A 72089-nucleotide genomic window follows, 5' to 3' on the forward strand; every position below is an offset into this window, starting at 1 on the left:
AATATACTTAGCACATAGCGTTTATTCTTTTTATTTAACATCTAGATTTTTTTGGTCTTAATACTAAATTAAAACATGAAATTTTAGGACTTTCAATTGTGAAGGGAGGCAAATCACCATCCAAATCAACTAAAAACAATAACAGATCTTTCACTTTTCTTGCTACACAGCAGCATTTACAACAGATGAATGGTTATCCATAATGACCTCAATTTAAATTATTTCAATGACGGTAATTTTCTAACAGTCTACCATAGATCATCACTTTCTAAACTAGCAGCGATTGCGTCACAATCATTCATGATTCAATGCATTTTCAACAGTTGATACAGCATCCACAGACTCAAGTACACTCGATATTTGTAGGGTAGAAAAAAAATGCAAGATTGCCACAAATGCTGGAAGTGTTTTAAATATGATTTATTAACCAAGTATTCAGTTTAATACATTCCTCCAAATGCCAAACATAGCATTAAAAATTTACAGAAATCATTTGTAGACAGCACAAAATTTCACATAAATGTTACCCATGACTAAAACAGAATTTAAAAGTAATGCTAACATATTGTGAACATTTTTCAATAGCTAGTTTCAATCTTACAGTTTTAAAAATTAAAAATATGTTCAACAGTTGTGTTACAAATATTTTAGTTGTAAAAATAACCACTCTGGTTTGAAAGAGGCTAAAACAATGTATAAAGCCTAACCTATTTTTAACAATGAGCTGGCACAAAATAATTTTTTTTACTAAATTCTCATGTTATGTTCAACTAGAACCCTAGGTTAAGAGCTGAAAGAAAATGTTCGCATGTTGGTGAAACTACAAAATGGTGTTTGCTTTAGGGGCCTGAAATGCAAACACTTCCTTGATAAAGTTAAGAAAGAATAGCAACCAAAATGGCTTCTTGGGAGGAAAAAATTTACTGACTTTTACTTGTAAAGCATCTTCATGATCTCATGGCTTTTCAAACAATGAAGTACTTTATGAAGTGTAGCTACTGCTATTTTGAAGGAAACACTGTAACCAATTTGCACAGAGAAAAAACAATTTGTTTTCAGTTAAATTTGTCAAAGGCACCAAATATTTAGGATTCTGGCTAGTTGGGCATCTTCACAATAGGTGTTCCACACAAAATAAGGTAAATTATCATCCTTACATATACAACCATTTTTAAAAAATAGGATATAATCCATTGCCTACTAATTAGCTATTTATATAGGAACGTGAACTTTAAGGCTAACCTTTAACACTGCTAGCAATTGAGCATCTAGAAAGGAGAAGACATGCTGAAATCTATGGAATAGCTACCAAGTATGGATGGCTTTTTGATATCATAAGCTTAACTGAAATCGAAAGTCAATAAAGACTTCTAAACAAGACAAAACTAGTCGAAATATTACTCTACCGATGCTGCAGCAAAACGTGCTGAGCACAAGTTTAACCTCTTGCCATTACAGCACATCAAATTAAAAGGCAGCATTTGTGGCCACAACCACCACTAGGTGGAGCACCACATGCAAGTACATGGAATTAACTTGTTTCATTCAAATTCAGGTCACTGAAGTGTTCGAAACTTACAAACTTGAGGATCTTCAGGTAACAAATATACTGGTGACAATTTAACTATTCTATAGACAAAATGCATTTTTAAAAGTAAGTAATTTATTAGGGTTCAGAAACCAACAGAAACCTGAGAATAGTAACAATTTGCTGCACCTTTTAGTAAAAGCAAAATGCAGTGGATATTCAAATCATCCTTTTTTTAGATAAGTGCTGGAGAAACTCAGCAGATCTGACAGCACCCGTGGATAGAGAAACAGAGTTAATGTCGAGTCCAAAAACTCGTCTTTGGAACAATTCTGTAGTCATCTTTGGACTTAAAAACATTAACTCTGCTCCTCTCCTAATGGATGCTGCCAGATTAGAGTGTTACTCCAGCATTTTGTTTCTGTTATTGCACCTTTAACCTGGAAATTAGAGTGTGAGCACAGAAGCTTTAAGAAAGTTAATCACTATTTGGTAACATTACACTGCCAAAAGGAATTCAGGGGCTGAGATGAGGATAATAGGACACTGAATAAGTTGGGAAATACAGTTAAACATGATTTAATTGGCTTCACCGAAGTCATTTGCACATTTACATCAAACCACACAGGTGCATAATGCTCTAGGCTACCAGATCAAATGCATTGGGAACAGATCCTGAGAATGAGTCATCCCAAGTTGCTCTGATGCAGCAATGGGATCAGAGCTTATTCTTGTTCATCTTAAAATGGTTACATGGCCTGGAAGAAATAAAAGTCAATCAAGACTACTCAAGAGTTACTCTGTTTCAATAAAATCTAATGTTGAATTCAAACAGTGGCATATGACAGAAGGACCTGAATCTATCCGTACATAAACCTTCAAAATTGTTGTGCTGCTTGAGGAAGTGGTTAATAAGACTTGTGGGGTCCTGGGCTTCTTTAATGGAGGAATGGAGTGCAAAAGCAAAGAAGTTACAGTGGTGCTTTACAAAAATGTATTCGCTTCAAATGTGGCATCATGTCCCTAATTCTGGATATTACGATTTGGTGGGTAAAGCATGGTCATAAATACTTTGTAACAAAAGAATGATTAGCATCAATTAGGTTTTTTGAAAAAAATATCATGTCTGAATCTACGATTAAAACAAAATTAATTTTACTATATATTTAACTATTCTTAGTGGCTTAAGAAATGCTTTCAGTCTAAGTCAATGGCATAGCATTTTAATATAATCCTTCTAATGAATATCACATCCTATAAAGCTTCCATTTGCACTCTTTCACTTAAGAAGAAAAAAGATAGGTATATACCTATTTAATGAAGCTCTGACAACAGAACAGCAATCAGCAAATATCCTAGCAGCCAAATAAATACGAAGATACAGAATCAGAGAATCCAAAGTTGAATAATTAGTGCATAAATAGGTAAAAGAAGGCCCTTAAATCAGGGATGAGTTCACTTATAGAACACAAGTGTGATTATGAAGGTAATTAATTAGCTGGACAAACAAAAGTCCCATTTAAAAAAATGGGACTTCTTCTGACTTTCTTCTTACAATATAAAACAGATGATGAATTGTTAATTAAAGACAAACAGCTATAAGTGGAAATCTGTTTGCTCCAGATTTGGTGAATATATTCCATTACAAGTGATGAAGACTTTATTAAACAATATTAATCTAAGTTCAAGAGTTTGTGCTGAACTGGATCAACACCTCTGAACTCTGGGAGGTTTACGGACATCCAAAAGGTATAATTTAAATGCCACAATATGTTGCTGTCACTATTCAATGATCTAGAAAAATAATGGTTTTGAACTGGATTCTTAACATACGAAGCTGAGGGTGGAGGTATTTTTTTTTTAAAAAAGAAGAATCTCTACAGTGTGGAAACAGGCCCTTCTGCCCCACAAGTCCAATTAACTCTCCGAAGAGTAATCCACCCAGACCCATTGCCCTTACCCTATATTTACCCCTGACTAATGCACCTACTCTAATATCCCTGAACACTATTGGCAATTTAGCATGGCCAGTTCACCTAATCTGCACATCTTTGGATTGTGGGAAGAAACCGGAGCACCCGGAGGAAACCCACACAGGCACAGGGAGAATGTCTGTGTGGAGTTTGCACAGTCACCCAAGGCTGGAATTGAACCTGGGTCCCTGGCACTTTGAGGAAGCAGTGCCAGGGACCCACTTACCACACTGCCCACATGAAGCAGAGGAGTAACCTAAACTAGGAAGCATTTTAATTGACCTGTTCAAAAGGTAGGTCTGAGAGTAGCAAATTATTACAAGCTCTACAGCCATATCTTAATTATTAATGTGAAGATCTCAGTACCAGGTGAATGAGGATAATTTAGAAAAATGCACCAAATCACAGAATTCATCGAAGGTTTCTGGACTTACGCTTTCTACGATCTTGTATAGGGATTTGATGGCCAAGGAAGGCGTATTTATAATGTGGCCAAACAGGTTGAGCATCAACTTTCAAAATCCTTCCAAATAATGGCAGGCAGCAAGAATGGAAAACATTTCTGGGTCAGTCACGTGATGGGATTAAATTAGAGCTTCTGCCATCACTATCCATAACTCTGGGCAACATGGAGTTTGATTCCTGTTCCACCTCGGGCAAGTTCTAGGACCTGCATCGTTTTTCTGCCTGGGGTGGAGATTGTTGCACAGTGGGCATAAAACTCAAGATGTCACTTTGAAACATATTTTGAAATGGTGCGCCTACTCAAAGAGTACTGAAAGATCATTTGTCAAAAAGCTATAAACTATTATAGAAATGTAATTGTGAAGCATTGATCAACATGAAGCAAAAATTCTTTCAAATTTCTATGCTGCTTTGAAATAAATGGAAACGTATGAAACAAATAAAAAGGAATTCTCTTCAGGTAGTTAGTTTGTAAACATTTGCCTAGTTTGTTCACATAGTGTATATTCTGTACAAAATATATGCTAATATAATACACATTATCTACAATAGCAACATGACAGAAAAAATCATTTTAAACAAATTACTATACAGTACCAATACCTTCTCATAGGGCTCCAAGCCACAGTAACAATTTATATTGCCAAGGAAATCTTATTACCTCTAGATCTAATATTAGCCACCAGTTTTTTTTTTTACAATTCCCATCACTAGACTATTATTATAGAAGTCTGATTGTAATTTTAAAAAGAGGTTGGAGTTTGACTCAGGAACAGATTTGATTTTTTAACCAGCAAAAATTCTATATCCCAGATTATTTCTATTTAAACTCAGATTAGCATTCACAAGTACAAAAGAAATGTCGAGAATTTGCAACCTTAAAAAAAGATAATTCTCAATTTTAGCAAGGAATTAAAAAAATACATTCTCAGTTTTAATTTACATTTATTATCAGAATCAAAAGCTTTATCTTATTAAAATAGCGCGTTTTTCAAGAAAGTAGAGCTACAAAATTACACTAACTTACAATCGCGTACAATACACAGACTTGGAGCTCATTCTGGTATATCAAGATGTAGGTAGTTTCTTTATATTACTCTACAGCTTTGGTTTTCTTGCAGGGCACCCTCTTAAGACGGTCTGCATTTACCTGCAATTAAATCAAAACAAATTTTTTTCAGCTTTTGAAGTGCAAGTGTGAAGGTGCTTTATTATCTAAATAATGCAATGTCTTTGAACAGATTAAGTCTATTTGCTATTGAGGTAATACTTAAATTCTTACAGTAGATACTAAAAGTGAAAAATGCTCCGTTCTCTGGTTAACTTTTACATGAATGAAAGCAGAAATTTGAAAACTAAATTCAGGACAGCCACAAAATTATAATAGAATTATTTGTCAGCTGAAGATTTCAGTTTTACATCTGTTATCATCATTACAAGTTTAAAGGAAGTCTAGGTTTTACATAATTTTAGAAGTTGCGTACCTTTTTTCTATTAGACTAACTGAACAGATATTATCAAAATAATAAAGCCATTTGGAAAACTGAAAAGCTGCCATAGAACAGAATATCTAACATGCTTCTGTTGTTGAATCACCAATACGACTTTCATCATATTTTTAACTTTGGCTGTAAGTGAATTATTGTTCGCAAATTATAGTTAAATGTAAAGGTTTCCACTTAGGCAGTGATAAGGTGAGACAAGAGACTGTTAATCTGGCCTTGTAAAGGCAGTAGCCATAGATGTGGAAACAATAGAGCTCAGTCAAATTATAGGGAGCTGTTCTTCTTAAAACTTGAACCTCAGCAATTGGATTATTTATTATTTTTGAGTGATAGGAAGCACGTTAGATAGGCATTTCAAAACCATGGCCACCCAGCCCTTGAACTCAATCTGTTATGCAGCAAATTATTTTGTATATGGCACAGAGAGTAATAGAAATAGTTATGATGAAAGTCAAGAAATATCTATAAACACAACTGTGATAGGAAATACCAGATAATCAAATATTTCTATTTCTCAACGTGGACATAGGCATGCAGTAGATGCTGATACTTAGTAAAACTATTAACATTTAACATTTTGAAAATAGGAAAAAAGATGCAGATATAAAAAGGGATCTTAGTGTCAGAGCCATATATTACTAGTGCATGCAAGCAAAGCCACAAGAAATGGAATCCTTAGGATTACATCTAGAGTCACAGAACATAAAACACAAAGGAATAATGTCCTACTTTTACAGAACCTTATTTGGGCCACAAATGGAACATTATACAAGTTTGGGCACATTATTATTAAGGATGCATAGGCAATGGAGCAAGTATAGCACAGATACATTTACACTTATATCAGGAATAAGTGGTTACAATTACAAAGTGATGCTCAGCTCGGATTTCTCTTCACTGGAGTTAGAATCTTGGGGATATACAGCATGGAAACAGACCCTTTGGTCCAACTGTCCATGCTGACCAGTTATCTTAACTTAATCTAGTTCCATTTGCCAGTATTTGGCCCTAATTCCTTCCCTCTAATTCCTTCCTATTCATATACCCATCCACATGTCTTTTAAATGCTCCACTAGCCTCCACCACTTCCTCTGGCAGCTCATTCCATGCATGCACCACCCTCTGCATGAAAAAAGGTGCCCCTTAGGTGCCTATTATATCTTTCTCCTCTTCGCCCTGAATCTATGCGCTCTAGTTCTGGACTCCTCCACACCAGGGAAAATACAATAGACAACAGGTGCAGGAGTAGGCCATTCTGCCCTTCAAGCCAGCAGCACCATTCATTATGATCATGGCTAATCATCCTCAATCAGTATCCTGTTCCTGCCTCATCCCCATAACCCTTGGTTCCACTATCCTTAAGAGGTCTATCCAACTTACCTGTTTATCCTATGTATGCCCCTCATGATTTTATAAACCTCAACAAACGTCACCCCTCAGCCTACAACGGTCCAGGAAAAACAGCCCCAGTCTATTCAGCCTCTCCCTATCGCTCAAACCCTTCAACCCTGGCAACATCCTTGTTAATCTTGCAGCATGTTTTGAAGATAAACAATAGGTAAGGTTGTAAGATAGACTACATTCATTTGTAAGCAAGATATAAAGAGGGTCCAAATTTAAGAACAGACCCTAAAATAAGTCAAATTATAGCTGTATCAATTTTTTGAAAATTAAACTTCATAGTTATATGAAACAGGTTAATATTAAAGGACATATAGAGCAAACATATAAAGCATTAGGACATATAGAGCATGATTAGATAGGAGGAAACTCAGGAAAAATGTTGATTAAATGGGACCTTTTTCTTTGTTATATAGTAAGACCATAAGACATAGGAGTGGAAGTAAGGCCATTCGGCCCATCGGGTCCACTCCGCCATTCAATCATGGCTGATGCGCATTTCAGCTCCACTTACCAGCGTTCTCCCCGTAGCCCTTAATTCCTCTAGACAACAAGAATCTATCAATCTCGGCCTTGAAGACATTTAGCATTCCGGCTTCCACTGCACTCCGTGGCAATGAATTCCACAGACCCACTACTCTCTGGCTGAAGAAATGTCTCCGCATTTCTGTTCTGAAATGACCTCCTCTAATTCTAAGGCTGTGTCCACGGGTCCTAGTCTCCTCGTCTAACGGAAACAATTTCCTAGCATCCACCTTTTCCAAGCCATGTATTATTTTGTACGTCTCTATTAAGTCTCCCCTTAATCTTCTAAACTCCAACGAATACAATCCCAGTATCCTCAGCTGTTCCTCATATGTTAGGCCCGTCATTCCAGGGATCATCCGTGTGAATCTCCGCTGGACATGTTCCAGTGCCAGTATGTCCTTCCTGAGGTGTGGGGACCAAAACTGGACACAGTACTCCAAATGGGGCCTAACCAGAGCTTTATAAAGTCTTAGTAGTACATCTCTGCTTTTATATTCCAACCCTCTTGAGATAAGAGATAACATTGCATTCGCTTTCTTAATCACGGACTCAACCTGCATGTTTACCTTTAGAGAATCCTCGACTAGCACTCCCAGATCCCTTTGTGCTTTGGCTTTATTAATTTTCTCACCATTTAGAAAGTAGTCTATGCTTTTATTCTTTTTGCCAAAGTGCAAGACCTCGCAGTTGCTCACGTTAAATTCCATCAGCCATTTCCTGGACCACTCTCCCAACCTGTCTAGATCCTTCTGTAGCCTCCCCACTTCCTCAGTACTACCTGCCTGTCCACCTAACTTCGTATCATCGGCAAACTTCGCTAGAATGCCCCCGGTTCCCTCATCCAAATCGTTAATATATAATGCGAACAGCTGTGGCCCCAGCACCGAACCCTGCGGGACACCGCTCGTCACCGGCTGCCATTCTGAAAAAGAACCTTTTATCCCAACTCTCTGCCTTCTGTTAGACAGCCAATCCTCAATCCATCCCAGCAGCACACCATGGGCCCTCACCTTGCTCAGCAGCCTCCCGTGTGGCACCTTATCAAAGGCCTTTTGAAAGTCTAGATAGACCACATCCACTGGGTTTCCCTGGTCTAACCTACTTGTTACCTCTTCAAAAAATTCCAACAGGTTTGTCAGGCATGACCTCCCTTTACTAAATCCATGTTGACTTGTTCTAATCAGACTCTGCTCTTCCAAGAATTTAGAAACCTCATCCTTAATGATGGATTCTAGAATTTTACCAACAACCGAGGTTAAGCTGATTGGCCTATAATTTTCCATCTTTGGCCTTGATCCTTTCTTGAACAAGGGGGTTACAACAGCCATCTTCCAATCATCCGGGACCTTTCCTGACTCCAGTGACTCTTGAAAGATCTCAACCAATGCCTCTGCTATTTCCTCAGCCACCTCTCTCAGAACTCTAGGGTGTATCCCATCAGGGCCAGGAGATTTATCAATTTTAAGACTTTTTAACTTTTCTAGCACTATCTCTTTCGTAATGGCAACCATACTCAACTCAGCCCCGTGACACCCTTTAATTTTTGGGATATTACTCATGTCTTCCACTGTGAAAACTGATGCAAAGTACTTGTTAAGTTCTCCTGCTATTTCCTTATCTCCCATCACTAGGCTTCCTGCATCAGTTTGAAGTGGCCCAATGTCTACTTTTGCCTGTCGTTTGTTTCTTATGTACTGAAAGAAACTTTTACTATTATTTCTAATATTACTGGCTAGCCTACCTTCATATTTGATCCTCTCATTTCTTATTACACTCTTTGTTATCCTCTGTTTGCTTTTGTATCCTTCCCAATCTTCTGATTTCCCACTGTTCTTAGCCACTTTATAGGATCTCTCTTTTTCTTTAATACATTTCCTGACTTCCTTTGTCAGCCAAGGTTGTCTAATCCCTCCCCGGTTAATCTTTCTTTTCTTGGGAATGAACCTCTGTACAGTGTCCTCAATTATACCTACAAACTCCTGCCATTTTTGCTCTACTGTCTTCCCGGTTAGCCTCTGCTTCCAGTCTATTTTAGTCAGTTCCTCTCTCATGCCCTCATAATTACCTTTAATCAACTGTAACACCATTACATCCGATTTTGCCTTCTCCCTTTCAAACTCCAGACTGAACTCTACCATATTATGGTCGCTACTTCCTAAGGGTTCCCTTACTTTAAGATCTTTTATAGAGTCTGGTTCATTGCAAAGCACTAGGTCCAGAATAGCCTGCTCTCTTGTGGGCTCCATGACAAGCTGTTCCAAAAAGCCATCCTGTAAGCATTCCATGAATTCCCTTTCTTTAGATCCACTAGCAACATTATTTACCCAGTCCACCTGCATATTGAAGTCTCCCATGATCAATGTAACCTTGCCTTTCTGACATGCCTTCTCTATTTCCCGGTACATGTTGCGTCCCTGGTCCTGACCACTGTTAGGAGGTCTATACACAACTCCAATTATGTTTTTTTTGCCTTTGTGGTTCCTCAATTCTACCCACACAGACTCCACATCATCCGACGCTATGTCATTCAATACCATAGATTTAATTTTGTTCTTAACTAACAAGGCAACCCCACCCCCTCTGCCCACCTCTCTGTCTTTTCGATAAGTTGAAAAACCATGGAGGTTTAACTGCCAGTCCTGACCCCCCTGTAACCAAGTCTCTGTGATGCCTACTACATCATAATCATTCACTATTATCTGTGCCATTAGTTCATCGGCTTGGTTATGAATGCTACGAGCATTCAGGTAAAGTGCCTTAATGCTAACTTCCTTATCATTAGAGATGTTGGAAGTCATATGTCCTAAGTTATCCTTGCTTTTTACTGCATTCTCAGTCTGCCTCAATTTTAAATCCGCCTGGAAACATGCTATCCTGCTGCTTATCTTGCCATTTACCTCCATACTCCCTGTCGCTTTCACTTTCCCTTCCCCCCAACTCAGAAGTTTAAAGTCCTACTGACCACCCTATTTATCCTCTTCGCTAGAACATTGGTACCTGATCGGTTCAGGTGGAGACCGTCCCAATGGTACAGATCCCCCCTGTTCCAAAACTGATGCCAATGCCCCATGAAGTGGAATCCCTCTTTCCCACACCAATCCCTTAGCCACGTGTTTACTTGCCTAATTTTCTTGTCCCTATGCCAATTGGCACGTGGCTCGGGCAGTAATCCGGAGATTATGACCCTTGAGGACCTGTGCTTCAATTTCCTGCCTAGTGCTTCGTAATGCCCAAACACGTCCTCCACCCTAGTCTTGCCTATGTTGTTGGTACCAACGTGGACCACAACAACTGGATCCTCCCACTCCAATATCCTTTCAAGCCGGTCGGAGATGTCTCCCACCCTGGCACCGGGCAGGCAACACACCATGCGAGACTCCCGATCCGGCTTGCAAAGGATACTATCTGTCCCCCTAATTATAGAATCCCCTATAACCACTACTTGTCTATTAGCTCCCCCCTCTTGAATGGCCTTCTGCACCATGGTGCCTTGGTCAGTTGGCTCATCCTGTCCAGAGTCCTTTTCCTCATCCGAACAGGGAGCAAGAATCTCGTACCTGTTGGACAAGGTCAAGGGCTGAGGCTCCTCCACTCCTGAACTCCGGTTCCCCCTACCTGCCTCACTTACAGTCACACTCTTTTGTGCCTGATCACTAGCTGAATGTGAATTACTTAATCTCCCAGGTGTGACTGCCTCCTGAAACAAAGCATCCAGGTAACTCTCCCCCTCCCGGATGTGCCGCAGTGTTTGAAGCTCAGATTCCAGATCATCAACTCTGATCCGGAGTTTTCCAGCAACCAACACTTGCTGCAGATGTGGTCACTGCCGTTCACAATGGGATCAGCCAGCTCCCATATCATACAGCAACAGCACATCACCTGCCCAGCCATCTCTGCTTAGTTAGTTAATTACTTACTTTGTACAAGTAGGAGTTAGAATACCTTCTGATACCTCTCTGCTATAGTATTCTAAGCTTGCTGATATAGAAACAATTAGCTGGATTTTATAATGCACCATGATCCCTGCTCCATGGCAAAAAAAAACAGGGAAGTTCACCAACAAGCCCAACAGCTACCAAGCAGATATGTAATGGTGAGAACAGCATTCATTGTTTTAGGGTGAGAAATTGTGCTCCTGTTTTGGAAAGAAGAAGTCTTACCTTAGAGGGTTGCTGGCCAATTAGATGGGAGCAGTGGCCACTGTTGGGCGAATCGAGAATTAGGAGTGCAATTATTTGGAGGTTTGAAACAGATTGGACCTATAATCCATTGGTCTCGAAGAACACAAGGAAGTTTCAAGAATAGCTTACTGAATGGGCCTCAATCTTAGTGATTGTTATGAAAATTCCTTTACTTAATCCTGCTTTGGAGAGCATATATTTTGAAGGCTTGCCAGAAATCACATGACTCACGATACCTGCTTGTTTTATTGTGAAACCTGCTGGGGTTGTTTTGAATAGGTGCTTGTTTATCTGGTTTGGCCAAAAGCCTGTCAAGACTAAGCAGATTTGGAGGAAGCAAATAAAGAGAATGCTGGAGAACCTCCGCAGTTCTAGCAGCATCTGTGGAAGGAGAAACAGATAACTTTTTCAATTTGGGATGACTTCTTCAGAACTAAAAACTGTTTTGAAAAATGGGTTTTTGTTATACTTTTGACAGAGGTAAAGTCCCAGTGCAAAAAAACTAAGGGGCTGTTAATGGTGGGTAAGAAAATAAAAATGGGTGTAAAGTAAGATGTGAAAGGGAGAGAACTGGTCCTCTTCTAAAGGCAACATAAACAGGACACTAATTATACAAGGTAAGTGGAAGGCACAGAGTTATATCAACTCTTATACCCTGCTTCCTGCAAGGATTCCTTTCCATTCTGAATTTCTCCATCTCACCTGTTTGATAATGCCACCTCCCACGTGGTTACTTCTGCTATCACCTTTTTCCTTAACCAAGGATTCACCCTTCTAGCGGCTGCAGGCCTTTACTCTTGTCAGACTTACTTTCTGCGATTCTGCAGTCACCCCTTCACCTCATTCCAGAATGAGGGGATTCTCCCTACCTTTACTTTTCAAACCAATAGTCTCTGCACTCAAATGATCATTCTCCAACATTTCCTGCACCTCAGCTGACTGCCACAACCAAACTCATCTCTCCCTTCCCACTATCAGACTTCTGTAATCCCTCCGTGACACCCTCGTCCGCTCCTTCAACATTCAAATCTTCCTCACTCATCATAGCACCTTCTAATTTGCCTGCTCCCTCCTCACTGTCCTAGGACCCAAACCCACCTTCTAGATGAAGCAGTTTTTCACTTGCACTACTTGCATCCTAATCTACAGCATTCACTGCCCACAACGTGGTCCCCTTTACACTGTTGAAACTAAAAACAGACTAGGCAAGTGTCTTATGGAACATCTAAGTTCTGTCTGTAGGAATAGCCTTGACCTTCCAGTTCCATTCCATTTCAATAAACCACCTTGCTCTAATGTTAACTTTTTTGTCCTGTGCCTACATGTTCCATGTTCTAAGGAGGCACAACACAAGTTCAAAAGCCAACATCTCATATTCCACTTGGGGACCTGACACCCTTGATGTCTCATTATTGTTTAATAACTTCAGAAACTGGCCACATCATATTTGTTTTCCATTTTTCTTATATTATCAGCTCTCCTGCATTGACCAGAATATTTTTTTCAGAAAACCATAAGCAGCAGTTGCTATAGATAGCCCTGATGTTTTAATATTAAGTTCATAATGAAGATAGGGAAAGTAGTACATGTTGATAAAATGGTATGAAATAAATAGACAGGGAAGCTTGTGTGGAACACCAATGCTCAATGATTTATATGAATATTTTGTGCAATTTTGTACAGTATACTTACAGCTAATCTAAAATTGCACCGCAAAAAATGTTTGTCTGTTTCAACTGCTGTTTGGTTCCTAGCTAAAAATGTAAGAAGAGGGCCAAACTTTTCAACTGGTACTTCCACTGACTAGGAAAAATCCAATTATTATAATAAACATGAATGCTATTAAGTCTAATCATGTGCCACTGTGTTGATAACTCCTAGCAGAAGTGCGCTCTCATTTTTTTTTAAAGAAGTTTTGGAAAATGTAAACTATACATCTATATGCTAATTCATTGTTCGGAGAATATTAACACCACCACAGTGCACACGAAGTACTCAATTTGCAAGTTGTTTTTGTAGAATCTTTCATCTTGACAGCAACTAAAGCTTTAATTTGAAATACTTTTAATTGAATAAAATTTACATACTGATAGTACAAGTTAGGTACCATTTAGCCAAGTAGCAGGAACCCTTTTTATTGTTCCCAAAATATTCATGCAGTGTCTCATTGTATGTGCTGGAGCTGCCCAGGCTGAAGGTAACATGAAATAGCTAACTTAAGATGGCTGAAGAAAATTGTTAGTTGAATTCAGCAGTTTCCACAATCAGAATCATGGCCTTCATGCATGTGGCAACACCATAAGGAAGTGCCTCATAGACAATCGTAATGGGAAAGAGTGGAGGAATGCAGACAACAGACATCTCTGATAGGGGAAGCTCAGATGTAGCAAGCCAACTTAAAACTTGATATTTATTATGGAAGGAAGGGGAAAAACTACACTAACATTTACCAAGATTCTTTAGGTAATTATAAGCACATACAATAATTTTAGCTTTAGCGTATTAAGCAATAGGAAATTAGATTCCTATAGGGAGTCAACTCTCGACACAGAGAGACATTCCTCATAAGAAGTATCCTTGAAAAACTTAATTAAATGCCTGGTACCAACCAGTCCAAAGTTTGTTATTCAGAAAAGTGTAGATAGGAAAGTCTGATCCCACCATGATTAAGACTTTTTAGTAATTGCCATTACATAACATATACATAGATATGCTGAAATTCTAAGTGCAACCAAACTAACGTTTAGGAATTTAACTGAATTTTTTTGGACAAATGGCTGCCGATAGTAGAGAGAAGCTCCCACCCTGTCAGTGGGAGGATGGGAATTGAAGGACAAATGATGTAAACACAAAAGGACCAGAGGACATATGACAAATGATAAAAACATCCAGGACTGGAGGACAGATGACATTCATCCTGGTCATTTCTGCAATTCCACAAGCTCATGCTGCAGTGAACAGATGAGCTGGAGATTTCCTTGATGCAAATAATAGTATCTTGTTTTTTTTTTGAAAACTGGTTTGGTGGATTTCAAAAATACAGGTCATGAATTGAACTAGTTACTAATAAACTAAATAATAAAGAGAACTTTAATTACCTGAACAGTGGCAAAGTGTAGAACATGCTATCATGAGGGATAGTTCAAACAAAAGTATTCAAATATTTAAGGGACACCAAGATAAGCATGAGGGAACAAGGTATACATGGATATTCCGATACAGTCACATCAAAAGGGTTGGGAGCAGGTTGATGTGGAACATAATACAGTTATAGACTAGTTGAAATAAATGCCATGTTTCTGTTCTCTATACACGATGTACAAGTTCAATTCAAAGATTATTCCATTCAACATTTTAAGATAGTCATTGTATACACCCATGTGACCACCAGATTCCAACATATTCTAACAATGAAAACTAAGTCTTACACATGTGAAGAAACATAACACAATTAATCTTTAGATTTGAGAGTCATTTACAACATTATTACTGAAGGAAATGTGGGACCTGAAGCACAATTTTAAAAATAAAAAGGGTTCTAGAACAATAATGTTTCTAGGATAGAAAGATATACCACACATCTATCAAACCAAATAATTTAACTGTCCATGTGACAGTAGAATATGAAACCCAATTATCTGCATTTCATATTTCTGCAGATAGCTGTGTTGCTTCTGCTGATTGTCTTTCTCCCAGCCCCCCCAAAGCCTCCTCTCAGTGAATTTCTATTGCAATTGGGGGTTCTTATGAAGTGGTAGCAATGACCCTAATGCTGGGGCAAAACACCGAAGTTTAAGACCCACCTACTCCATGAGGTATGTCATAACAGGTCTGAATAAGCTGATAGATTCATCTGTGATTTACAGATATTTTCAGTGTACTGGTTTTCTCAGCTGAGCTGCACTAGATAATTAGAGTTTAATACTGTTCAAAAGCACTTAAATTATTAGTATTTTTAAAATCACTAAACTTTTACAGCACTGTATTATTTCAATTACTTAATTATGATGATTGTTACTTTTTGTTTTTAAAAGTCAAATTAACCAATGGATACAAAATGGATTTTCACATATTCTCTAAGAGAGACTATGAAGCTCTATCATGAGCTCTAATGCAGAGATAATATGCCAACTAATAAACAAAGTTAACTCATTGCATTTAGGAACAAAGACCCAACAGTAGACTATTCAGCCTATTTAGCGTCCTCTGCCATTTAAGATGGTCAAAGCAGAAAGAAACCTTTAGACACTGGAAATCAGGTACCTAAAACATATTCAAAAGACTGAGTTTCCACAGCTCTCTGTTGTAGACAACTCCAAAGGTTTACAAACCAGAGTAACTAAAATTTCTCATCTGGATCCCAAATGGCAGCCCTTTGATTTAAAGTTGTGCCCCATGATTCTAGACTTCCCAACCAGACGAAACATCTTACCTAACAGCTTATCTACAAACTATTTAAAGGGAATAAACAGGGTAGATGTAGATATAGAGTCAGAGATGTACAGCACAGAAACAGACCGTTAGGTCCACCTCGTTCATGCCGACCAGATATCCCAACCCAATCTAGTCCCACCTGCCAGCACCTGGCCCATATCCCTCCAAATCCTTCCTATTCATATATCCCTCCGCAATATATGCAGAAACTCTAGAGAATACAGGCTCAGTTTGTCCAATCTCTTTGTCGGACAGTGTGGCCATGCAGAGAACAAATCTGGTGTACCTTCATTGCCATGAAGGAAATGCAATGTCATCCTTCCTGGGGTGCAGAAACCAAAACTGCAGAGTACTCCAGGTGCGAGCTAACCAAGCTTCCTATACAGTTGAAGCAAGAGTTCACTACTCCTATAGTCAAATTCTCTTGCAATAATGACTGACATTTCATTAATCTTCCAGCTGCAACTACACGTTAGCCATCCTTCAGTGATTTACTGACAAGGATATGGCAAATGGATCCTTTAGTGCATCTATTCTTTCCAACCTCTCATCATTTAAGTCATATATGTTTCTCCCAAAGTGGATAACTTATCAATTTTTTCCTGACTATGTTCCATCTGCCCATGTCTGTCCAAATCCTGAAGCCTATATTTCCTCAGATTTTCACTGAGCTTTGTATAGTTCACAAATTTGGAAATATTACATGTAGTGTCTGCATCCAAACTGCTGATATATACTGCAAATAGCCGAGGCCCAAGTACTAATTCTTGCAGTACCCCACAAAAAAAAATTTGATTCATTAATGAGATTTTTTTTAAAAAACAAAAATAAATCAACAGTGAGATCACTATTACTATGAATCACCATTAGAGGACTAGCTTTTAAATCTAAATCTTTACAGAATTTAACTTTCATCATATGCCACAGTAGAATGTGAACCCATGATCCCAAAACATTTTCCTGGACCTCTGTTTGACCAGTCCAGCAACATAATCACTACACTGTCTCTTTCCACTTCTACCACAATCCTCATTTCCCTCCTCCCTAACACTTCCTCCAACACACACTTTCTGCCCCATGAATATTTCCAGTATCATCTTACTAATACTAATTTCCTTCAACTCCTCATTTCTCCCAGTCACTTTGATCTATAATTATGGGAGATTTCTTATAGCTTCCTCAAATGAAAACACAAACCTATTATTATCCTAGTATAAATAATATTCTGTTAAATAAAATCTGATTTTTGTCTCTTACCAAACAGCAATAAAAAAAAACTATAAAAGAATCTGGGGAACAAAGTTCAAAAAAACATTAAAAACAAATTTCTTCATTAAGATTATATCAGAAAGCATCCAGAATCAAATACTTTTTTGTATCCTATAATTTTCTCCTTGAATTTCAGAAAGGGAAAGATCGGCTGACCTGACAATTAAAAATCTATAAAACCATTAAAAGATTTGTAATTTTAAATGGTTTACAGACAGACAGACAGACAGACAGTCTCCTGTACTTATAGGTTTACAATTCTATGGAGGTCAACTTTGAAGTTTAAAAAAAAAGGAATTTGACACACTTAATTATATAGACAACACTACGCATGCTACATAATGATCATCCAAGGCACTTCATAGGAGTATTGTAGAACAAAGCATGACAGAGCCACACAAAGAGAATTAGGTCAGATGACAAAATGGGTTAGTTTTAAGCAGCTTTCTAAAAAGGAAAGCAAGGAACATGTTTTTTTTTAAAAAGTACACTCAGGGGAAATCGCATCACTAGTTGGCCAGGATTCATTGTCCATCCCTAGTTGCCCTTTAGAAGATGGCAGCAAGCTGCAGTCTGCATGCTGTAGGTTGACCCACAATGTCCTTTGGGAGAGAATTCCAGGACTTCAACCCAGCAACAGTGAAGGAACAGCGAAATGTTTCTAAGTCAGGATTAAGAGTGACTTTGAGGGATCTTGCAGGTAGTGGTATTACCATGTATCAGTAATACTGCCCTTATCCTTCAAGATGGAAGTGGTTATAAGTTTGGAAGGTGCTGTGTAAGGATCTTTGGTGAATTTCTGCAGTACAACCGACCACTGCTGGTAATGGTGGTGATGTATAGGGAGGACATTCCTGAGATTTGGTTCGAGGCAACTGAAGGCACAGCTACCAAAGCAACAGCTACGAAAATCAGGATAATCTCAATGAGCCTAGAAATAAGAATGTAGTATCTAGAGAGAGTTTTGGAATTGGAAGAGATTATAGATGTCAGAAAGAATGAAACTTGGAAAACAAGGATGAGACTTTCACAACCAGGCCATTGCTTGGCCAAAAGCAAATGTGGTAGCACGTTCACGATGATGGAGATCTGGACTTGATGCAGGTTATGAGACTAGCAATAGAGCCTTCAATGGCCCAAAGTTTATGGAGGTTAAACATGGAAGATTAGTCAAGAATGGACTGGAATACTTGAGTTAGAGGCAATGAAGGAGAGTTTAACTGAGACATTAGGATAGAAATAGGTGGTTTTAGGGATGGCACAAATTTGTTTACAAATTATATTCATTCACAGATTTGCAGAAAGTATTTTATTAGGTGCCACACCAAACGGTTAATTGTAGAAAAAAAAATCATGGTATCAGAATAACATAATGGATTGGATAGATGATTGCTATGTTCTGTTAGCTAGCCAGTCATAAATGGGTCATTTCCTGGTTGACAAAAATGTAAGAGATGGTGTGCCTCAGGGATCAGGGCCAGGGCTTCAAGCTTTTACAATTATATAAATGACTCTTATGAAAAGATTAAAGGCATAGTTGATAAATTTGCTGATGACAAAGATACATAGGAAAGTAATTATTAAGAGAACATAAGGAAAGTTACAAAAGAGATATGTGTAGTTTAAGTCAGTAGGCAAAGATCTGGAAAATGATGTATGATATAGGAAAATGTGAAATTGCCCATTTTGGCAAAAAATTAACATATTATCTAAAAGGTAAAGAATTGCAGAACTTCAAGATGTAGAGGGATCCAGGTGTTCTAGTACATGAATCATAAAAGGTTAGTTTGCAGGTACATCAATTAAGAAAGCTAAAGGAATGTTATCATGTTATTATGAATTGAATATAAACATAGGCATGTTATAAAGGGCATATGCGTCACAACTTTTGGAATACTATTTATAGTATGGGCTCTTTAACTCAAGGATGGATGTAAATATATATGGAAGCAATTCAGAAGATTTACAAGACCAATACTTAGAACTGCTGAGGTTCGCCAGTACTTTGTTTTTGTTTTTGAAGATGGAGGAATTGACATATGAGGAAAGGTTGAACACATTAGTCTCATGTCTGTTGGAGTTTACAAGAATAAGAAACAATTTGACTGAAACATGCAAGATCCTGATGGACTTTACAGGATAGCTGTGGAAAGCTGTTTCTTCTTGAAGGAGGATCTAAATCAAGAGGTCACTGTTTCAAAATAATATGTAGCCAAGTTAAGATAGAGACAAGGAGAAATTTGTTCTCAGCAGGTTATAAGTCTTTGGAACTCTCTTTCTGAAAAGATGGCAGAAGCAGAGTCTTTGGCTGTTTTTAACAGTAGAGGTAGATTGATTCTTGATAAACAAGGGGCTGAAGGATTATGGAAGTGGTTAGAAATGTAGAGAAATCAGAGCAGCCATGATCGCATTGAATGGTGGAGCTTGCTTGAGACGCTGAATGGCATATATTTATTTCCACTTCCTATGCTCATACATAATTTGTATTGTGATTTTTGTCCTACATTTGTGTTATGAAGTTGTAGGTGTACTGTACCTTTAAGAGAGTTGAAAGGTTGGCAAGGACTTAGCAAGCACAGAGTACTGGAAAATTTAAAAATGTAACATTTGATTGAACAGCTAGCAGTAGCTGGGTTGCTATGAGACAAAAACAAATTCAAATGTGGCCAGTTTAAATTATGTCCCAAGATACTAAGCTCCAATCAAGTTTGAATTTAGTATTTTGACAATATTTATACTAATGAAACGATCCGATATTTCGGGGTATAAATTTTGAACATCTTGAACAGTTGGCCAGAGCGACAAAGCCACCAACAAGTTACCAGCAGAACTGCTCTCTAACAGGTACCTTTATCTATTAAAGACCTGTGAAGCAGAATCCCTAAGAAGCAGAAACAACGACAGAAAAATCTACAGGAGGAAACTCAGCAAAGCTGACAGGTTTTGAAACGTGATTATATTTTTTGGTAAATCGTAATTTTAAAAAAAAATTCAGACTAGTATTGTAGAGGGGGAGGTAAAAGATAGGTTTAAAGAGAAAGGAGTTGGAAATAGTTGCTAGTTAAATATTCTCTGTTAGACTTAAAGAATAAAGTTGTTAATTTCAACTTTAATAGTGATCTTTGGGATAGTTCTTGAATTTTAACAGAATACAACATGGGGTGAATCTTATCTGTGTTGCTGGTTTAAAATTCGGAGAGAGGTTTACCCCATGTCATAAGAGTTGCGCTAATTCAACTAACAAACTTTTGAGACTTGAGTTTATTGATTTAGTGGGTGAAAATTACCAAAAATAATACACACGTTCAGTGAACCTCTTCCTAGCATTGATACATTAAATATCAATTTAGTTGATTCCATAAAATTATCAGTTACAGAATTAGGGTGTAAAAAGTACTTCGAAATAGGAGATCCAAAAGTATAGTAACAGGACAAGAACAGAGGTTATGAAATCTATAACTAAAAAAGGGCCAAAATAAACCAAAAAAACTAAATATGAACTCCATTACTCTAATAGAAAGCTCACCAGTAAGATAATAGTAAAATCTAGCTTTGTAGAAAGTTATGAAACAGATGCAAGAACCATAGCTGTTAACATATCCATAACTGCTCTGTTCAGACTGCTTTGAAAAAAAAAACTTTGAGATGCATTTTGCAAAGGCAAATCAGGGCAGGATTTATACACTTAATGGTAAGGTCCTGGGGAGTGCTGCTGAACAAAGACTTTGGAGTGCAAGTTCACAGTTCTTTGAAAGTAGAGTTGCAAATATACAGGATCATGCAGGCAGCGTTTGGTACGCTTTCCTTTATTAGTCAGAGCATCGAGTATAGGAGTTGGGAGTTCATGTTGCGGCTGTACAGGACATTGCTCAGGCCACTTTTAGAACAGTGTGTGCAATTCTGGTCTCCCTCCCATAGGAAGGATGCTGTGAAACTTGACAGAATTCAGAAAAGATTTACAAGGATGTTACCAGTGTTGGAGGGTTTGAGCGATAGGGAGAGGCCGAATAAGACTGGGGTTGTTTTTCCTGCAGTATTGGAGGCTGAAGAATGAGCTTAAAGAGGTTTATAAAATCATGAGGGACATGGATAGGGTAAATAGACAAGGTCTTTTCTCCAGGTTGAGGGAGTCCAGAACTAAAGGGCATAGGTTTAGGGTGAAAGAGAAAAGATTTAAAAGGAGCCCATGGGGAATGTTTTCATACAGAGGATGGTGTATGTATGGATTGAACTGCCAAAGGAAGTGGTGGAGGCTGGTACAATTACAACATTTAAAAGGCATCTGGGTGGGTACACAAATAGGAAGGGTTCAGAGGGATATGGGCCAAGTGCTAGCAAATGGCACTAGATTAATTTAGGATATCTGGTCAGCACGGAGGAGTAGGACCAAAGGGTCTATTTATGTGCTGAACATCGCTATGACTCTATGCATCCAAACAGTTTTGTGTAAAGTTAAAATATCTCAATGCATGTTGTGAAAGTGAAGCGTTTTAAAGTCTTCAAATCAACCTCCCCAGAAAAAAAAAACAGCAATTTTGTTTCTTCCAACATGAAACACATTCTTTCTCAAGATAAATCCTATCTGGATACATCTAGAGAGCTTAAATGTAGGTTATCAAGAGAGATGATTTGAATACGTATAATAATATTTCTGCAGGTTTAACTAGCTAAAAACCACATAGTGCTTACTAAAAACAAAATAGTAGCAAGCTTCCATATTCTTGACAAGCCAAGCCCACCCACATCAAGAGGTGTGCTGACTTAATTGAAATGAGGTGGCAGGAATGTCAGACTGCAGTATATCTATCTCTCCAGTCTTAATTAATTAATAAGTCAGTTAGAATGTTTATTTATCTGTATTGTGGAGACCTGTAGCATGCCTAATTCAGATACAGGATTGCCAATTTTACCAAACTCGGCCTCAGAAAATCAGCTTCATGCTCACGAGTGAATGACCTAGTTTGAAAAGAGAGAGAAGCACATACCCAAGTTTGTAGATGTTAATAGGTACAGTGAAGAAAAGGGCAAAGGGCAGATAAATGGATGGCTAGTGAAATGATACAAATGTAGTAGTGAAGTGTGAGGTAATCTATTTTGGAAATGAAAAGCAGATGAGGAAGCACAGGGTGAAGATTAACAGAGGGAGTTAGGTATCCTAGTCATTAAAAGCTAGTTCTCTGCTGAAATCAAGAACGAGAAAATATAATTACAAAAAGAGTGTTAGCCAGGTCTCCTTTGGACTATCTTATTCAGTTTTGGACAGTCGCTTTAATACATTATTCTCAATTTGTGACTGGATATACATTCCATACATTCAAAGTCATTAGGTTTTATATTCAAAGTGACTGCTTACCTACATTGCTCACAGAGAAAAAAAGACTAAAGCACTTTCAAGTATGAACTGGCAGAGAACCTGAATAAGTAGCTTTAGAGGAGCCAATTAGGAACATGTAATAGTTGATGTGAATGATCATAAACACAGAGCCTTGAATAAATATATAGCCTTGCTTTTATTTTTAGGTTTGACATCTTTTAAAATAAACCTTTATACTCAGCATGGTAAAGGGAAAGTTATTAATCCTGTTAATCACGATACAGGAAGAGGATTTTACTATAGACTTTGTCATAGTGTGTTTCACAGTTTGCATCCCTTTAATAAAAGTTTTATTAATATGATGCAACCCTGAGCAGCATGGAAGACTTACAGGATGCAAAGGTTACTTAATCAAAAAAAGGATAACAGCGCTAACCCATAGCCACCACTCCCCAATCCCACACCCTGTCCCCACCCAAAATAGTACTGAGACAGGGTAAAGAAATGGGAAACATCATTGAGATGAAAATAGATAGTTTTGGTGATGGTGTAGATATGTAGGTAGAAGCCCATCTCAGTGTCAAATAGACACCAAGGATGTGAGCAATTTAGTTCAGTCCTAGACAGTTGCTACAAAAAAAAAGGATTCAAGTCAAGTTGCCATAGTTTTACCAGACCACAGGGCTGCTCTTTCATTAGAAAAAGATGACTGGTGATTATTTAACTTGAAGACCACCATACCTCAAGTGGTGGGGAGAGGTTAAGAATAGCCCTTCATGGTAACCTCAGCCAGTGATGAGAATTGAGCCCACACTGTTACTATCCCTCTGCTTCACAAATCAAACATTCAACCAACTGAGCTAAACCAACCCCTGCTTAACTTGACATTCTATATTCATCTGGATTTTCAGGTGAAATTCTAAATGTGGATTTACCACAAGCTTTATTTTTAATGGCAGACATAAAAATAAAGTACACTGAAATTTTCTTCCATTTCCTAGCACGGGTGATGTGTTTGTAGGAAAGAGATAGTGATTTTCAATTTCAGGTCACTCAATTGGAGTACTCAGTTATTCAATTAAGTGAAGTGAACAGGCTCACTTGAACACTTAGTTGTTTCCTATTATTAGTAAATTACCGCAATTTAACTCAGATACTTCACAAGCAATTCCATAATGCTGCAGCGCCAAAATTGAGTTTTCAACTGAAAACACTGATGCTTGATTAAATTATTTATGTGCCAAAGCTTTGCATTTGTTGATGTGCAATTTTATACACACACAAGTTTATTTCTTCTTCTATTAATTAGCATCTTTATGATGTTTAAAATTTGACTGAGGCATAAATACAACAAAAGAATCATATGGGCCTTGAAAAGTTAATTTTCTGTCTCCACTGAAGGTTGCCAGACCTACTGCATTTCTCCAGCATTTTACTTTTATTTAATGTTTTCACAATCTGTGATATTCTGTTTTTGTAAGACCGAACTAATTTCTAAGCTTGACACATTCAACGTTCTTTTAGACAGAACATATTTTCAGCTACTCACCTTCTTGATTGATGTACATCAAATAATGTGTCATCCTCATCATCATCTTCCTGATCTAAAGGCTTCATTTCCATGTTTTCAAGATTTGTACTCAGTACACCATACTTCCGGTTCTTTCTGTGAATCTTTCTTATCCTAGAAGAAAATTATGAGAGTTATTATAATCATCTCTCATACAGATTACAAAATACCAGCAGTTAATTTTAGTAACGCGGCTTGTTTTGGAGGATGACATAATACAAGGAATTCAGTCGCAGTAGTGAGAAATATGACTGTTCAATTTTGCAGAGTATTTGAAAGTTCAACAGCAATTACAATGTCCCATCCTGTTGCCGCTATTATATTAACAACTTGTCAACAAAGGTCACAGAATGTACTCAGGCTGGAGAATTTCAGAGCCAATCTCCCAGACTGATTCAGTAGCACTGCTACTCAATGAGCCAGTAAGATCCCAAAGTGACATGGTTGACAGGTTGAAAGAGCCAACAATGGGAAATTAAAAGATCTCATTATCACCGATTTAATTGATAGGAGTATCTGTCCATCACTGTTTGGTCAGCATGACAACCACACAGAGCTTGGAACAGGACTGTGAAATAGCAATATTACTGTCGTAGAATGATATTCAGGATGGATTTTATGTCATAAAACTGGGCAACTGTGAGTCACTTTGTATCAAAAAGCAGTAGCACAACCATTATACCACAATCCACGATTTCACATTCCAGCATACCTCCCACTCTATTATCATTAAGCTATAAACCCTGCCGGAATGAGTGTGTGTAAAATATGCCGGACAGCACTAATATACCTTAGAAGACTAGGTGAAAGTAAGTAGTGCAGATGGTGGAGATCAAAACCAAGTTTAGAGTGGTGCTGGAAAAGCACAACAGGTCAGGCAGCAGCTAAGGAGCAGGAAAATCTACGTTTCGGGCAAAAGCCCTTCATAAGGAACCTGAGAACGCTGCCAACACTCTGAAGATACACTACAGGATTACGTGCATGTTAATGACATATTTATACCAATGGATTTGATCAAAGCTCAGAATCCTGTCATACAAGCAATAAAGCAACTAAGCAGGTAACAACACATCAATATCTCCACCTTCAATTACAACAGAGGCTAGCACACAAGTGGAAAAGACCAGACTGAAGAGTTTGCAACTACTTTTAACCAGAACTACAAACTGGATCGGTTTCCTCAAGAAGTCCTATCCATCATTATGCCATTCTCCCGACAATTAAATTCACTTCACCTGATGTTAGAATCAGTTAAAAACAATGAATAAAAGGTTATGGACTCCCAACAACACTCTGACTTGTAGAGATGAAGATTTGAGCTCCAGAAATAGTTACGTTATGGCTAAACTGGTCCGGTATTGATATAACAGTGGCATCTATCTGACAAATAAAAATTTTCAAGTAGGTCATATCTACTAAATGGACAACTCCAATCTAACCATCAGCAAAGTGATAAATGGCATTGTTAATAGTGCCATCAAGAAGCACTTACTCTTCAAATACCTGTACAGTCTTCAGATGTTCAGCTTGGATTCCAGCAGGACTAAGGAGTGCCACATCTAATTGCAGCTTTGCCCAAACGCAAACATCAAGGCAACATTTGACAGACTGGGACTGAGCCCCAGCATAACTTAAGCCAATGGAAAACTCTGCTCTGGCTGGAATACAAAGATGGTGTGGTTGCCAGAGGCAAACTTCTCACACAGGAGATGCTACAGGAGTTTGTCAGGCTGGTGCCTGATGTGCAACCAGTGCTAGCTACTTAATGAATAAACTTCCCTCCATTACAAGATTTGCAAGCCGATGCAGACTTCATGCTGTGGCTAGGCCTTGGTGCCTACATCAGTGGATGAGTGTTCCAAACACCTTCATGGAGATTAGAGCTTAAGTTCTGCATGTCTTCTTACCTGTTGGCTCTCTATTTATAATTCTGGCTTTGTAACCAAGGTAGTGCTCAAGACTGGTGACTTTGCACACTTTTCACTGTACTCACATACTCTTATGTAATAATAAAATCTAATTTTCCAACATCATATTGCATCTGCCACGTTTTCACCCACTCACTTAGCTTATATGTTCAGACTGTCATCATAACCATTTGCCGTCTTATCTATTTGTGTCATCAGCAAACGTTGCTATAGTATATTCACTCACCTCATTCAAGTCATTGATTTTGTAAATAATTCTTGCCCAGCACCAATTCTTTTGGCAGTTCACTGGTTACAAGTTGCCATTATTTATGAAATTTGCCTCATTACACAGCACCAGATGCAAAACACCCTGATCTTTGGTTGGACCAATAACAAATTGTTCTGTGAAATTTTCCTGAACACAGGCTATGAATTCTTCTTCATGGCTACCTCTGCCAATCTAACCATCCCAATCTACATGATGATTACAGTCACTTGGGATTAATGCACCACCTACTTTACACGCCCTTATTATCTCTTCATTTATTCTCAGTCCTACTGAATAGCTACCATGAAGGGGCCTATAGACCACTCTTACCATTGTCATCTTCTCCTTCTACTTCTTGCCTTCAAACATGCGGACTCTACATCTTTTGATCCAAGGCCATTTCTTGCTATCATACTTATTCCATCCTGTACTAACAATGCTAACCCCATCATCCTACCTTTCTACTTGTCCTTTCAGGAAGTCACATATCCATGAATATTTAGTTCCCAGCTTGACTGCCTTGTAACCACATCTCCATTATGGCTCAAAACATGTTGGTTAACTTGTATTTATGCTATTAATCCATTTACTTTGTTTTGAATACTAAACACATTCAAATAAAGGGCCAAACAAAAAAAGCCATTAATTTTGCCTCTTTCCCATTTGTTCACCCTTTGATCATATTTATTGCTGTTTTCTATGTCTGTACACTATAACTTTCTGTTCCACTTTGGATATTGTTATCCAAATAGCTTCCCCGTAATACTCCTCTTGGAAGACGACATTTCCTCTTATACCAGTACTGGTGCCAGTATCACAGGGACTGAAACCCATTCCGCCCATACCAATCTTTAAGCCACGTATTTAATTGCTTGACTTTATGTACCCAATTCCAATTTGCCTGTGGCTATGAAGTAGTAGTCCAGACATTATTACTGATTTGCCAGAAATGTTTCAGCCTCGATACGTTCACATCTACCATTAAACTAGTGAAGTATGAACATACATAGACTTTTTTTAATGCTTTTACTTAATGAGAGGACTAACAGCATGATACTAGATAACTTGTTTCTAACTTAAGTTCTAACAAATTCTCAGGACTACTAGTTAGTGATTTCTGTTCAAACTGTCAGCTTTACTCAGAATTGTACTGGGCTGCTGAATGGATGATAATGAGTGTTACTTAATTGGACACAAAATCCAAAAATGTTCCCTCATCTTCATTTAGAACATTCTAAGGTTCATAAACACCATATTAGTGATATCTTCATGTACCTTGTGATGACATGCAGTTACATGATGAATATGGTGGACAATTTAAAAACGTCTTTCAAGTTGTTGAGATCATCACTCTTCTTTGTTTTTTTCGTTTTTGATTTGGAACTGAGCGCTCAATTTGAGAATCGAACTCCAAAGAACAGCTTGTTTTGGAAAGGAGAAAAGAGCAAACAAACTGATGTTTGTTTATGGGAACTGGATTGGAAAAGATATTTGCTGACGAGTTAGTGTCCCAAGAACACAATGAAAGTAGTGACACCAAGTTTGCATATACACTTAGAGTGGTCCTGAAAATTTATGCATTCATGTCACAAAAACATAATAGCTCTATGTTAAATAACTGTCAGAAACTCAAAGGTTGATTCTCTTTTCAAATGGAGTATAATATAAATTCTGCAATTGTTCACCTGTTAAAATCTTTGTAACCTTCATTAAAATACAGAAATATGTTATTGAGAAACTGTCAGTAACTTGGGGTTGCTGTTTAGCACAACTGTCGTCTCTTTCTTGGCCCTTTGCTTTTTATCCTTAACTTCAGTGGTGTTCATAATAAAAACTGATTTTCTTAGTTTAGGCTCTGGAGGCTCGAGATTCCATTCACCACCAACTTTAAAAAATCTTACATATAAACAGAATTTAAATGTTTATTTTTAATAGTGGGTCTAAATATTGAAATATTTTCTGGGTAAACCATTTTTCTCAATTGCAGGAAAACGCCAGATATGAAATTGACAACACGACAGTCATCTCAGCACAGCTGATTTGCTGAACTCCACACAACTAGAAATAGAAAAATACAATACAATATGGATTACCAATAACAAACACTGCATATAACAAAACACCCAAATTTAACAATCCTAGTGCAAGATCTAATATTCTCAATAGAAATCAGCCTACTGCAACAGACATTTCAGTAGCATTCATCTGGACTGGCTCAGAATATTATGAGCTAAAAATGTGTTGCTGGTAAAGCACAGCAGGTCAGGCAGCATCCAAGGAACAGGAGAATCGACGTTTCGGGCATAAGTCCTTCATCAGGAATGAAGGGCTTATGCCCGAAATGTCAATTCTCCTGTTCCTTGGATGCTGCCTGACCTGCTGTGCTTTACCAGCAACACATTTTCAGCTCTGATCTCCAGCATCTGCAAACCTCACTTTCTCCTCAGAATAATATGATGTAAGCTGGGGCCAATATATTATCTTCCCACGTCACATTTCTGCCTAATGCCTGGTGAGACGGTCTTCTATTGCACACAAACTGCAGCAAAGCTGTGAGAGGAGTTGACTACTCGTTCAGAGGCTATTGGTTCAAGGCATTATCTTAAAAATTAAATGCCATTCGTACTAGGTAGCTTCAAGCTTGCTTACATCCTAAGTACATTTTCAGGATATGTGCATGACCAAACTGCCTATCCTCACACCATTTTTTCACATCACCTGAGCAAATCCTCCCCAGAAAATTAAAAAGAGTCCCTTCACTAGTTCACAAGCTAGGAACTTCCTCCATTCCAAGTACATCACAGGGGAGGTGCCCTTGTCATTAAGGGCACATTTTACTAAATGGGGCATCAAGGAGCCTGAGCAAAACTAAGATCAACAGAAGGTGTGGAAAACTCTCCGGTGATTGGAGTCACACCTAGCCCAAAAAGACCGAATGACTTTCCATCCATTATAGATCAGAGGTTGGGATGTTTACCAACAGCACAGTGTTTCGTACCTTTCACAATTCCTTGGGTACTGAAGTAGCCATGTACAAACACAGCAAAACCTTGACAATATCCAGGCTTCAGCTAACAAATGAGAAGTAACATTCATGTCACACAAGTGCCAGGCAATGACCATCTCCAACGAGACAATCTACCTATTGTCCATAGATAGTCAATGCCATGAACTGGATGCCCAACTATCAATATCATAGGAATTATGACTTCTCATCCCTTGTGACTTAACAGGGAGTCAAAGGCTATGCATCTTCAATGATTCCCTAAAACCCATACATCATGTACAATGTATTGGTCAAAGGTTTGATGGAATACTCTCCATTTGTCTGGATGACTGCATTTCCAACAACATGCAAAAGGCTTCAGGTCATCCTGGACAATGCAACTTGCTTAACTGGCACTACATCCACAAATATTCACTTCCATCAAATGATGCACAGAAATTCACTAAAGAGCCTTAGACACAACCTTCCATCACACAAACACTATCATCTAGAAAGAAAAGGACAGCAGGTACATGTGAACATTACAACCTACAAGTGAATTGCCAAGCCACTCACCATCCAGACTGGGAAATTTATCACCATATCAAAATCCTGGAAACACCTGTCTAACAGCATTGTGGCTCTACCGTAGCAGATGGACAGCAGCAGTACTAGAAAAGGTCTCAACGAGAAGAATAAACCATTCATAGTTAACAAAGGTTGTTAAGGAGAGTATCCAGTCAAAACCAATACACACAAAGCGACAAATATAAATGGGAAATCAAAGGATTTTGACGAACCAGCAGCACATAACTTGAAAGCTAATCAAAACAAAAAAAAAGTTATTCATTCATGAGAATTGGCTGGAAATATAAAAGCAAACAATAAGAGTTTCCATGGGTATATAAAAAGAGAGAATCTAAATTAAGTGAAAGAACTTTGGAAGATGCAAGTTGGAAATGAATAACAATTAAACCAATATTTTGCATCAGTTCCATGGTGGAGGACACCATAAACATCCCAAAGATAACAGATAAGCAAGGTGCTAAGGGGAGGAAAGATCCTGTAACAGTCTCTACCATGAGGGTCAAAGTATTTCAATCTAATGGAAGTCAAGTCACCAGGACCCGATAACCTGTATCCAAAGATTTTAAAGGATGTTAAAGAATGTAGAGATAGTTAAAGCATTGACCAAATGATTCCAGAGTTCAAGAGATTCTGAGAGGGCTCTAGCAGATTAGAGTACCCCTAATCTAATGCCGTGAACAAGAAGCGAGGGAAGAAATTATGAATCTGTTAGCCTAACATTGTTGGCAGAATATTCAGAAATGCTTAACACGGTGGGTTGTTTTTCAGACTGGAGACCTGTGACTAGTGGTGTGCCCAAGGATTGGTGTTGGGTCCTCTACTTCTTGTCATTTATATAAATGATTTGGATGCGAGCAATAAGAGGTATAGTTAGTAAGTTTGCTGATGACACCAAAATTGGAAGTGTAGTGGACAGCGAAGGTTACCTCAGATTAAAACAGGATCTTGATCAGATGGGCCAATGGGCTGAGAAGTGACAGATGGAGTTTAATTCAGATAAATGCGAGGTGCTACATTTTGGGAAAGCAAATCTTAGCAAGACTTATACACTTAATGGTAAGGTCTTCGGGAGTGTTGCTGAACAAAGAGACCTTGGAGTACAGGTTCATAGCTCCTTGAAAGTAGAGTCGCAGGTAGATAAGATAGTGAGGGTGGTGTTTGGTATGCTTTCCTTTATTGGTCAGAGTATTGAGTTCAGGAGTTGAGAGATCATGCAATTCTGGTCTCCTTCCTATCAGAAAAATGTCGTGAAATTTGAAAGGGCTCCAAAATGATTTACAAGGATCTTTGCCAGGGTTGGAGAATTTGAGCGATAGGGAGAGGCTGAACAGGCTGGGGCTGTTTTCCCTGGAGCGTTGGAGGCTGAGGGGTGATCTTATAGAGGTTTACAAAATTATGAGGGGCATGGATAGGATAAAGAGACTAAGTTTTTTCCCTAGGGTCAGGGAGTCCAGAACCAGAGGGCATAGGTTTAGGTTGAGAGGTGAAAAGTTATAAAAGAGACTCAAGGGGCAACTTTTTCACACAGAGGTATGTACGCATATGGAATGAGCTGCCAGAGGAAATGGTGGAGACTGTTACAATTACAACATTTAAAAGGCATTTGGATGGGTATATGAAAAGGAAGGGTTTGGAGGGATATGGGCCGAATGCTGGCAGGTGGGACTAGATTGGGTTGGGATATCTGGTTGGCATGGACGGGTTGGACCAAAGGGTCTGTTTCCATGCTGTACATCTCTATGACTATGACTATGAGTCAAACAGAATCAACATGGTTTTCCACAAGGGAAATCAGTTTTGACAAATTTCTAGAGTTCTTTGACACATAAATAGCACAGTCGATAAGAAGAAACTTGGAGGTCCAGAAGACATTTGATAAGGTGTCACATAAAAGGTTCACTGAGTGGGCAAAAACTTGGCAATGGAGTTTAACATAATTCCAATCAAAAGGCAGATTATTTAAACTAGAGAGCCTCAAGAAAAGTGCAACGCAGAGGGATCTGGATGTTCTTGTACATGAAACAAAGTTAGCATAACAAATATATAAGAAAGCAAATGGAACTTTGCCCCTTATTGCTATGAAGTTAGAATTTAAAAGTTGGGAGGTCTGTTAGGGTATTGGTGAGAAACCACGCCCGAAGTGCTGTATACAGCTTTGGTCCCATATTTAAGAGGATATATACTGGCAATGAAAAATGTCCAAAAGAGATTTACCATGCCGATACCTTGGAGGATAAGTCAACCCCTTTAAGAATAGCTAAATGGGTTAGGAGTTTATTCATTAGAATTTAGAAGAATTAAGGTTGACCGTATTGAAACACAGAAGAATGAGTGTCCTGATGAAGGTCACTGAACTCTAAACGTTAACTCTGCTTCTTTCCCTAAGCGCTGCTAGAGTTTCTCCAGCACTTCCTGTTTGCTTTTAAGATTGAGAGGACTTGACAGGATAAACGTGGAGATGTTTTTAGTAATGGAGGAAATCGAACTGGGGGCATAGTTACAGATTAAGGGGATACACATTTTAAACTGATGTGAAGGCAGTGAATATCTGAAATTCTTTATCCCAGAGTGTTGAAGGCTAGACCACCAAGTACTTAATCAGGAAGCAGATAGACTTTTCAAATATCAGGGAGTTGAAGGCTATGTTGCACTGGCATGAAAGAAGAGTTGAGGCCTGAGGCAGATTAGCCATGATCTCATTGAATGATGGAACAGACATGAGGGGACAAATGGCCTGTTATTATTTCTTGTTCTTATGTACCCAGAAAACAGCTCAACTCCACCTTCTGAAGGGCAAATAGAGAAAGGCAACAAGAAACCCATATCATTACTTAATTTTTAAAAAGTAAAGAAACTACAACATTGGATAGGAATTCCCCAAGATGAGCAAATTGAAAAAGGAGAGAGTCGACTCATGGAAGAAAAACTACTCTTAGGTCATCAGACAAAGAGGAACAAGGCAGGTATGTATTATATTATTACTGCTTATTCACGGGAAAAAAGTTACACACACAAAACATTAAATATGCAATAATTGTACAAACAAATAGTTTAATATTTCAAAATCAAAAGCTGCTCCAAGTTTTAGCCCTGAACAATGTGTGTGTTTTGTGGGTTCAACATTAAAAACAGAGAATGTTGGAGAAACTCAGCAAGTCTGGCAGCACCTGTGGCAAGTTAAACAGAGTTAACATTCAACCCGAAGACTTTTTTCAGTGCCAACATCCGAGGTTTCCCAAACAGTCTTTGGAGATGAAAAGGTTAATACTGTCTCTCTAAGACGCTGCCAGACCGGATTTTCTCTAGTATTCTGATTTTACTCCAGATCTCCAACATAGGCAATATTTTCTTTTTGTGCTATTTTCAACATTATTTTCCTCTTCCACAGGCTGAGTCAGGATTTATCAAAATTAAGCTACATTATTAGCGTACGTAAGTGACACATTGAAATTTTGGTGCTTACATTTTGCAGGAAAATTTATACCAACTGATTTCAGTATCTTAACAAGATTACTGCCTTTAATTTCTCCTATTCCTCCAATCTATAACAAAATTAACAGATGCTTCAGTCAAATGTGACAAATTTAACCTGTAAACTGCAAGCAGATTCAGAGAATCTGCAGATCACCATGTCAATTGATTTTGAAAGATTACTCCTTACACTGAAATAGAAACATTGAAAATAAGAGTAGTTAGTTTTTCCAAGCCTATTCAATGAGCAAGGCTTATCATCCAATTCAGTACTCTTTTCCTGCTTTGTCCCCATACTTTTTGAGAACTTCAGCCCCAAGAACAATATCTAGCACCTTCTTTGAAACATTTAATGTTTTACCCTCAACTGCTTGCGACCCCTGGTTCTGGGCTACTCGCCATCAGGTACAATCTTCTTGTATTTACGCTCCTGTCTAGTCCTGTTAGAATTTTGTAGGGTTCTATCGGATCCCCCTCCCCCCACTCCCCAATTCAGCTAAACTCTTACAAATGTAGTCCTAAACAATCTAGTCCTGCTCTCTCAGGAATCAGTCTGTTATACTTTTGCCCTCCTTAGCCAGAACATCCTTCCTCAAATAACAAAGCCAAAACTGCAGACAATATTCCAGGCCCAGTATCACCAAGGCCCTGTAGCATTGCAGCAAGATATCCCTGCTCCTGTACTTGAATCTCCTTGATATGGAGCCCAACATAGCATTTACGTTCTTTACTTGCATGCTTACTTTCAGTAACTGGTGCACAAGGGCATCTAATCACATTGCACCTTGGCATTTTCCAATCTAACACCATTAAGATAATAATCTGCCTGTTTATGCTACTATCCACATTATATTTCATCTGTTATACAATTGCCCACTAACTCAACTTGTCCAAATCACACTGAAGCATCTCTACATTCTCCTCAATTTAATATCCCGCCCAGCTGTTGACTGAAACCTTGGATATATTACATTTAGTTCCCTCACCTAAATTAGTATATGTCAGAATAGTTCGGGTCAAACTAATGCTCCCTGTGGTACCCGACTCGTCATTTTTGAGGCAGACAGTGACCTATTTACTTCCTGTCTGCTGACCAGTTCTCTGTCCATGTCGTTACACTACCCTCAATAGCAAGCACTTTAATTTTACATGCTAATCTCTTATGGTGTGACCTTATCAAAAGCCTTCTGAAATTCCATGTAAGCCACACCCACTGGATCCTCTTAGCAACTCGACAAGTTACATGATAGGAAAAAATATTCTAAGTCAATAAACCGCTGAAACATTAGGTATAGCATTTATATTTATCATAGATTTTTATAAATTATGATAAATTGTGCTCTAGATATGTCAGCAGAGTTTCAACCAGTTAGACTTGTTTGCATTCTCAAATATTTTGTTCACAGAAGTTGCTAGTAATGCAAGTTTAAAACTGCAGCAAAGGCAACAGTACATTTGGCACTCTGATGAATTCAAGAAAAACAATGTGATATATTGCTATAACTAATATTATAAGATTAAAAATGAACAACTGGAGGACGGAGAAGGAAGATGAATTTGAGCGAGTGAACGCTACATCAAATTAGAGGGAAATAAAGAGAAAGGAAGAAAGAGTGACAATACCACAGAAAAGATTGTAAGGAAAGGTATAGCTCTTGGAATAAAAGGGCCAGTAGCAACATGGATATAAAATTGTGATTTGAAAGAATTTCCATTATTAGTACTTTTTGAGGATTTGCATTTGAAGGTTTGTGAAAATTGGTCCGTTTGACATACTGAGGGATCACGGAGATCTACTTTTTGCTTTAAAAGGTCTCTGAAAAGACAATCTGGACACTATTTTACAAAAAAGAGCACTTAACGGAAATTGAGACGCTGAATAGGCTGGGCCTGTTCTGCCTGTAGCATCAGAGGCCGAGGGGTGACCTTATATAGGTTTATTATATAATGAGAGGCATAATAGGATAAATAGACTCCCCCCACCCCCCCCAGATTGGGGGAGTCCAGAACTAGAGGGCATAGGTTTAGGTGAGAGCAGAAAGGTTTAAAAGGGACCTAAGGGGCAATTTTTTCACGCAACAAGTGGTGTATGTATGGAATGAGCTGCTAGAGGAAGTGGTGAAGGCTCATACAATTACAACATTTAAAAGGCATCATAATAGGTACATGAATGGGAAGAGTTTAGAGGGATAAGGGCCAAGTGCTGGCAAATGGAACTCGACTAACTTAGGGTATCTGATTGGCATGATCGAATTGGACCAAAAGGTCTGTTTTCATGCTATACATCTCTATGGCTCTATGACATGACGTAAGCTAACTGCTTCAGCACGCTGAAAGTCACATGTCTGAGTTAATGGCTGTCAGAAGTGTGACTATTTGATAAAGTTTTGGGGTTTACCTAAAGTATAGCCTGTGAAGAGATATGATGCCTAGCTCAGCCTGTGCCATGTGCTGAGAAATCTTCCTTTGGATCTGTATGAAAATGGAAAAGCTATTCCACTCAAAAGACTTCTTGAGGCTTCCTCTCAACATCTTGAGTGTGTTTCCAGTGAGTTGTCTGTATGTACAAGGCCACCAGACTGAAAGCAATCTAGATCATTTCACATCTTAACCTACCATTGTGTGAGAATGCACAATTACTTTGGCCAAAGCATTTTTTTCTATAGTTCATGTCTTCAAAAAGAATTATTTTTAAGTTGTATGTGTATGTTGGGGCATTTAAGGGTAAATATTAATACTTTTATATTTAAACTGTACAAAACATGGCAGCATTATGAATACTGAAGAGGATAGTGTAGAACTTTAAGAGGACAGACAGTTGTACATCGATGTCACATCTCTGTAACTCAATGAAAGTGTGAAGTGATTCATTTTGGTACAAAGAAAACAGATAGACTGTATAAACTAAAAGGGTACAATTCTAAAGAGGATTGAGGAGCAGAGACCTGAGTGTAAGTGAGCATGTGTCATTGAAGGTGAGAGGACAGACTGAGAAAGTAGTTAACAAGCTATAATAAGTTCTATGTGTTATCAGTTATGGGATAGATAACAGCAAGGAGGGTCTTTTAATTTTGCATAACGTGCTGGTTCAGCATCAACTGGCGTATTGTGACCAGTTCGCAGTGCTGCACTTTATTTGAATGAAGTGAAGGCATTTTAGAAAGTGCAGAAAGGATTCACGAGGATGATTTCAAGCATGTAGAACTTCAGGTACATAAGCAGTTTGGCAAAGTTGTAAGTTTCTTTTGAGAAAAGAAGGTCGAGAGGAGATTTGACAGACGTATGTAAAATTGTGAGGGCTCTGGACAGAATGAATAGGGAGAAACTGTTCCCACTGGCAGAAGGATCAACATTGAGAGAGCACTGACATGAGGTAATTGGTATATCAATAATGGAGTAAAAAGGGAGAAATCTTTTTCTAGGAGAAAATGAGGACTACAGATGCTGGAGATCACAGTTGAGTGTATGGTGCTGGAAAAGCACAGCAAGTCAGGCAACATCCAAGGAGCAGAAGAATCACCATTTCAGGCATTAGGCCTTCATCAGAATTTTTTTTCTCCATGGAGTGGTGATGATCTGGGATACACTGCTTGTGTACTGCAGGTGGGTTCAATTCAGCTTATTCAAGAGAGAATTGGATTATCTGACATTAAACCTGCAGGTACACAGGCAGAAGATGGGGGAAATGACATGTGCCAGGGTTGAAATATTTGAGCTATAGGAAGACGTCTAATTGGCTGGGGCTGTTTTCCCTGGAACGTTAGAGACTGAGGGATGACATTGAGACTTTTAAAATCTTGTGGGACATGGATAACTAGACAAGGTTTTTTTCCCCTGGGATGAAGAGTCCAGAACTAGAGGCCATAGGTTTAGGGTGAGAGAGGAAAATTGAAAAAGGACCTAAGGGGCAATCTTTTCCACAGAGAGGGTGGTGCATGTACGGAATGAGCTGCCAGAGGAAGTGGTGGAGGCTGGTACAATCACAGCATTTAAAAGGCATCTTGATGGGTATGTGAATAAGATGGGTTTAGAGGGATATGGGTCAAGTGCTGGCAAGTGGGACTAGATTAGATTAGGATAGTTGGTCAGCATGGACGAGCTGGACGGAAGGGTCTGTTCTATGATTATGATACCAGGTGAATTACTCATTCAGATGTGGCACTGACAGGACATGCTACAAGGCTTCCTTCAGAGCTGTTATGATTTTGAGATTTGCTCTTGTTATTGCAGACTTGCTGGTTGTCCCCAGTCCATCCTGTGCTACCAACAGTGTTAAGGTGAAGCAGTAACATGGCTGTAGATGGGAAACCCTCTCCCTCACCTGATGGTCCTCACCACGAAGTACACAACCACCAAGGCGGTGACAGCGACGAGCACATAGAGAGCCCGCTGGATCATCATGGACTGTTCATCAGCAGGCACATTGCCGTCCTTGATGAGTTTACCTCCGGCCGCCATCCCAGGACTGCTACCGTTGTTGCTGCTGCTGTTATTGCTGTTTACTTGCTGCACAGGGACCTTGTTGGATAGGCTTTCTAACATCCTCCCGTACGTCTTCGAATTGAACACCGCGTCTCCGGCCCACATCAGCGGACAGAGCCAGAGCCAGAGCAACCGAGGCCCCAACAGCCACATGGCAAAGCCGCGGCTCAACCCGGGTGCGAGTCCAGCTCCGGCGCGAGGCCCAGTTCCCGCTCGAGGCCCAACCTGTTACCGTTACTGAGGGAGCGCGAGCAGTCTGACACTCAGGCCGGACGTGGAGCCACTTGTTTATTCCTCCAGAGAATCCGCCACGTGGAGAACAAACAGGACATCATGGAAATGCGGACTGGATCACAGTTTACTCCCGGACTGGAATGGAGTTTATTCCAGGACTGGAACACAGTTTGCTCCCGGTCTTGTACAATGTTTACTCCCAGATTGTAACACAGTTTACTGCCAGAGTGGAATAGAGTTCACTCCAGACTGGAACATAGTTTACTCTGGACTGATTAGATTCCCTACAATATGGAAATAGGCCCTTCAGCCCAACAAGTCCATACCAACCCTCTTAAGAACAACCCTCCCAGATCTATATTTACGCCTGACTAGTGCACCAATCACTGTGGGCAATTTTCCATGGCCAATTCACCTGACCTGCACATCTTTGGATTGTGGGAGGAAACTGGAATGGTGGAATCGAACCCAGGTCCCTGGTGCTGTGAGGCAGCAGTGCTAACCACTGAGCTGCCGTGCTGCCCCAGTTGGAATAGTGTTTACTCCCGGACTGGAACATAGTTTACTCCCGCACTGGAACATAGTTTACTCCCGCACTGGAATACAGTTCATTCCCAGACTGGAACAGAGTTTACTTCCAGACTGGAACAGTGTTTACTCCCGGAGTGGAATAGAGTTTACTCCCGGACTGGAACACAGTTTACTCCCGGTCTGGAATAGAGTTTGCTCCCACATTGGAACACAGTTTACTCCTGGATTGAAATAGAGTTCAACCCGGACAAGATCCCGGACTGGAATTGAGTTCACTCCAGGATAGAACACTAGACAGGGTCTTGCTTTGGGCTGCAATTCACCGAATATGGTCCTGTCCTCGGCACCAAATAACAGTGTGTGGTACTACCACAACCTGTCTTGTCCTCTGTGCAAAACAGAAATATCTCATGATCCAGCCTGCCAGTCCTTTGGAGTGGACCTGTTTTATTAAAATATAGTACCTTGTTCCCTCTGTACTGGACTGAAATAAGTTACAATCCAGCATGCTGTTCTGTCATCTGTAAAGAGAGAGGTGTTAGCAAACAAAGTTAGCAACTGTCCTGTCTTCTGTAGTAGACATGATTATTACAGTCCAGCACCCTGTTCTGTCCATCAGCCTGTCCTGTGGTGTCTTCCTTTCAAGTGAAATTGTACTATAATACAGCAGGAGCAGGTGAGGTCTGCAGATGCTGGAGATCAGAGCTGAAAATGTGTTGCTGGAACAGCGCAGCAGGTCAGGCAGCATCCAGGGAACAGGAGAATCGACATTTCGGGCATAAGCCCTTCTTCAGGAATGAAGAAGTTCCTGAAGAAGGGCTTATGCCCAAAACGTCGATTCTCCTGTTCCCTGGATGCTGCCTGACCTGCTGCGCTGTTCCATCAACACCTTTTCAGCTACTATAATACAGCACCCTGTCCTATCATTGGTGCCAAGCAGATATTTATTACAGTCCATCAGCCTTTCCTGTCCTCCATCCCTTGGATGAATATATTACAATCTCGCAGCTTCTATATTTAGCACAAAAGCAAGTTTCTGGAATACTACATGAGCTAAAAGCTAAATGGGGTATGGGAAATAAGATTAGTGTGACTCAAAGATGGGTATGGGACAAAAAGGTTTCATTACATTCAGCCCATTGAGTCTGCCCTGTTAATCAACAGGATTATGGCTGATTGAATACGCTGATGCCTTTTACCCACCCTCATCCACAGAGCCCTGAATGCTACTGGTAATCAGGCAATAGTATAAAGTAGTAGTAGTACAGGTAAATAATAATCAGGATGACAGAGCATAGAAGTAACAGAGTGGACCAGCAAATTTGTTCAAGGCAGGGAAAGCTTATAAAAAGATAGAATTAAATGCAGCGTTCATATGAAAATATCAATGAACTAATAGCACAAATTTTACATGATATAAAAGTTAAGGAGGAATGTGTGTTGCAAGTAAGATGTAAAACATTTACAAGGTGGATTCGGACAGACAGTGATTAGGCAAGAATATGGTGGTTGGAGTATAATGTGGAAAAATATAGTTTCATGTTCAAATTGTGGGATATTATTAGTGCATAAAGTGTCATAAGGGCATTCAGAGAATGTAGAAAGTCCAATTCATCGGATAGACAGGAAGATGATTTGTTGGAGGGGGATGAGTCTAAAACTAAAAGCATCACAACAAATCCAGAGTAACATCCTAATGATGATCCAGTAGCCAAACTGGCTCAGAATGAGTTCATGAATTCTTTGTCAGTTGCAAAAGATAATGAACCTTTGGCAGAAAGGATAGGGAGAGGCAATAATGTCTAAAATACACAGTTTTAAAGAGTGCATATGGAAAGATTGTCCTGGGTATAATAAGTGTAAAGGGGAAAGTGAGGACTGCAGATGCTGGAGATCAGAGCTGAAAATGTGTTGCTGAAAAAGCGCAGCAGGTCAGGCAGCATCCAGGGAACAGGAGAATTGACGTTTCGGGCATGAGCCCTTCTTCAGGAATGAGGAAAGTGTGCCAAGCAGGCTAAGATAAAAGGTAGGGAGGAGGGACTTGGGGGAGGGGCGTTGGAAATGCGATAGGTGGAAGGAGGTTAAGGTGAGGGTGATAAGGTGAGGGTGATAGGCCGGAGTGGGGGGTGGGGGCGGAGAGGTCAGGAAGAAGATTGCAGGTTAGGAAGGTGGTGCTGAGTTCGAGAGTTGGGACTGAGACAAGGTGGGGGGAGGGGAAATGAGGAAACTGGAGAAATCTGAATTCATCCCTTGTGGTTGGAGGGTTCCTAGGCGGAAGATGAGGCGCTCTTCCTCCAGCCGTCGTGTTGCTATGGTCTGGCGATGGAGGAGTCCAAGGACCTGCATGTTCTTGGTGGAGTGGGAGGGGGAGTTGAAGTGTTGAGCCACAGGGTGGTTGGTTGGTTGGTCCGGGTGTCCCAGAGGTGTTCTCTGAAACGTTCCGCAAGTAGGCGGCCTGTCTCCCCAATATAGAGGAGACCACATCGGGTGCAGCGAATCCAGTAAATGATGTGTGTGGAGGTGCAGGTGAATTTGTGGTGGATATGGAAGGATCCCTTGGGGCCTTGGAGGGAAGTAAGGGGGGAGGTGTGGGCACAAGTTTCGCATTTCTTGCGGTTACAGGGGAAGGTGACGGGAGTGGAGGTTGGGTTGGTGGGGAGGGTGGACCTGACGAGGGAGTCACGGAGGGAGTGGTCTTTTCGGAACGCTGATAGGGGAGGGGAGGGAAGTATATCCCTGGTGGTGAGGTCCATTTGGAGGTGGCGGAAATGACGACGGATGATACGATGTATATGGAGGTTGGTGGAGTGGTAGCTGAGGACCAGTGGGGTTCTGTCCTGGTGGCGATTGGAGGTGCGGGACTCAAGGGCGGAGGAGCGGGAAGTGGAGGAGATGCGATGGAGAGCATCGTTGATTACGTCTGGGGGGAAATTGCAGACTTTGAAGAAGGAGGCCATCTGGGTTGTTTGGTATTGGAATTGGTCCTCCTGGGAGCAGATGCGGCAGAGATGAAGGAATTGGGAATATGGGATGGTGTTTTTACAGGGGGCAGGGTGGGAGGAGGTGTAGTCTAGGTAGCTGTGGGAGTCGGTCGGTTTATAGTAAATGTCCGTGTTGATTCGGTCGCTCGAGATAGAAATGGAGAGGTCTAGGAAGGGGAGAGAGGAGTCTGAGACGGTCCAGGTAAATTTGAGGTCAGGGTGGAAGGTGTTGGTAAAGTGGATGAACTGTTCAACTTCCTCGTGGGAGCACGAGGCAGCGCCGATACAATCATTGATGTAGCGGAGGAAAAGGTGGGGGGTAGTGCCAGTGTAGCTGCTGAAGATGGACTGTTCCACATATCCTACGAAGACGCAGGCATAGCTGGGGCCCATGCGGGTGCCAATGGCTACTCCTTTGGTTTGGATGAAGTGGGAGGATGGGAAAGAGATAAGTGATTAATATTAAGTGTAAAGTTTTGAATGTGACAGGATATATTGAGAGAGTAGTCAGCAAATGGGTTCCAAGCTTTACTGCTTAATAATGCAGGGAAATTATATACAGAACCTTTATAAAACACTGTTTAGGCCACATTGGTTTACCTTGCCAATTCCTTGGTCGTCAAAGTTTAGGAGGATTGCAGGAAAATACAAAACAGATTTATCAGAATGGTAGAAATATAGCTGTGAGATTTGGAATAATAAATAGGGTATTTTCTCCTAGGAGTAAAGGAGACTAAAGAGAGATTTCTTGGAGGTATACAGGATCATAACAAGGTTAGCTAAGGTGGAGAATAGTTGTTCCCATTATGGTACAAGGACTAAGAGGTACAGATTTAAGGCTTTGGCAAAAAAGATCATGAGACATGTAAGCAAGAATGCTTTTTATGCAGCAAGAGGTAGTAGCCTGGAATTTGCTGCTTATGTAGTGGTAAAAGTGGAGATGCAGAATGAGTTAAAAAGGAAATTTGATAGACTCTTTTAAAGAAATTAAATTTACAGGGCTGTGAATAAAGAATGAGACTGATTCCATTCCTCTATGGAGAGCTAGCATGAATTCAGTGGGCTGAATGGCCTCCTCCTGTACTATAATTGCTCAATAGATTTTACTAGCCCTCTAGGAGTGGATAATATGGCAAAGAAAAATGAAAGGTGGAATGTCCATCATCTTCCTGTCACTATGCTACACTCTCAGTGAGATGGAAGGTTTGTGATGGCCCTCTCACCCAAAGGCCAGTTGAACCATTAGTTGGCAATTAGAGGCTTCCCCACATTGATATTAACATTTTAGAAGTGGCAGGAGGACTCTGCGTGTTTGAGGAGACTCCCTGATGAAACCTGTACACTCAAGTTGGAGATGGAATCCTATTCAAGGATTCTGTGGCCTATGAAGGAGATCCTCTAGTGACAATTAGTGCCCCTTTCATCTCCAATTCCATCTTACACTATTTTCCAGGCTGCTAGAATGGCCCCACGTGACTAATTACAGGTGGGGGATATAATTGACAGTCTTCCAGACACTCTGCTCTTCCAGATGGAATTTCAGCAGCGGCCACTGCTCCATGTAGTGCTGTTGAAACTGTTGAGTTTCCCTGACTGGCCAACAGCAGTTGGATATGGATGGTCATCTGGTAATAACTAATTTGTTGCCTGACAAGGGGTGTGATGAAGCTGGATGTCCAGAAAATAGTTGAGTCAGGAATGTCCCGGCTTTCCAGTTCATGGTTAGGAACTTTGCCTCAATAACAAACTTTCCCTGTGACTATAAATATGTGATGATGGAGTTGAAATTGAAATAGAAAGGAATAGATGATCTACTGTAGCCTTTATATCCTAATTTCTTGATTTTATAAGTAAATTATAGAATCCCCGCAGTGTGGAAGCAGGCCATTCAGCCCATCATGTCCACACCGACCCTCCAAAGAGCATCTCACCAAGACCAAGCTACCCACCCCTGTAACCCTGCATTTCCCCTGGCTAACCCACCTAGCCTGCACATCCAGGACTCTGTGGGAATTTTTTTTTTAGCATGCCAATCCACCTAACCTGCACATCTTCGGGCTATGGGAGGACATCAGAGCATCTGAAGGAAATCCACGCAGACACAGGGAGAATATGCAAACTGCACACTGGCAGTCACCTGAGGGTTGAATTGAACCCGGGTCCCGGTGCTGTGAGTCAGCAGTGCTAGCCACAGAGCTACACCCTGAGCCACTGTGCCGCCCTCTGAGCGACAGTGCTTCCTCCCGTAGATGGGTTGAATGAACTTCTCCTGTGTTCTAAGTTCAGTATAATCCTAAAAAATGGTTGCATGTGCAGCAAAAGTATATACAACCAAAGCTTTTCTTAAGTCTCATTACAGAAAGTTGTATATTTACTCCAGGGATGGAAGTTGCTGTCCTTACCTGATCTGGCCTACATGTGGCTCTAGACCCATAGCATTGTGGTTGACTCTTAACTGGCCTCTGTGCAATTAGAGATGGGCAATACTCGCTGGTCCAACCAGCAATGCCTACATCCCATGAATTAATAAAACAAAGTCTTGGTACTTGCATTTTTTCCTTAAAAAAAAGGACAGATTGATAATCACAGCCTCTGGCCCGGACTTGCCATTCAGCAGCAATGCTGGGCTCATTGCCTGGTCCACTAAGTTTGCTGCAGGTTAGGCAGCATCCGAGGAGATAGAGAGTCGATGTTATGCCTGAAACATTTTCCAACACCATGCTTTTTGACCCTGCTCTCCAGCATCTGCAGTCCTCACTTTCTCCTCCACCAAGTTTCCTGCATGGTGAGAGAACTGTCTGTTTTCATACGGTATGTTGGACCCTGACTGAAGCAGAAATAAGCCCGTGTAATCTCTCCAGGGTAAATTCAACAAGTGTATGAGAGTAAAAGGAAGTTCAGGACATTCTCCCCTATTTTACATAGTCAGGTGAGCTTATAAAGCTTTTAATGAGTGAATTTGTGATTGTATGTGTGAATTAGTGCATAATTGGAGCTGGGACAAAATGTTGGCTGAAGTGGAGAGGGAGAGTAAAGTAGGTTTGAAGTTGTAGTGATGATGGCCAAGAGTCAGGTTGTGTGGGCAGTAGACTAGGGTTAGAGAGGGATAGCAGTGTGAAAGGAGGTTGGGCCAGGGGTTGAATGGTAGTGATGTGAGAGTTATATTGGGTTGGGCCAGGAGGATTTTCGAATCAAGTCAAGAATTCATAATGGGAGAAAGTCAAGCCAGTCAGCGTGGTGGTGCGGTCATGTCAATTCAAGGGTGTCATAGTTGGGAGAGTGAGGTCATTTGGGTCAAGTGGCCTGATCTAATCTGGGGCAGTGGTGGGGCAGTTGAAGGGAGGAGGTGATCTCTGGTGTTTTGTTCAGTTACACTAGCTAATTCCTGAGCTTGACTTTGAGCTTGGTCAGGTAGTAATCAGTGTAACATTTCCAAAGTAAGTATGGGGTACATTGTAGGTAGCACTGAGTTTAGGGAAAGAAACATTCATGGAGGATCCCAATCAAGTGGAATCAACCCATCAAAAGTATTAACTTTTTGGGCAATTTCTGCATAATAGAACCTCCGCACAACTCCAACTCATGACATAATCTTAAATTCCAATTTTGCATCTTTGGTCATGAGAGGGTTTGGACTTATATCTCTGAACAAAGTCTTAAAACAATTTAGGTAAAAACAATGACTGCAGATGCTGGAAACCAGAGTCTGGATTAGTGGTGCTGGAAAAGCACAGCAGTTCAGGCAGCATCCAAGGAGCAGTAAAATCGACGTTTCGGGCAAAAGCCCTTCATCAGGAATACAGGCAGAGTGTCTGAAGGGTGGAGAGATAAGTGAGAGGAGGGTGGAGGTGGGGAGAAAGTAGCATAGAGTACAATAGGTGAGTGGGGAGGGGATGAAGGTGATAGGTCAGGGAGGAGGGTGGAGTGGATAGGTGGAAAAGAAGATAGGCAGGTAGGACAAGTCATTGGGACAGTGCTGAGCTGGAAGTTTGGAACTGGGGTGAGGTGGGGGAAGGGGAAATTAGGAAACTGTTGAAGTCCAATTTAACTGTTGAAGAACAATTTAACCTACTTTCCCAACTTTTGCCAGCCACCAGTGCAGTGACACTCCCTGTCAGATGTAGATATCAAAGTTGGGGAAGAGATGGAGATACAGTGTGGAGGTAAGGCAGAGGTGGCTCGACACTTGCTTCTGCTCAATAGCCAGACATCCAGACAAGTCTCCTTACTAATTGTAAATGGCTGACTGAAAGGATTGCTATTTCTATCTACACCAAATCAGTGGAAGAATTGGAGGATCAAATTTGCACTTTTTACTGAACATTTGTCTGATCCCCGTCTGCTGAGAGCAATGTCAATTTCTGTGTGGAGCCCATAGTGGCACAGGTCTTGAACATAGGATCTTACACAGGCTTATAGTCAAATTTTAAAAATGATTTGTCAATTTGTTCCAAAACATTAGAAGGTTATGTGCAGACAACTTTGAGCAAGTCACCTACTGATCTTATAACTGCTAAACCTTCTACTGTCAGACAAGTCAGTGTGTTGAGGGACTGTCCAGCCACATTAGACAGGCAGGAAGCTGGAAGAATACAGCAAGACAGGCTGCCTATTAAACCTTTATCAAATCCACAGCCTCAAGCATTGCTATGCAGGTAACAGCCAGAAAGCAGATGGAACCAGCGAGATGTGAAGAGAAAAAAGATTAACTGAGACAAATGTAGGTCCCTTACAGTCATAAACTGAAGAGCTTATAATGGGGAAAAGAAGAAGATAGCAGACTAATTTAATCCATTTTGTTTTGTTCTTCCTTCACAAACTTGTTCCCCCTTAGTCCAATGCATACCTTGACACGGTCCTGTCCCCCTTAGTCCAACATCTCTGCATACCTTGACACGGTCCTGTCCCCCTTAGTCCAAGAACTCCACACCTACGTTTGGGACACCACCCACGCCCTCCACGTCCTCCATGATTTTCGCTTCCCCACCCCCCCCAACGCCTTATCTTCACCATGGACATCCAGTCCCTATACACCTCCATCCCCCATCACGAAGGCCTCAAAGCCCTCCGCTTCTTCCTTTCCCGCCGAACCAACCAGTACTCTTCCACTGACACCCTCCTTCGACTGACTGAACTGGTCCTCACTCTGAACAACTTCTCTTTCCAATCCTCCTACTTCCTCCAAACCAAAGGAGTAGCCATGGGCACCCGCATGGGCCCCAGCTATGCCTGCCTCTTCATGGGATATGTGGAACAGTCCATCTTCCGCAGCTACACTGGCACCACCCTCCACCTTTTCTTCCACTACATCGATGACTGTATTGGTGCTACCTCGTGCTCCCACGAGGAAGTTGAACACTTCATCCACTTTATTAACACCTTCCACCCCGACCTCAAATTTACCTGGACCATCTCAGCCTCGTCCCTCCCCTTCCTAGACCTCTCCATTTCTATCTCGGACGACCGACTCAACATGGACGCTTATTATAAACAGACTGACTCCCACAGCTACCTAGATTACACCTCCTCCCACCCTGCCCCCTGTAAAAATGCCATCTCATATTCCCAATCCCTTCGCCTCCGCTGCACCTGCTCCCAGGAGGACCAATTCCAATACCAAACAACCCAGATGGCCTCCTTCTTCAAAGACCGCAATTTCCCCTCAGACGTGGTTGACAATGCTATCCACCGCATCTCCTCCACTTCCCGCTCCTCTGCCCTTGAACACCGCCCCTCCAATCGCCACCAGGACAGAACCCCACTGGTCCTCACCTACCACCCCACCAACCTCCAGATACATTGTATCATCCTTCCTCATTTCCGCCACCTCCAAACAGACCCCACCACCAAGGATATATTTCCCTCCCCTCCCCTATCAGCGTTCCGGAAAGACCACTCCCTCTGCTACTCCCTCGTCAGATCCATACACCCCATCAACCCAACCTCCATTCCCGGCACCTTCCCCTGCAGCCGCAAGAAATGCAAAACTTGTGCCCACACCTCCCCCCTCACTTCCCTCCAAGGCCCCAAGGGATCCTTCCACATCCGTCACAAATTCACCTGCACTTCCAAACACATCATTTACTGCATCCGCTGCACCTGATGTGGCCTCCTCTACATTGGGGAGACAGGCCGCCTACTTGCGGAACGTTTCAGAGAACACCTCTGGGACACCCGGACCAACCAACCCAACCACCCCGTGGCGGAACACTTTAACTCCCCTCCCACTCCACCAAGGACATGCAGGTCCTTGGACTCCTCCATCGCCAGACCATGACAACACGACGGCTGGAGGAAGAGCACCTCATCTTCCACTTAGGAACTCTCCAACCACAAGGGATGAATGCAGATATTTCCACCTTCCTCATTTCCCCTCCCACCACCTTTTCTCAGTCCCAACCCTCAGACTCAGCACCGCCTTCTTGACCTGCAATCTTCTTCCCGAACCTCTCCACCCCCAACCCCTCTCCGGCCTATCACCCTCACCTTAACCTCATTCCACCTATCACATTCCCAACTCCCCTCCCCCAAGTCCCCCCTCCCTACCTTTTATCTTAGCCTGCTTGGCACACCCTCCTCATTCCTGAAGAAGGGCTTATGCCCGAAACGTTGATTCTCCTGCTCCTTTGATGCTGCCTAACCTGCTGCGCTTTTCCAGCAACACATTTTTCAGCTCTGATCTCCAGCATCTGCAGTCCTCTCTTTCTGCTTTCACAAAGGTGAACACAAATAATGTTCCGAACATGTTGAGGAATGCAGGGTCATGTGAGAGGGAAGAACTGAAGGAAATCAGTATTGATGCAGACCTGATGTTGGGAAATTGATGGAATTAATGGCTGATAAATTCCCAGTGCCTGATAGTTACATCCCAGAGTAGTTAAGGAAATGACTGTAGAGTTAGTGGATACATTGATGGTTATCGTTCAAAATTTTGTAGACTCTAGAACAGTCTCTATGGATTGCAGGGTAGTTAATGTCATCCCATTATTTAAAAAAAAGCAAGTAGGGAGGAAACAGGAAATTATAGACCAGTTAGTCTGACATGCTCGAGGAAAATGCTAGAGTCCATTATAAAAGATTTAATAGCAAAGCACTTGGAAAACAGGAGCAGGATCAGGCAACACCAGAGCAGATTTACAAAAGCAAATTGCTTGACAAATCTGCTGGATATTTGAGAGGATATAACTCGCAAAGTTAATAAGCGGGAGGCAATGAATGCAGTTTACTTGGAATTTCAGAAGATTTTCAATAAACTCATACAGAAGAGATAAGCCTGTAAAATTAAAGCAGATAGGATTTTGGGTAATGTACTGACATATGGAAAGAACTTGATGGCAAGCAGGAAATGAGAGAGGGATAAATGGGTATTTTTCCAAGTAGCTGGCTGTGCCTAGTGGGGTACCGCAGGGATCAGTGCTTGGACGATAGGAACTAAATGTAATATTTCCAAGTTTGCAGATAAAACAAAGCTATGTGGGAGGGGGAACTGTGGAAAGGATACAGAGATGCTTCAGTGTGATTTGGATAAATTGAGCAAATGGGCAAATGCATGGCAGATGAACTACAATGTGAATAAGTATGAAGTTATCCACTTTGGTTGCAAAAACAGGAAGACAACTTATTATTTGAATGGTGATATGGGAAGGGACAGCTGCAATGAGAGCTGGGTGTCCTTGTGCACAATGTGCTGAAAGTACACTTGCAGGAGCAGCAGGTGATTAAGAAGGTAAATGATATGTTGGCCTCCGTAGTGACAGTATTTGAGTACATGAGCAGGAATGTCTTGCAGCAATTGTATAGGGCTTTGGTAGGACCACACCTGGAGTATTATATTCTGTTTTGCTCTTCTCATCCATGGAAAGATGTTCTGGCTATGAATGAAGAGTAATGCAGGTTTAGCATACTGATTCCTGGGATGGTAGGACTGATGTATGACGATCTTGGGAGATCATGTGGTGGCTGTACAGGACTTTGGTTCGGCCACTCTTGGACTATTGCATACAATCCTGGTCTCCTTCCTATCAGAAGCATGTTCTGAAACTGGAAAGGATTCAGAAAAGATGTACAAGGATTTTGCCAGAGTTGAAAGATTTGAGCTATAGGGAGAGGCTGAACAGACTGGGGCTGTTTTCCCTCGAACGTGAAGGCTGAGGGGTGACCTCATAGAGGTTTATAAAATCATGAAGGGGTATGAATATGTTAAATAGACAAGGTTTTTTCCCTGGGTGGGGGAGTCGAGAACTAGAGGGCATAGATTTCAGGTGAGAGGGGCATGATATAAAAGGGACCTAAGAGGCAATTTTTTCACACAGAGGGTGTATGGAATGAGCTGGTCCATCTGCACAGCAGCATGCTGCAATTTTTCCCCATTTAGATAATAGTCCATTTTGCTGTTATTCCTACAGTTACAAATGTCATACAGTTCTTAGGGCTAAAGGGTATGGGGACAAAGAGGGAACAGTGTATTGAGGTGGATGATCAGCATGATTATCTTGAGCGGCAAAATAGACTCAAAGGGCCAAATGGCCTACTCATGCTCAAACTTTCTATGTTTTTATGTTAACCGTGAAGTCACCACATTGCTGAATGTGCCTCCCAGAGCTCACAATATTTGTCATGCACAGGCTAGACTATCAATGAAACCTAACTGCTGGCAGCATGCTTATAATGGCTGAACTGTTGAGTCTGCAACAAGTGAGGAGAGCCAAGCTCACCCAGTTCTTTAATTTGGGCCTCCATCAAGCAAGATTCAATGTGTGATTTGAGAGCTGCACACAAAAGCGGAAGAGAGTTTAACATGAGACAATTATTTTGCAGATGTGGATTTCGGTTTTTAGAAATATTGTTCGTATGACACTCATAGGAAGGCATCGCCAATTAATGCTCTACTTTTTGTCATTTACATAAATGATTTGGATGCGAGCATAAGAGGTACAGTTAGTAAACTGTTTGCAGATGACACCAAAATTGGAGGTGTAGTGGACAGCGAAGAGGGTTACCTCAGATTACAACAGGATCTGGACCAGATGGGCCAATGGGCTGAGAAGTAGCAGATGGAGTTTAATTCAGATAAATACAAGGCGCTGCATTTTGGGAAAGCAAATCTTAGCAGGACTTATACACTTAATCGGAGTGTTGCTGGACAAAGAGATCTTGGAGTGCAGGTTCATAGCTCCGTGAAAGTAGCGTCGCAGATAGATAGGATAGTGAAGACGACATTTGGTATGCTTTCCTTTATTGGTCAGAGTATTGAGTACAGGAGTTGGGAGGTCATGTTGCGGCTGTACAGGACATTGGTTAGGCCACTGTTGGAATATTGCATGCAATTCTGGTCTCCTTCCTATCGGAAAGATGTTGTGAAACTTGAAAGGGTTCAGAAAAGATTTCCAAGGATGTTGCCAGGGTTGGAGGATCTGAGCTACAGGGAGAGGCTGAACAGGCTGGAGCTGTTTTCCCTGGAGTGTCGGAGGCTGAGGGGTGACCTTATAGAGGTTTACAAAATTATGAGGGGCATGGACAGGATAAATAGACAAAGTCTTTTCCCTGGGGTCAGGGAGTCCAGAACTAGAATGCATAGGTTTAGGACGAGAGGCGAAATATATAAAAGAGATCTAAGGGGCAATTTTTTCACACAGAGGCTGGTATGTGTATGGAATGAGCTGCCAGAGGAAGTGGTGGAGGCTGGTACAATTGGAACATTTAAGAAGCATTTGAATGTGCATGTGAATAGGAAGGGTTTGGAGGGATATGGGCTGGGTGCTGGCAGGTGGGACTAGATTGGGTTGGGATATCTGGTTGGCATGGATGGGTTTGTTTCCATGCTGTACATCTCTATGACTCTATGACTATAATGTCTGGAGCACAGGCCTTCCTTGCTGCATTTCCAATTCTAGTTTTCACTGACTTGCTTTGTTCTGCTTTCATCATCCTGTTTTTCCACAATTATAGTGAGGTTCCTTTGTAGGACAAATTCATTCAGTGTACCAGAGACCAATTATTTGTGAGACTCTTGGGACAGATTTTGCTGTGAGGCATTCTCAGCAAAGACATATGAAGTGCTGTTTTAAAATCCCGGTGGTATGCTCAATAATCATTCAAGCTGCAGCATGGGTTTCATTACACTCTGCATTTACACTTTGCTGATGCAAAAATATTGTGAGACCTGGTTTGGAGATGCCGGTGATGTACCTTTCGGACTGCTGCTCCTTCTGATGAAGGAGCAGTGCTCGAACGCTAGTGCTTCCAAGCAACCTGTTGGACAACAACCTAGTGTTGTGTGATTTTTAATTATGAGACCTGTCAGCAAAGCTAGTTTATGTATTCATAGGCACTTACACCACAGATGAAGGACATTCAGTCCAACTGTTAGTTCTTTGCCAAATCAGTCCTAATCATAAGCTAGCACCTTGTTCTCTCCATCTTTGACATCCTCGTGAATTTACAATGTATGCTTAAAATTACACCAGTTATCCTAACTGTGTTCTAATTGATGTTTTGTGTGAATTTATCATTACAGTTTTATTTTTGTACACCATGTCCCTATTTATACAATCCAAAATGCCGTTGCCTTTTTCTGTGGCTTTATCCATATTATATTTATAACAATGATGTATTTGAAGCTCTCTAATGATCCACAGCGTTCAGCATTTTTGCTTCAAACGTGTATTCCAATTCCTTACTTTGTTCGAGAATTAGAGCGATTTTAATTCTTCTGCTCTTTCAAAAAATGTGACATAGATGATTACCTTAAATGAAGGTCCAAAAAGGAGATTCCAAGCAACAGACATTTATCCTTATAATTTACCATAAAACCATAAGACATTGGAGCAGAGATAGGCTATTCAGCCCATCGAGTCTGCTCTGCCATTCATACCTAATCTGATATCATTAACTCTGATCTGACTATCTTGGCCTTGAATATACTTAATGCCTCAACCTCAATAGTCCTATGTGGTAAAGAACTCCACAGAATCACTACTGTCTGAGAGAAGGAATCCCTCTTCACCTCTGCCTTAAATGTGTGACCCCTTATATTAAGATTATGCTTTCTGGTCCTAGATTCTTCCACAAGGGGAGACAATCTCTCTGCATTTACCTTGACAGGTCATCTAAGAATGTATGTTTCAAAAAGGTCATCTTTCAAAACTCCAATGAGAACAGCTCCAATCAACTCGACCTCTCCTCTTCCATGCACAGTGTGAATCTAATGAACCTTCACTGGACTATCTCCATTGCCAATATTCCCTTCCTTAGATAAGGGGCCGAAAAATGTTCACAGTATTCCAGCTGTGGACTGACTGGAGTCTTGTATAGTCTTTGTATGCTGCCAATCTTGTTGAATTTCTCTAGCAATTTTGTTTTATTTCAGATCTACAGCATTCATAGTTATTTATTTTATTCCATTTGGCTGTTGAAATTGGATGCTAGCTTTTTATGATTCATGAACAAGTACTCCCCAATCTCTTTGATCTGCAGCTTTCCATAGTTTTTAATCTATTCAAATAATATGCATGCTGGAAGACTCATATCAGTGGAACAAAATCCATTCCAGAAAGTAGTATTAGTGTGTAGATAGTTAAATTGACAAGATGCGACCACTGGTGCCTCACAAGGATCTGTGGTAGAGCCTCAAGTATTCACATTATTTATTAACAACTTGCATAATGGCGTAGAAAGCCATATATCCAAATTTGCTGATGATGCAAAGTTAGGCAGTACTGTAAACAGTTTGGATGTTACCTTAAAATTACAAAGGGATATTGATAGACTTGCTGAGTGGACAAAATTATGGCAGATGGAGATCAATGTAAGCAAGTGTAAGGTTATCTATTTTGGTCTAAGAAAGGATAAATCAGAGTACTTTCTTACAATGGCTGTCCAAAGAGATTTAGAAATTGAGGTCATTAAAATACCACAAACAAATGCAAAAAATAACAAGATAGCTAATGGAATGCTGACCTTTATATCTATAGGACTACGCTATGTGGATGGAGAAGTTATGCTACAATTATACAAAACTCTGGTTAAACTTGGAGTAGTGTGAGCAGATCTGGGCAACACATCTTAGGGAGGATATATTGGCCTTGGAAGGAATACAATGTATACTTACAAGATACCTGGACTTTCATGGTTAATTCTAAGGAGATGTTATACAAATTAGGCCTATTTCCTCGAGAATTTGAAAGTTAAGGAGTGATCAGATCAAAGTCTTTAAGATATTAACAGGAAAAGACAGGATCGATAAGGATAAAGCATTTCCACTATTTGGTGATTCTGGAACAAGAGGGAAAAAAATCTTAGAATTGGGTCTGTTGAAAAGAGATGTTAGGAAGCATCTCCATGCACAGAGTGGTAAACGTTTGGAACTCTCTTCCATAAGTGGCAGTGGACGCAGTTGTTAATTTTAAATCTAATATGGATAAATTGTTGATAGGTAAATGTGTAAAGGGTTACGGGTTAGGAAAGTCAGGTGTACAGAGTTAGGCCATAGATCAGCCATGATCTCATTGAATGGTGGGACAGACTTGAGGGCTGAATGCACTACTCCTGTTCCAGCTTCTTATACAGTAATCTAGGAGAGCTGCAGGACATCTAGAATTGTATTATCTCATCATGTTCTTTCTACTAATCAGGGACCAAAGTCACATGCATGTTGGGTTTGCAGTACTATATATCTCTGAGCTCCCTTATCTGACAACAGTTCATCAGAAAAATAGGATTCTTTCTGTTCATTATTTAAGACAAGTTATATTGGTCCTTTAACAATATCTGTACAATCTTTTGATCTCATCTTTTTAAGTGCACGATCTTGATGAACCGATCTTCAAACTCATATCCTGTCCACTAGTGCATTGCCTCATTCAGCCTTCAACACATCAGTCCACCTTTATCTAATGTCAATACAATGAAGTCCATATCCTTGCTGTTTGTCTTTTGGATTAATTTTACAACAGTCACCTCATTGGCCTTTTGAGGCCCATTTTCCACAAATCCCACTTCATTTAAAGTTCCTCAGATCAATACTTTTCCTGCATAAATCCCTACCAATCCCTAATTTCAAATGCTTGCTAACGTTTCTTCACTCTCTATCTTTTAGCACAATAAGTTTAACATGCTCATCCTGGTCTTGAATTCCTTTGTTGCCTTGGCAAGTCCTAATTCTGTAGCTTCCTCCATCCTTTTTCCCTTCTTGAAGCATCTAATTTTCTCAACCGTGCCCATGATATAGTTCCTTGATATTCTGCACTGTCATTAGTGCTAAATCCTTTCATCAGCCCGTCCAATCCGTTTTTGATATTCACCAAGCTTGTGGCTATCAGATCGCAACATGTGTTCCATGATACATAAATAAAAAATGCAATATGAATAAAACAAATATGCCAAATTTTAGAAATAGTCTCAACAATGAAAATCAACACATTCATAACTGGAGTGAGGACAGCAGCTTCAAAAGAGCATTACAATTGACTGTTCTGATAAAGCAAACCTATGTATACATTTGCAAAGAGTAGTATCAGTGTGTCAACTGATGTGTTCTATTTTTGACAGAGTGCTTCAGTTTATTTATAGAACATTCTTCAGGAATAAATTGTCTCTATTCTATCAGTGTTGGCATTTTAGGACAATGCTTACTAAACTATTTTTCAGTGTGACCCAATTTTGACAGATTCATGTAACCCCAGATGTCAGCAAAATTACAGATATTACACCCAGATGGGGAGGAATGAAATGGCTCCCCCATTTTCAACTTGGTTGGTTGATTGCAAAAAAAAGACACAATAATCTTTCGAGCACGCAGGTTTACCTCACTTCAGTAAAAATGCACTTAACTGGCTCACCATAAACAATTAAAGAACGATTGCAGGATTTTCTTGACTGAAAGGAAAAGCAATTTTGCTACTTATTAAACCTGAGAAAAATAATAAAGAAACAGCATCAAACCTACACACAAACAAATGCACAAATTTAAAAAGGGGACAGAATACAGCAAGGAGGTGGAGCGCTTTGGTCAAGAAAGCACAACGGCACCTCTATTTCCTCAGGCCGTTCAGGAAATTTGGTATGTCCATAAGGACCCTCACCAACTTCGACAGTATGCACCATTGAAAGCATACTGTCTGGGTACATAATGGCCTGGTACAGCAACTACTCTGCCCAAGACTGGAAGAAACTACAGAAGGTGGTGTGCAGACCGTCATGGAAGCTAATCTCCCATCCATGGACTCCATGTATGTGTTTCGTTGCTGCAGATACGCTGACTAAATCATTGAAGACTCATCCCACCCCGGTCATACTCTCCTACAACCTCTTCCATCAGGAGCAAGTGAGGACTGCAGATGCTGGAGATCAAAGTCAAACATGTGGTGCTGGAAAAGCGCAGCCAGTCAGGTAGCATCCAAGGAGCAGAAGAGCATAAGCTCTTCATCAGGAATGTTGGGGAGTGTGTGGCAAGAGGCTGAGAGATAAATGGGATGGGGGTTGGGGCTGGTGGGGGTAAGGTAGCTGGGAATGTGAGAGGTAGATGAAGGTGGGGGGGTGACGGTGATAGGTCGGAGCAGTGGGTGGAATAGATAGATGGGAAGGAAGATGGACACGTAGGACAGTTCAAGAGGAAGATGCCGAGTTGAAGAGTTAGATCTGGGATAAGGTGGGGAGAGGGAAGATAGGAAACTGGTGAGGTTGACATTGATTTCGTGTAGTTCAAAGGTCCCAAGGTGGAAGATGAGGTGTTCTACCTCCAGGTGTTGGGTAGCTAGACTTTGGCAGTGAAGGAAGCCCAGGACTTGCATGTCCTTGGCCGAGTGGAAAGGGGAGTTGAAATGTTCAGCCACAGGGCAGTGGGGTTGTTTAGTGCGTGTGTCTCAGAGCTGTTCTTTGAAATGTTCCGCAAGTTGGCATTCTGTCTCCCCAGTGTAGAGGAGACCAATGGATGACATGTGTAGAGGTGCAGGGAAATCTCTGTTGGATGTGTAAGAATCCTTTGGGGCCTTGGATGAAGGTGAGGGTGGAGGTTTGGGTGCAGGGGGTGCCGTGCAAAGGAAGGTGCTGGGAGCAGAGGGTGGGTTGGTGGGGGCCGTGGACCTAACAAGGGAGTCGCGGAGGGAATGGTCTCTGTGGAACACAGATAGGGGTTTGGAGAATAATAGACAATAGACAATAGGTGCAGGAGTAGGCCATTCTACCCTTCGAGCCTGCACCACCATTCAATATGATCATGGCTGATCATCCTTAATCAGTATCCTGTTCCTGCCTTATCTCCATAACCCTTGATTCCACAATCCTTGAGAGCTCTATCCAACTCTTTCTTAAATTAATCCAGAGACTGGGCCTCCACTGCCCTCTGGGGCAGAGCATTCCACACAGCCACCACTCTCTGGGTGAAGAGGTTTCTCCTCATCTCTGTCCTAAATGGTCTACCCCGTATTTTTAAGCTGTGTCCTCTGGTTCGGCACTCACCCATCAGCGGAAACACGTTTCCTGCTGTCAGCGGAAACACGTTTCCTGCTGCCAGAGTGTCCAATCCTTTAATAATCTTATACGTCTCAATCAGATCCCCTCTCAATCTTTGAAACTCAAGGGTATACAAGCCCAGTCGCTTCAGTCTTTCAGCGTAAGGTAATCCCGCCATTCCAGGAATTGACCTCGTGAACCTACGCTGCACTCCCTCAATAGTCAGAATGTCTTTCCTCAAATGTGGAGACCAGAACTGCACACAGTACTCCAGGTGTGGTCTCCCCAGGGCCCTGTACAGCTGCAGAAGAACCTCTTTGCTTCTATACTCAATCTTTCTTGTTATGAAGGCCTCCATGCTATTAGCCTTCTTCACTACCTGCTGCACCTTCATGCTTACCTTCATTGACTGGTGTACAAGAACACCCAGATCTCTCTGTACTGCCCCTTTACCTAAATTGATTCCATTGAGGTAGTAATCTGCCTTCCTGTTCTTGCCACCAAAGTGGATAACCATACATTTATCCATATTAAATTGCATCTGCCATGCATCTGACCACTCACCTAACTTGTCCAGGTCACCCTGTAATCTCCTAACATCCTCATCACATTTCACCCTGCCACCCAGCTTAGTATCATCAGCAAATTTGCTAATTTTATTACTAATACCATCTTCTCTATCATTAACATATATTGTAAAAAGCTGCGGTCCCAGTCCTGATCCCTGCGGTACCCCACTGGTCACTGCCTGCCATTCCAAAATGGAGCTGTTTATCACTACTCTTTGTTTCCTATCAGCCAACCAACTTTCAATCCAAATTAGTATTTTGCCCCCAATACCATGTGCCCTAATTTTGCTCATTAACCTCCTATGTGGGACTTTATCAAAAGCTTTCTGAAAGTCCAGGTACACTACACCTACTGGATCTCCCTCGTCCATCTTCAGAGTTACATCCTCAAAGAATTCCAGAAGATTAGTCAAGCATGATTTCCCCTTCATAAATCCATGCTGACTCTGACCTATCCTGTTACTACTATCCAGATGTGTCGTAATTTCATCCTTTATAATAGACTCCAGCATCTGAGGTCAGACTAACTGGCCTATAATTTCCTGCTTTCTCTCTCCCACCTTTCTTAAAAAGTAATATAACATTAGCCACCCTCCAATCCGCAGGCACTGATCCTGAATCTATCGAACTCTGGAAAATAATCACCAACGCATCCACGATTTCTCGAGCCACCTCCTTCAGTACCCTGGGATGTAGACCATCAGGCCCCGGGGACTTATCAACCTTCAGACCTAACAGTCTCTCCAACACCAATTCCTGGCAAATATAAAATCCCTTCGGTTCAGGTCCTTCAGCCACTGTTACCTCAGGGAGATTGCTTGTGTCTTCCCCAGTGAACACAGATCTGAAGTACCAATTCAATTCTTCTGCCATTTCTTTGTTCCCCGTAATATATTCCCCTGTTTCTGTCTTCAAGGGCCCAATTTTATTCTTAACCATTTTTTTGTTTTCACATACCTAAAAAAACTTTTACTATCCTCCTTTATATTATTGGCCCGTTTACCTTCGTACCTCATTTTTTCTCTGCGTATTTCCTTCTTAGTAATCCTCTGTTGTTCTTTAAAAGCTTCCCAGTCCTCCGTTTTCCCACTTATCTTTGCTATGTTATACTTTTTCTCTTTTAACTTTATATGTTTCTTAACTTCCCTCATCAGCCACGGCCACCCATGCCTCCTCCTGGGATCTTTCTTCCTTTTCGGAATGAACTGATCCTGCAACTTCTGCATTATACACAGAAATATCCGCCATTGTTCCTCCATGATCATCCCTGCTAAGGTATTGCACCATTGAACTTTGGCCAGCTCCTCCCTCATAGCTCCATAGTTCCCTTTATTCAACTGAAAAATTGTCACTTCCGATTGTACCCTCTCCCTCTCAAATTGCAGATTGAAGCTTATTGTATTATGGTCACTACTTCCCAATGGCTCCTTCATTTCAAGGTCCCTGACCAATTCTGGTTCGTTGCACAATACCAGATCCAGAATTGCCTTCTCCCTGGTTGGCTGCAGCACCAGCTGTTCTAAGAATCCATCTCTGAGGCACTCCACAAAGTCTCTTTCTTGAGGTCCAATACCATCCTGATTCTCCCAGTCTACCTGCATGTTGAACTCCCCCATAACAACTTTAGTAACATCTTTGCCACCGTCGTGTTGTTGTGGTCTGGCGATGGAGGAGTCCAAAGACCTGCACGACGGTTGGAGGAAGAGCGCCTCATCTTCCGCCTAGGACACGACGGTTGGAGAAGAGCGCCTCATCTTTCCCCTCGGAACCCTCCAACCACAAGGGATGAACTCGGATTTCACCAGTTTCCTCATTTCCCCTCCCCCCACCTTGTCTCAGTCAAATCCATCGAATTCAGCACCGCCTTCCTAACCTGCAATCTTCTTCCTGACCTCTCCGCCCCCACCGCAGTCTGACCTATCACCCTCACCTTGACCTCTTTCCACCTATCACATTTCCGACGCCCCTCCCCCAAGTTCCTCCTCCCTACCTTTTATCTTAGCCTGCTGGACAAACTTTCCTCATTCCTGAAGAAGGGCTTATGCCCGAAACGTCGATTCTCCTGTTCCCTGGATGTTGCCTGACCTGCTGCGCTTTTCCAGCAACACATTTTCAGCTCTGATCTCCAGCATCTGCAGACCTCACTTTCTCCTTGCTGATTTGATGGTGAAGTTGGAGCTGGAGTGGAGGCAGTGGAGGGCTGCATGTTGTGAGGGTGCGAGGTTGGAGTGGATGAGAGGAGTGGACAGCTTGAGGTGGTCAATATCATGGCGGCAGTTGGTGATGAAGAGATCAAGGGCAAGTAAAAGACAAGCACTTGGTATCCATGTGGATTGAGTGTATTGGAGGCGGGAGAAGGAGTCTTCGGAGGGTGGGCGGGAATCCTAATGGAAAAAGTAAGCATAGTGGCGGAGGCGGTGGAAGATAATTTCGATGTCGCAACACGTGCTGAATTTGTTGTTCCGGAAACGTAGAGGGCTGAAGGTGAGGCCTTAACTGAGGACTGATTGTTCATTCTCAGTGAGGGGAGGGCTGGGAGCTAGGACTGGGTGTGAGCTGGAGTTGGGAGTGGGGCCAAAGACTGTCTCTGGAGTGGGTTTGGTTATGGTATCATGGGTGACGTCACCAACGGAATTGACGTACACCATGGGGGTCAGGGGGCAGAAGCGGTGCATTCAGTGGCATCCGCGGGGACGGAAGTGATGTTCCACGTGACATTGGCAATACCTTCGGGCGGCGGCTGCATGTTCGGCAGTGGTGTTGCAATGAGTGATGTCAGTGGGGGATGGAAGTGGCTGAGTCAAAGACAACTATGGGGGCAGAACTGACGTGCCTGGTAGTCTTTGCAGTCGTTTCGGTGATGGAGGTTCTTTTGGCAGTCCCGGAGGCGGTTGTCTTGGCTGCAATTGCGGAGGTGATATAGTCAGGCTGCACTCTGTGGGCCTTGGGACCCTCTAACTACACGGAATCAATGTTCAATTTCACAAGTTTCCTCATCTCCCCTTCACCCACCTCATCCCAGATCCAACCCTCCAACTCCAACTCGGTACCACCCTCTTGAACTGTCCTACCTGTCCAACCTCCTTCCCATCTATCCGCTCCCCCTTCATCTCACCTATCGCATTCCCAGCTATCTTCCCTCCCCCCCGCCCAAGTCCCAGCCACCTCCTATTTATCTCTCAGCCAAACTGACCCCCGCCACCACAATCCTTATGAAGAGCTTATGCTCGAAACATTAACTCTCCTGCTCCTTGGATTCTGCCTAACAGGCTTTGCTTTCCCAGCAGCACACGTTTTGACAACCTCTTCCATCAGAAAGGAGATACAGAAGCCTGAACACACACCAGCAGGTTCAAGAAAAGATTCTTGCAGCCATTATTCGACTATGAATGGACTCTCTTAGCTTTAATTCATGCTGATCTTGTTAATGTTAATCTTGCCTAGGGCATGTCCTGTGCAGTGTAACCTGTATGCTTTACTCTACATGAGCTTTCTTTACCCTATGACATTTTATGTCCTTGCTTACTGTGATCTGCCTGTACTTCTCGCAAACAAAGCTTTTCATTGTACTTCGGTATACATGACAACAAATAAATAAAATCAAATAAAGAGTCCACTGCTAAATGGAAGATAAAACACAATGCAATTTAAAGTCCTTCAGCAGTCCTTCATCTAATAGGCCTCAGTTAATTAGGGATAGCCTGGAACAGTGGCAGCCATGATGTCTTTGGCTCTCAGCTATCAGTTGTTTACTTCAGCATCTGTTATCATCAGGTGCTTTGTCCTTCAAGAAGCAACAATTTATATGTGTGTCAGAAAGAAAAAGAGAGATTTCTCCAGTTACAGGTATAAATCAATCTAACTGCTCTGCCAAAAAGAAACTCCCTGAAACTAAGCTGATTTTTATATCCCAAAATCTGAGTTCATTGTTTTCAAGCTGGTTAGTGGTAGGCCATGTTTTATTTTCAACATGTGAACTTTTCAAAAGGGCGTAAATCAAACAAGAGATATAGATCCTGTTGACTGCTTTCAGTCACTTTAATAAAATGTTAACTTCAGTTCAGACTCGACTTGTTTATTGACAATTTCATGAAGTTTGGCTCAACCTGCAGTCAAGTGATCACTGTGGTCACTTTAAAATCAGTCTTTTCTTTCTCTTTAAAACCATTTCAGTCCACGAAAGCCTCAGGTATTAGAATCATGGAGTCATAGAGATGTACAGCATGGAAACTGACCCTTGGGTCCATCCTGTTAATGCCGGCCAGATATCCTACCCTAATCTAGCCCGATTTGCCAGCATTTGGTCCATATCCTTCTAAACCTTTCCTATTCATATATCCATCCAGATGCCTTTTAAATGTTGTAATTGTACCAGCCTCTACTACTTCCTCTGGCAGCTCATTCCATATACCCTTTATATGAAAAAGATACCTCTTAGGCCCCTTTTAAATCTTTCCCCTCTCACTCTAAACCTATGCCCTCTAGTTTTGGACTCCCCCACCCCAGGGAAAAGACCTTGTCTATTTATCCTATTCATACCGCTCATAATTTTATAAACCTCTATAAGGTCACCCCTGAGCCTCTGATGGTCCAGGGAAAACAGCCCCAGCCTATTCAGCCTCTCCCTATAACTCAAATCCTCCAATCCTGACAACATCCTTGTAAATGTTTTCTGAGCCCTTTCAAGTTTCACACCATCCTTACTATAGCAGGGAGACCAGAATTATGCACAATATTCCAAAAGTGATCTAACCAATGTCCCATACAGCTGCAACATGATCTCCAACCCCTATATGCAATGCACTGACCAATAAAGGAAAGCATCCAAACACCTTCTTCACTATCCTACCTATCTGTGACTCCACTTTTAAGGAACTATGAACCTGTACTCCAGGGTCTCTTTGTTCAGCAACATTCCCTAAGACCTTACTATTAAGTATACAAGTCCTACTCTGATTTGCCTTTCAAAAATGCTGCACTCTCACATTTATCTAAATTAAACTCCATCTGCCACTCCTCGCCCTATTGGCCCATCTGATCAAGGTCCCATTGTAGTCTGAGGTAACCTTCTTCACTGTCCACTACACCTCCAATTTTGGTGTCATCTGCAAACCTATGTTCACATCCAAATCATTTACATAAATGATGAAACCAGTGAACCCAGCACCGATCCTTGTGGCATACTGCTGATCACAGGCCTCCAGTCTGAAAAGCAACCCTCCATCACCACCTTCTGTCTTGTACCTTTGAGCCAGTTCTGCATCCAAATGGCTAGTTCTCCCTGTATTCCATGTGATCTAACCTTGCTAACCATTCTACCGTGAGGAACCTTGTCAAACACCTTACTGACTTCCATGTAGATCACTATTCCTGATTAAGGGCTTTTGCCCAAAACATCGATTTTCCTGCTCCTTGGATGCTGCCTGACCTGCTGTGCTTTTTCAACACCACTCTGATCTAGACTTCCATGTAGATCACGTCCACTGCTCTGCCCTCATCAATCCTCTTAGTTAATTCTTGAAAAAAACTCAATTAAGTTAGCGAGACATGATTTTCCATGCACAAAGCCATGTTGATTTTCCATAATCAGTCCTTGCTTTTTCAAATGCATGTAAATATTGTCCCTCAGGATTCCTTCCTACAACTTACCCACCACGATATCAGAGTCATCAGCCTATAGTTCCCTCGCTTTTCCTTACCACCTTTCTTAAATAGTGGCACCACATTAGCTAACCTCCAATCTTCCAGCCCCTTATCTCCGGCTATCGATGATACAAATATCTCAGTGAGGGGCCCAGTAATCACGTCCCTAGTTTCCCAAAGAGTTCTAGGATATACCTGATCTGGTCTTGAGGATTTATTCACCTTTGTGCGTTGTAAGTCATCCAGCACCTCCTCCTCTGTAATAGGGACATTTTTCAAGCTGTCGCTATTTATTTCCCCACGTTCTATATCTTCCATATCCTTCTTCACAGTAAACACCAACACAAAATGCTCATTTAGTGTCTCTCCCATCTCCTGCGGTTCCACACATAGGCTGCCTTAAGGGGATCTGTTCTCTCCTTAGGCGAAGGTGCAGATGCTGGAGATTAGAGTCAAGAGTAGAGTAGTGCTAGAAAAGCACAGCAGGTCAGGCAGCATCTGAGGAGCAGGAAAATTGCTGTTTTGGGCAAAAGACCTTCATCAGGGAAATTCCTGATGAAGGGCTTTTGCCCGAAATGTTGATTTTCCTGCTCCTTGGATGCTGCCTGACCTGCTGTGCTTTTCCAGCACTACTCTATTCTCTCCTTAGTTACACTTTTGTCCTTAATGTAGTTGTAGAATCCCTTTGCATTCTCCTTAGCCCTGTTTGCCCAAGCTATCTCATGTCCCCTTTTCGCCCTCCTGACTACACTCTTAAATATACGCCTACTCCTTTATATCTTCTCAGGATTCACTTGATCTGTCTCTGTCTGACATAGGCTTCCTTCTTTTTCTTAACCAAAACCCCAATTTCTCTAGTCATCCAGCATTCCTTACACTTACCAGCCTTTCCTTTCACCCTAACAGGAATTTAGTGTCTGTACACTCTCGTTATCTCTTTATGGAAGGCTTCCCATTTTCTAGCCATCCCCTTACCTGCAAACATCTGCCCCAATCAATAAGAAAGTTCTTTTCTAATACCATCAAAATTGGCCTTCCTTCAATTTAGATCCAATCTATAATTTTCCACCACTATTTTAAAACTAATAGAATTATCGTCACTGGCCCCAAAGTGCATCCCCACTGACACCTTAGTCACCTGCCCTGCCTTATTTCCCAAGAGTTGATCATGATTTGCACCTTCTCTAGGTCCCAGTCTATGTTTGGAAAATTAAAATCCCCTCCCATAACCACCCTATTATTCTTACGGATAACTGAGATCGCCTTACAAATTTGTTTCTCAATTTTCCACTGACTATTGAGAGGTCTATACTACAGTCCCAATAAAGTGATTATCCCTTTCTTATTTTTCAGTTCCACCCAAATAACTTCCCTGAACATATTCCCAGGAATATCCTCCCTGTAATGTTATCCCTTATCAAAAACGTCACTGCTCCTCGTCTCTTGCCCCACTTTTTTTCCTTCAAGTAGCATCCATTACCTGAAACATTAAATTGCCAGTCCTCACCATCCCAAGACTACGTCTCTGTAATTGCTATGATATCTCAGTCTCATGTTCCCAACCATACCCTGAGTTCATCTGCTTTTCCTGTTAGGCCTCTTGCCTTGGAATAAATGCAGTTTAATTTATCTGTCCTACGTTGTTCTCTGCTTTGTTCCCACCTGCCCTGACTGTTTGACTTGATCCTTTTCCCAACTGTACCAGTCTCAGATTGATCTCTTTCCTCATTATCTCCCTAGGACCCACCACCCCACCTTGCTGGTTTAAATCCTCTTGAGCCGCTCTAGCAAAATCCCCTGCCTATATTAGTCTCTTTCCAATTTTGGTGCAGTTTGTCCTTCTTACAGACAACAGAGATCTCCTTAAAATTTTGAGAAGAGTTTCCAATGATCCAAAAATGTGAATCCTTTTCCCCTGCACCAGCTACTCAGCCATACACTCATCTTCTCTATCCTTCTATTCCTACCCTCACTAGCTCATGACACTGGGAGTAATCAAGATATTACTACACTCAAGGACTTCCATTTTAAATTCCTGCCTAACTTCCTATATTCCCTCCTCAGAATCTCATCCTTTTCCCTTCCTGTGTCATTAGTTCCAGTGTGTACAACAACTTCCTGTTGGTCCCTTTCCCCTTTGAGAATATCTGCACCCTCTCTGAGACATGTTTGATCCTGACACATGGGAGGTGACATCCCATTCTTATGTCTCACTATTGGCCCCAGAAACATCTATCTGTGCATCTGGCTAGAGAGTCCCGTAACCCAACCGATTGCTTGGAACCTGGCGTTACATTAGAGCCAGTCTCTGTACCAGAACCCAGGCTATCAGTACTACATTCCCCTGAGAGTCCATCACCCACTACATTCTCCAAAGCAGCATACTTGTTTGAAATTGTGATAGCCACAGGAGACTCCTGCACTACCTGCCTCCTTCTCCACCTTTCCTGAATATAACCCATCTACCTGACTATATCTTCAGTTTATCTCCCTTCCTGCAAATGTCATCCATCACACCCAAAGCTCCTGTAGATTCCTCATTTCCTCTAACTGCCACTCGAACTGATCCATGCGATCCAGTAGAATTCACAACCAAAAACATTTCCTGCAGACATAATGATCAGCAACTTTAAAACTCTCCCTATTCTCTCACAACCAACAGGAAATGCACATCACTTACTAAAGGTCATTGTTGCACCTGAACTGTTTATAGACCAACAAAATAGCACAGTCTTACTGCTCTAAAAACACTGCTCCAGGCTAGCTTAATACCAACGTTTTATATTTTTAAAGTTTAATCAAAATATATATCATCAAAAAGGAACCCACTCTACTCATTTTTGTAGATTTACCAAAAAACCCAACAAGGTTACACTTCAAAAAGCCTCTTAGCTACCCCTGCTATGAGTTCTCCCACACAGGTTTCTCCAGGGCCAGTGGTGAATTTTGCTGTTTTTCATTTGTCTTAGATGACTCTGATATCCAGAGATACTTGAAATCAAACAGTAGTACAGTCAGCTGTGCAGATTCACCGCTGGATCAACAGCAGTGCAGGTTTATTTCTCCACATTATTCATTTTCCATGTGGTCACTGCCTTTGTCTGTCTTCCTCTTTTTTAAAGTGCCATTGTTTTGATTTTTTTGCCCAAATTCCAAAACAATGCAACAGCTTATAAAACAGTAATTACTGCTCCTAGAATTCAAGGAAATCAACTGAAAATACCTCAAAAAAAAAGAACAGCTCTTACAGCCACAATTCTTTCCCGTCCTCCATCTTGGATTACCTAGAATACTTTAAAATAAGATGAATAAAGTCAAAAACTGATTGTCAGTGTTTTGTGACTATTACGACAATAAAAATATAATAGCCTAATAACAGTTAGCATATAATTATTATTAAATTTCACATATTGTAGATAAACATTCAACAATATATTGAATAAATACAAAAACTTAAAGCAATCAGTAAAATGGCATACTGGTAATGTTGAGGGATTAGTAGATGGTGAAATTTGAATTCAGTAAAATCTGGAATTTAAAACCAAGTCTAATGGCAACCATGTAACCAATGTCAATTGTCATAAAAACCCATCCGGTTCACTAACATCCTTTAGGGAAGGAAATTTGGTATACTTAACTGGGACTCCAAATTCACAGCAATGTTGTTGAATCTTGTCTGCCATTTGAAATGACAAAGCAAGCCACTCATAGAACAGTAGAACAGTAGAGCACAGTACAGGCCCTTAGGCCCTCTATATTGTGCCCACCTTTTATCCTACTTTCAGATCAAGCTAACCTACATCCCCTTCATTGTACTATCTTTGATGCGTCTATCCAAGAGTCGCTTATATGTCCTTAATGTATCTGACTCTACTACCACCACTGGCAGTGCATTCCATGCACCCACCACTCTCTGTGTAAAGAACCTACCTCTGACATCTCCCCTAAACCTTCCTGCATCAGCATCCCACCCCTCCGCCAATCCAGTTTAAACCCTCCCAAAGAGCTCTAGAAAACCTCCCGCCCATGATATTGGTGCCCCTCCAGTTCAGGTGCAATCTGTTCTGCTTACATAGTTTCTTCCTTCCCCAGAAGGTATCCCAATGATCCACATCCCTGAAGCCCTCCCTCCTACAAAACTCTGCAGCCACATGGTCATCTGCACCCACAGTCTGTTCCTAGCCTCACTAGCCCATGGCACCAATAGCAATCCTGAGATTACTACTCTGCTTGCCCTGCCTTCTAGCTTCCAACCTAACTCGCTATATTCTCTTTCCATGTCCTCATCCCTTTTCCTAGCTATTTCATTGGTACTGATGTGTACCATGACTTCCGACTGCTCTCCCTCCTCCTTACAAATCCTATCGACTCGATCAGAGACATCCCTGTCCTAGCACCTGGGAGGCAACATGCCATCTGAGTGTTTTGTTTGTGACCACAGAATCTCCTGTCTGCTCCTCGCACCATCGAATCTCTTATCACTATTACTCTCTTATTCTATCGGCAAAACAGTGACTCAGTGATTAGCACTGCTGCCTCACAGCGCCAGGGATCTGGGTTTGATTCCAGCCTTGGGTGACAATCTGTGTGGAGTTTACACGTTCTCCCTGTGCCTGCGTGGGTTTCCAAAGATGTGCAGTTTAGGTGAATTGGCTGTGCTAAATTGCCTGTAGTGTGCAGGGACGTGTAGGTTAAGTGCATATAGGGTAGGGGGAATGGGTCTGGGTGGGTTAATCTTCGGAGGGTCGGTGTAGACCTGTTGGGCTGAAGAGCCTGTTTCCATGCTGTCAGGATTCTCTGATTCTCCCCACTTCCCTTCTGAGCCACAGAGCCAGTTCAAGGGAAATTCAGGATTGGTAACATGGGTAACATTGGCCATCCCAGTGATATCCCTATCCCATATGTGAACAAACAAAGTACTAATGTCGGTTTCTGCCAATTTCTCCATATTCCTTTGTCTCAGAAGGCTCAGTACAGCCCCATTGGGGCCATCCAAAAAGGCTTACATCCTTCACACTTACACACACCCTCCCATACATTCAGTAATTTTTTCTTTCCCTTGTCCTCCCCACACACACACTTTCTCACCCCACCCTGCACATACCCATCACTTACAGACACACGCAGACTGTAATCAGCCCCCTCTTCCACCACCATCCCTATCTGCCCCCGCTCTAAACCCTGTAACTGCTCTTTATTATCGAGTTTCTGGTACTTTGGGGAATTAGCTTGGGAAAAGGAGTCTGTACAAAGGTTCGAAATGCACTGAAGGTTGAAGCTGCCACTTGCTTTCCCGACTCAGCTGCATAACCTCTTGGATTTTTATTGACATGCAGTAAACAAAGAACTGTGGATACTGAAGATCTGAAACAAAAACAGAAATTACTGGCAAACCTCAGCAGGTCTGGCAGCTTCTGTGGGAAGAAAGCAGAGTTAATGTTGTAATTCTGGTGACTTCATCAGAACTGAGAGCAGCCAAGAACAAGTGGTATTTAAACTGTGGTTGAAGATGAGACTGGAGTTGGGGGTGGGAGGGGGGGGGGGAGTGGAAGGGGTTTTCACTTGGGGGAGAGGTGCATGGAAACGGATCCCAGAAAGAGAGAGATGTGTAAAGGGTAGGCAGACAAAGGGGTTATCGGTAGCCCATGACCAGATACATACTCCCCTCCCCTCCCCTTCTTTGTCAGCATTCTGCAGGAATCGTTCCTTCTGGGACATCCTGATCCAATACCTTCTCACATTCCCACTTCCCAAATGCAAAATACGTAACACCTGCTCCTTCCTCACTATACAAGGCCCCAGATACATCTTCCAGATGATAAAATGATTTATCGCGTTTGTTCAATCTCATCTACTGTACTTGCTTTCAGTGTAGTCTCCTCTACATTGGGAAGACGAAATGCAGACTGGGTGACTGCTTTGCAGAACACCTATAATCTGTCCATAAAAAAGACCCCAAGTTTCCAGTTGCCTGTCACATCAATACACTACTGTGTTCCCCAGACAACATTTCTGTCACAGGCCTGATGTTCCAGAGACCCTCAGCACAAACTCAAATCTCATTTTCCATTTGGAACCCTGCAGCTTCTGGGACTCAATATCAAATTGAATAACTTTAGAGCCTAATTACATCTTTCCATGGTTTTTATCCATCCTGATTCTGTCATGACATGAGTTACTTTTAGCACAACCCATTTTCACCCACCCTTAGACCTATTATTACACAACATAAGTTGCTTTCAACACAGCCTACGCATTCTCTCCTATTCTCAGCTCTCAGTATCACTTATCCAGTTTCTCTTCTGCCCTGGTTTATGATCAATAATCCATTGTCTGGATTTCTCCTTCTCTGGGCTCCATCTCCACCTATTGGCTCAATTTTTACCCAACCTCCCCATCCCCAACCTCATCTTCACCATAAATACCACATTTTCCTAACTGCCAGTTTTGATGAACAGTCACTGGGCTTGAAACGCTACCTGACCTGCTTAGTGTCACTCGCAATTTCTGCTTTTGTTTCAGTCACTGACTTAATCTTATTGGTCTCTGCCAGCACCATATTAGCACACCAACATCACAGGCTCATTTGGCAGTCACCACTAAAAGTGTTCTCTGAAGTTAAAGAGAACTTTGAGCTCATTTACTTTACACAGAGGGTGGTTGGTGCTTGGAACATGTTGTCAGCAGAGGTAGTAGAGGCAGGCATGTTAGATTCATTTAAGATGCATCTGGACAGATGCATAAATAGGTGGGGAGTAGAGAGATACAGATGCTTAGGAATTGGGTGACAGGTTTAGACAGTAAATTTGGATTTGCTCAGGCTTAGAGGGCCGAAGGGCCCGTTCCTGGGCTGTAAATTTTCTTTGTTCTTTGTTCTTTTTCTCATTGTTTGACAGCAAGCTAACTGTCCCACCAGAGTTTTTTCTGTACAGTTGCCATAATTGCTTTGAAGTAGGGGTAGAAAGTGAGGTCTGCAGATGCTGGAGATCAGAGATGGAAATGTGTTGCTGGAAAAGCGCAGCAGGTCAGGCAGCATCTAGGGAACAGGAGAATCGACGTTTCGGGCATTAACCCTTCCTGAAGAAGGGCTAATGCCCGAAACGTCGATTCTCCTGTTCCCTAGATGCTGCTTGAAGTAGGGGTAGCTGGCAAACCTAAATGCAAACCCTATGACTCCCATGAGGATCATGACCTGAGAAGTGAGAAACTCTGTATTCAGCAATTCATAAAGTAAAAACATTGACAAATCTCTACATGCTGGTCTAACTCTTGCCTGCTTTTCACTGTGTCACCTGAAATTTCTGAACATAGTTATCCAACAGACCCTTGACTGTCATTTCCATTGAACTGCTTGTTTCAACAGTTCACTTAAAGTAAGGGTTTAAAGCATTTGAATGTAGCTTCATCACCTCAACTTGTCATAGTTACACATTCTAACCTTTTTTAGCAGCCATGCAACACAAAAAGGAGAGGACAGCCTGGACTCACCTGCTGGCTGTAGAGCTGGCAAGAGACTAGCAATGCTTCCCTTGAGGCAGATCTGCTAAACCATGAGCCAGTCAGGTTTGGAGGTCAGCACCAAGCTTTTCTCTGGAATCAGGACCTCAGATATGAAGGCGAAAGTGAGGACTGCAGATGCTGGAGATTAGAGTCAAGATTAGAGTGGTGCTGGAAAAGCACAGCAAGTCAGGCATCATCCAAGGAGCAGGAAAATCGACATTTTGGGCAGGAGCCTTTCACCAGCTCCTGCCTGAAATGTCTATTTTCCTGCTCCTCGGATGGTGCCTGACCTGTTGTGCTTTTCCAGTACCACTCTAATCTTGATGTCAGACATGAAGTCCTATCAACCTAGAAGTTCCAGACAATTCTTTACTCAGCAGTGCCATCAGATAGGTGGGAGCTGTTACATAAATGACAGCACCCTTAGCTCACGTTATCAGACCAACCTAGGTCCGAAGTAAGTCATGGTAACCACCCCCTGTTGGGGGGTAGGACATTAGAGCAAGGACGGGAAATGTTTCTCAGCACCTCCAACACATACACCCATCCCACATCCCATCTTCCTGATGCTGAGTTCCTTTCTCCAAGAATTGAGTGGCTTTGGAGGAGGGATCCCATCCAAGGAGATGATAAGTAGTCTATACCAGTTTACTTGCCAAAAGTTCTGCTTGATCATAGTCTTAACGTGACTACTTGAAACTAGCAGCAGTGGAATGAAGGCCTTAAGTGGTGATTAATTTTCACTAAGGGCCTCAATTGACACAGTAAGTATGCAAATCGCAGGCCTTGCAACTCCAGACTTGATCAGGCTGGAGGTGTGTCCTTCCTGCTCACATAAATGTCTCTTTTATTGTTAATGCCCTGCCCCTGGTGGGCTTTGAACATAAATTGATAATTAAATGGAAACAGGGATGATTTACTGGTGGCAGATAAAGTTGAAAAGTAACATGGATGATTTCGTGATGGGAAAATAAATTGTTAAAATCTGCATGAAAGCACTTCTGGATATTAAGTAAAAGGAAAAAAAGAAAAGAATGAAATGCCTTCCCTCCATCCATGGGAGAGTTTAGAAATTTCCATCCTCTAATTTTTGATCCCTTGAACAAGTTGATCTCCAGCTCCCAGGTCAACAGAAACCCAGCAATGTATTCTGATCAACATTGCAACAGCGTGACTCTTGTCTGTCTGCTAGGTGGCTGATTCTTGTCTGTCTGTTAGGTGGCTGATTCTTGTCTGTCTGCTAGGTGGTTGATTCTTGTCTGACTGCTAGGTGGTTGATTCTTGTCTGTCTGCTAGGTGGCTGATTCT

At 41.4% G+C, this 72089-nt stretch overlaps 1 protein-coding gene across 2 annotated transcripts; it reads right to left on the bottom strand.

Annotated features, from left to right (window-relative positions):
- Positions 1-399: 399 nt before the first annotated feature.
- On the bottom strand, positions 400-38338 carry LOC122559836 (membrane protein FAM174A). 2 transcript variants are annotated; one of them, XM_043709938.2, is made up of 3 exons: positions 37713-38331; positions 24148-24282; positions 400-5116 (listed from the first exon to the last, which is right to left on the bottom strand). In XM_043709938.2, exons 1-3 carry the CDS (start codon positions 38024-38026, stop codon positions 5113-5115), a joined length of 453 nt encoding a protein of 150 aa, XP_043565873.2. In that variant the 5' UTR covers positions 38027-38331; the 3' UTR covers positions 400-5112. The 2 variants fall into 2 exon arrangements, with proteins under 2 accessions (XP_043565873.2, XP_087855028.1); XM_087998902.1 differs by lacking the exon at positions 400-5116 and having other exon boundaries at positions 24144-24282; positions 37713-38338.
- Positions 38339-72089: the final 33751 nt, after the last annotated feature.

The sequence above is a fragment of the Chiloscyllium plagiosum genome, unplaced genomic scaffold, assembly GCF_037043375.1.
Source record: "Chiloscyllium plagiosum isolate Xiang-an unplaced genomic scaffold, Cpla_swu_hap1 HiC_scaffold_2, whole genome shotgun sequence".
Classification (NCBI taxonomy): Eukaryota; Metazoa; Chordata; class Chondrichthyes; order Orectolobiformes; family Hemiscylliidae; genus Chiloscyllium; species Chiloscyllium plagiosum.

Excerpts from the sequence above, each read along its gene's own strand:
- LOC122559836 (XM_043709938.2), bottom strand. The coding sequence starts at position 38,026 with ATGTGGCTGTTGGGGCCTCGGTTGCTCTGGCTCTGGCTCTGTCCGCTG. Across the intron at positions 24,283-37,712 it reads TTCGTGGTGAGGACCATCAG|GATAAGAAAGATTCACAGAA; the intron begins GTGAGGGAGAGG and ends ATTTTCTTCTAG.